General features: G+C 41.3%; 2 protein-coding genes across 3 annotated transcripts; both read left to right on the top strand.

The window, feature by feature from the left end:
* The first annotated feature begins 26,614 nt into the window (after positions 1–26,614).
* Positions 26,615–44,747, top strand: LOC135557467 (solute carrier family 35 member F6-like). The gene is made up of 6 exons (XM_064990734.1): positions 26,615–26,792; positions 34,546–34,618; positions 34,781–34,952; positions 35,632–35,847; positions 39,287–39,397; positions 40,437–44,747. The coding sequence occupies exons 1-6, from the start codon at positions 26,716–26,718 to the stop codon at positions 40,910–40,912; spliced, it is 1,125 nt and encodes a 374-aa protein (XP_064846806.1). The 5' UTR covers positions 26,615–26,715; the 3' UTR covers positions 40,913–44,747.
* Positions 44,748–63,179: 18,432 nt separating this feature from the next.
* On the top strand, positions 63,180–66,624 carry LOC135557466 (H2.0-like homeobox protein). Of its 2 annotated transcripts, XM_064990732.1 has the most exons (4): positions 63,180–63,773; positions 64,382–64,558; positions 64,847–65,031; positions 65,893–66,624. In XM_064990732.1, the coding sequence occupies exons 1-4, from the start codon at positions 63,338–63,340 to the stop codon at positions 66,205–66,207; spliced, it is 1,113 nt and encodes a 370-aa protein (XP_064846804.1). In that variant the 5' UTR covers positions 63,180–63,337; the 3' UTR covers positions 66,208–66,624. The 2 variants fall into 2 exon arrangements, with proteins under 2 accessions (XP_064846804.1, XP_064846805.1); XM_064990733.1 differs by lacking the exon at positions 64,382–64,558 and having other exon boundaries at positions 63,181–63,773.
* The last annotated feature ends 5,465 nt before the right edge of the window (positions 66,625–72,089 follow it).

Raw genomic sequence — 72,089 nt, 5'->3', positions numbered from 1 at the left:
TAGGATCCCAGATCCGGGATTGCTCGACGCAAGAAGTTAAAGTGGCTAGAGATGTGAGTCTGTATGTTGGCAGCAGCCTCTCTATGTTAGTGCTGGCTGTTTAACATTCTGATGGCCTTGAGATATAAGCTGTTTTTCAGTCTCTCGGTCCCAGCTTTGATGTACCTGTACTGACCTCACCTTCTGGATGATAGCGTGGTGAACAGGCAGTGGCTCGGGTGGTTGTTGTCCTTGAATATATTTTTTGCCTTCCTGTGACATCGGGTGCTCTAGGTGTCCTGGAGGGCAGTTAGTTTGCCACAAGTGATGTGTTGTGCTGATGCACTACCCTCTGGTTGAGGGTGATGCAGTTGCCATATACCAGGCGTGGACCTATTGGGGCGGTAAGAAATTGGAGTGGGTCTAGGGTATCAGGTAGGGTGGAGGTGATATGATCCTTGACTAGTGTCTCAAAACAGTTCATGACGACAGAAGTGAGTTTAACAGGGCGATAGTCATTTAGTCCAGTTACCTTAGCTTTCTTGGGAACAGGAACAATGGTGGCCATCTTGAAGCATGTGGGGACAGCAGACTAGGATAGGGATTGATTGAATATGTCCGTAAACACACCAGCCAGCTGGTCTGCCCATGGTCTGAGGACGTGGCTCGGGATGCCGTCTGGGCCGGTAGCCTTGCGAAGGTTAACACGTTTAAATGTTTTACTTACGTAGGCCACGGAGAAGGAGAGCCCATAGGCTTTGGTAGCCGGCCGTGCTAGTGGCACTGTATGGTCCTCAAAGCGAGCAAAGAAGTTATTTAATTTGTCTGGAAGCAAGACGTTGATGTCCGCGACGGAGCTGGTTTTCTTTTTGTAATCCGTGATTGACTGCCACGTACGTCTCGCGTTTGAGCCGTTGAATCACGACTCTACTTTGTCTCTATACTGATGCTTTGCCTTATAGATTACCTTGCGGGAAGAATAGCTGCACTGTTTGTATTCGGTCATGTTTCAAATCATCTTGCCATGATTAACAGCGGTGGTTCACGCTTTCAGTTTTGCGCAAATGCTGCCATCAATCCACGGTTTCTGGTTAGGAAAGGTTTTAATAGTCACAGTGGGTAAGACATCTCCAATCCACTTGCTAATAAACTCGCTCACAGAGTCAGCTTATACATCAATGTTATTGTTTGAGGCTTTCCGGAGCATATTCCAGTCCACGTGATCGAAGCAATCTTGAAATGTGGAATCCAATTGGTCAGACCAGCGTTGGATAGGCCAGAGCACGGGAGTTTCCTGTTTTAGGTTCTGTCTATAGGCTGGGAGCAACCAAATGGAGTCATGGTCAGATTTTCTGAAGGCAGGGCGGGGGAGGGCTTTGTATGCATCACGGAAGTTAGAGTAGCAATGATCCAGAATGCTACCAGCTCGTGTCGCATTCGATATGCTGATAGAATTTAGGAAGTCTTATTCTCAGATTAGCTTTGTTAAAATCCCAAGCTACAATAAATGCATCCTCAGGATGTATGGTTTCCCGTTTACATAGAGTCCAGTGAAGTTCTTTCAGGGCCAATGAGGTATCTGCTTAGGGGGATGTACACGGCTGTGGCTTTTTGAAGAGAATTCTCTTGGAAGAAAATGTGGTCGGCATTTGATTGTAAGGAATTCTAGGTCAGGTGAACAATATGACTTGAGATCCTGTGTGTTGTTGTGATTACACCATGAGTCGTTAATCATATGGCATACACCCCCGTCCTTCTTACCAGAGAGATGTTTGTCTTTGTTGGCGCGATGCATGAACAAACCGGGTGGCTGTTCCAACTCTGGCAACATATGCCGATTGAGCCATGTTTCCGTGAAACAGAGAATGTTACAATCTCTGATGTCTCTCTGGAAGACTACTCGTGTCCTAATTTTGTCCACCTTGTTAACTAGCGATTGGACATTGGAGAGTAATATGCTCGGAAGAGGTGGACGGCATCCTCGCCTTCTGAGTCTGACCATGAGGCCGCTCCGTCTGCCTCTCCTGCGGCAACCTTGTTGTTTTGGGTCGGCCTCTGGGATAAGATCTCATGTCCAGGCTGGAGGTCCGAACAAAGGATCCGCTTCGGGAAAGACGTATTCCTTGTCATAATGTTGGTAAGTTGACATTGCTTTTATATCCAATAGTTCTTCCCAGCTGTATGTAATAACACTTGAGATTTTCTGGGCTAACAATGTAAGAAATAATACATTAAAAAAAATAACTGCATAGTTTCCTAAGGACCTGAAGCAAGGCGACCATCTCTGTCGGCGCCATCTTGCTTTATGGGGAGGAGGTCAGAGACCTTGCAGTGTGGTGCCAGGAAAACAACCTCTGCCTCAATGTGAACAATACAAGGGAGCAGATCATGGACTACAGGAAAAGGTGGGCCGAACAGGCCCTCATTAACATCGATGGGGCTGTAGTGGAGCTGTTTGAGAGTTTCGAGTTCCTTGGTGTCTACATCAACAATGAACTATCATGGTCCATACACACCAAGACAGTCGTGATAAGGGCACAACAATACCTTTTCCACCTCAGGAAACTGAAAATATTTGGCATGTTTCCCCAGATCCTCAAAGGTATACAGCTGCACCATCGAGAGCATCCTAACTGGTTGTATCATGGCCTTGTATGGCAACTGCTCAGCATCTGACGCTACAAGGTGCTACAGAGGGTGTACGGCCCAATACATCACTGGGGACAAGCTTCCTGCCATCCAGGACCTATATACTCGGCTGTGTCAGAGGAAAGCCCCAAAAATGGTCATGCATATTTCCTATGTATAGTCACTTCACCCCTATCTACATATGAAAATGACCTCGACCAATCTGTATCCCCACACTTTGACTCGGAACCGGGACACCCTGTATAAAGCCTCTATCACAACTCAGGATATGACCCAGATGCCGACACAGGAGGCAGATAATACAGTTCTCAGATTGTTTATTATCAACACGGGGCAGGCAAAGGGCAGTAGATATAAGGCTGCGGGACATAGGTTTAATCCTAGACACATGAAAAGTGGAATGTAGAAGACTAACAGCAGAGGGGCTAAGAATCTTGGAGATTGGGAAAGGGCCGAGAAAAGCAGGAAACAGGTTGAGGGACTCTACCTGGAGGGGAAGTTCCTGAGTGGACAGCCATACCCTCTGCCCAAGACGATAACGGGGAGCCGGGGTCTGGTGGCCTGTCGTCGATACCTGGAGGTGGTCTAGAGTAGAGCCGACCGGGCTCTCTTCCTGGTATGGCGACAGCAGCGGACGAACATCTTGACTGAGGGTATGCTGACCTCTTCCTCTTGCTCCGGGAAGAGCGCGGGTTGATATCACAGGGAGCACTCAAAAGGCGAGAGATCACTGGCCACACAAGCTGCTGACTCCAGATGGTGGAATTGGCAGAGACCAGGCAGCAAAGAGTCATATCCAGGTCCTGATTGGCTAGCTTCAACTGGCCGTTTGACCGGAGGTGGAACCCGTATGAGAGGCTGGCAAATGCCGCAATGTGCGTGTAGAACGCCTTACAGAACTGAGACCATATTTATTTTACCTTTTTTTAACTAGGCAAGTCAGTTAAGAACAAATTCTTAATTTCAATGACGGCCTAGGAACAGTGGGTTAACTGCCTGTTCAGGGACAGAACGACAGATTTGTACCTTGTCAGCTCGGTGGTTTGAACTTGCAATCTTACTAGTTACTAGTCCAACGCTCTAATCACTGGGCTACCATATCCACCAGAAGTCTATGGATCTGGAAGACATGCTGCACCATGAGGTGAACCAGCTCCTTGGCTAAGTGTAGGTTGGGGAGAGGAATGAAATGGGTGGCTTCGGAAAAACGGTCAACCACAGTAAGGATAACCATGTAGCCATCAGACAGGAGGAGTCCAGTGACAAAGTCCAGAGATATGTGACCACGGACGGTGAGGGACAGGAAGTGGTTGAAGCAGGCCAGGCGGAGCTTGCCGAGGAGTCTTATTCTGGGCACACATGTTGCAGGCAGCAATGAATACGGAGACGTCAGGAACCATGGTGGGCCACCAAAAGCGTTGTCGTACAAAGGCCCGGGTCTGATGGGAGCCAGGATGGCAGCCCAGTCGAGAGGAAAGAGCCCATTAGGATGGTGGCGGAGGTAAATTGGGGCCCAAGAACTTCTAGTCTGCAGCTAGAGACCACATCATCGGGACCTTGTGAGAGGTGAGCGCTGACAGGGTGGAGGCCCGAGTGCTGTCGGCTCAGATGAACCAGCAGTAGAAATGAGCGAACCTCAGGAAGCATGGCAGCTTCACTCTGAAGGTGGGGTGCGGCCAATCCACCACCGCTCTCACCTTTTCAGGATCCAACTGGATGTTGCCTGCAGCTTTGATGTACCCAAGGAAGGAGATGATGGAGCGATGGAATTCACATTTTTCCGCTTTGACGAACACCTGGTTATCCAGAAGAAACTGGAGGACTTATCTGACATGGAGGACATGTTTTTGAGCCTAGTGGGAAAACACAAGGATGTCATCAAGTTAGACGAATATGAACGGGTTCAAAGTCCCGGAGAACATCATTTACCAGAGCCTGGAACACAGCAGGAGCGTTGGTCAATCCTAATGGCATCACAAGATATTTGTTGTGCCTGATAGCTGTGTTAAAGGCGGTCTTCCACTCATCCCCTTCCCATATCCATACCAGATGTTAGGCGTTCAGGAGGTCCAACTTGGAGAACCCTGGAGAGCCGAGGCGATGAATGGAAGCGGGTAACGTTTTTTAACCGTGATGTCATTAAGGCCCTGGTAGTCGATACACGGACACAGGGTTTTGTCCTTATTCTCCACAAAGAAGAACCTTGCGCCGGTGGGGGAGGCAGAAGGATGGATACCCCCTGCAGCCGGGGAGTCCTCAATATACTTCTCCATCACCTTGGTCTCCGGCCCTGACAGGGAATAAAGCCACCCCCGAGGCAGTGTAGTGCCCAGGAGAAGGTTGATGGCGCAGTCATAGGGTCGATGCGGAGGAAGTGAGGTGGCACGGGCCTAGCTGACAACCTCCCGGAGGTCCTGGTATTCCCCTGCGGGAACGGTGGAGAGGCTTTTCCCAAGTCCACAGGAAGACGTCCCGGGGCAGGCAGTGCTGACTTCAGGTAATGCGCATGGCAAAACTGGCTCCAACCCAGGATAGAACCAGTAGCTCAGTCGATCAGCAGATTGTGCCTCTGGAACCAGGAAAACCCCAAACTAAGGGTGCATGAGGGGATTCGATGGGCACGAACTGCATAGACTTGCTGTGATTACCTGACACTCTCAGGTTAATGTGACACGTAGTGTGGGTGACTCTGCCAATAAAGCGCCCATCCAAAGCTCTGACATCCATGGGAATGGAGAGGGGTTGTGTGGGGATTCCCAGCTCTGACACCAGGGTAGTGTCCATAAATCTCTCGTCTGTCATAGAGTCTATGAGCACCCGAAGAGATTTGAACCGGTCACCCCACAACAGAGTAGCATGGAGGAGGGTACAACAAATGCAAAACTCCCAGCGTACTAGCACCTACTTGATGAGCCTGGTTCTTTAATGAGCAGGTAGATCAAAAATATAAGCTTCACAATACAGGCAGCTCTGGGTGTTAAGTCTGCGTACGCACTCAGCAGGAGACAATCTAGCCCTGCCCAGTTGCATGGGCTCCGGAGGAGACGACTGGACAGCCCTCTGTGACCTCAGAGAAAACTCGGGCGACATCAGGTCCACTCGTAAATTTGGGCTTTGGGGAATTTTCAGGGAACCCTCGCAGGCGAGGTGTAAATCTGAACGTCGGTGACAGGGAACACACTCCCTCTCTCTCCTACGTTCCCGTAGCCGCCCATCGATCCGGATGGTCAAGGCAATGAGGGAGTCGAGGTCCAGGGGCAGCCCCACGGCTGCGAGCTCGTCTTTAATCACCTCCGATAATCCGTGAAGGAACGTTTCCAACAGGGCATCCGGGTTCCAGGCACTCTCAGCCGCCAACGTGCAAAAATCCACTGCGTGGTCTGCCACACTACGGGAATCCTGACGTAGTTGGAGCAGCTTTCGAGCCGCCTCTCTCCCGGACAATGGAGAATCAAACACTTTACGTACCTCTTCCACGAACTCCTCCAGTCTGTGGCAAATGGTGGATTGTTGCTCTCACACCGCTGTAGCCCAGTCTAGAGCCCTCCCGGACATCAGCGTTATCACATACACTGTCCTCGAGCAATCCGAGGAAAATGAAGAGGGTTGCAGCTCAAAGATGAATGAACACTGGGATAGAAACTCCCGGCAGGATCCGGGGATCTCCAGCGTAGCTCTCCGGAGGAGGTAAGCAGGGATCTCCAGCGTAGCGCTCCAGAGAAGGTAAGCAGAGTTCTTGGGAAGCCGGGGTAGATTGGGGAGAAACGCAGCTAGTAGCAGGGTAATTGACAGTCTGGGGGTTACAGTAGTGGAGGGCTGCCTCACAGACAATCTGTGAAATTGCTCCAGCAATGTGTTGAAGGCACAGTTCTGGCGTTCCTGACACAGGAGGCAGATAGTACAGTTCTCAGATCATTTATAATAAGCATGGGGGAGGCAAAGGGAAAGTAGAGGACAGGTAAATGTTTGTGATCAGGTTAGAGTGAGGCAGGTACAGGACGGTAGGCAGGATCGGGGTCAGGGCAGGCAGAATGGTCAGAACTGAGAAAAACAAGGAAACAGATATTTGAGAAACAGGAAGATGGGAAAGGACGCTGGTAAGACCTGACAAGACGAACTGGCAACAGACAAACAGAGAACATAGGTATAAATACACAGGGAGTAATGGGGCAAATGGTCGACACCTGGAGGGGGGTGGAGACAAGCACAAAGACAGGTGAAACAGATTGTTGTTATTTTACTGGTTAAGGGCTTGTAAGTAAGCATTTCACTGTACGGTGAAATACCTGTTGTATTCGGCGCATGTGACAAATTAAGTTTGATTTGAAGTTAAAGAAGATTAAAAAACATGATCTGGCGCACACCCAGAAAAATGTGTTTATGTGGAGGTGCTGACTAACGGAGAATAAACTATAAACTATCAAAATAAAGTTGCACACTCCGTGTATAAACTCCCGGCAATTTAATGGGTATTTACCAATGTTTCGGCATCACTGTGCCTTCTTCAGGGTAATGTCATGAGCACTTGAACTAGGTTATGTAGACAAACAGTGCAATTAGTGCAACCAATGACAATAGTGAGGGGTGTGTCATAATGATTAAGTTAATTAAAATTAAATAGTGAAACTGTTAAAAAAGCAATGGTTTATGGCATATAAAATTGCTATTGTTATCATATAGAAACATAATTGAATATTGTACATCATATTAGCATCAACATACATTAGTGTTTAATTCAATTTCACATGATTGTTTCGTATTTACATTTACATTACATTTAAGTCATTTAGCAGACGCTCTTATCCAGAGCGACTTACAAATTGGTGAATTCACCTTCTGACATCCAGTGGAACAGCCACTTTACAATAGTGCATCTAAATCATTAAGGGGGGGTGAGAAGGATTACTTATCCTATCCTAGGTATTCCTTGAAGAGGTGGGGTTTCAGGTGTCTCCGGAAGGTGGTGATTGACTCCGCTGTCCTGGCGTCGTGAGGGAGTTTGTTCCACCATTGGGGGGCCAGAGCAGCGAACAGTTTTGACTGGGCTGAGCGGGAACTGTACTTCCTCAATGGTAGGGAGGCGAGCAGGCCAGAGGTGGATGAACGCAGTGCCCTTGCTTGGGTGTAGGGCCTGATCAGAGCCTGGAGGTACTGCGGTGCCGTTCCCCTCACAGCTCCGTAGGCAAGCACCATGGTCTTGTAGCGGATGCGAGCTTCAACTGGAAGCCAGTGGAGAGAGCGGAGGAGCGGGGTGACGTGAGAGAACTTGGGAAGGTTGAACACCAGACGGGCTGCGGCGTTCTGGATGAGTTGTAGGGGTTTAATGGCACAGGCAGGGAGCCCAGCCAACAGCGAGTTGCAGTAATCCAGACGGGAGATGACAAGTGCCTGGATTAGGACCTGCGCCGCTTCCTGTGTGAGGCAGGGTCGTACTCTGCGGATGTTGTAGAGCATGAACCTACAGGAACGGGCCACCGCCATGATGTTGGTTGAGAACGACAGGGTGTTGTCCAGGATCACACCAAGGTTCTTAGCGCTCTGGGAGGAGGACACAATGGAGTTGTCAACCGTGATGGCGAGATCATGGAACGGGCAGTCCTTCCCCGGGAGGAAGAGCAGCTCCATCTTGCCGAGGTTCAGCTTGAGGTGGTGATCCGTCATCCACACTGATATGTCTGCCAGACATGCAGAGATGCGATTCGCCACCTGGTCATCAGAAGGGGGAAAGGAGAAGATTAATTGTGTGTCGTCTGCATAGCAATGATAGGAGAGACCATGTGAGGTTATGACAGAGCCAAGTGACTTGGTGTATAGCGAGAATAGGAGAGGGCCTAGAACAGAGCCCTGGGGGACACCAGTGGTGAGAGCGCGTGGCGAGGAGACAGATTCTCGCCACGCCACCTGGTAGGAGCGACCTGTCAGGTAGGACGCAATCCAAGCGTGGGCCGCGCCGGAGATGCCCAACTCGGAGAGGGTGGAGAGGAGGATCTGATGGTTCACAGTATCGAAGGCAGCCGATAGGTCTAGAAGGATGAGAGCAGAGGAGAGAGAGTTAGCTTTAGCAGTGCGGAGCGCCTCCGTGATACAGAGAAGAGCAGTCTCAGTTGAATGACTAGTCTTGAAACCTGACTGATTTGGATCAAGAAGGTCATTCTGAGAGAGATAGCGGGAGAGCTGGCCAAGGACGGCACGTTCAAGAGTTTTGGAGAGAAAAGAAAGAAGGGATACTGGTCTGTAGTTGTTGACATCGGAGGGATCGAGTGTAGGTTTTTTCAGAAGGGGTGCAACTCTCGCTCTCTTGAAGACGGAAGGGACGTAGCCAGAGGTCAGGGATGAGTTGATGAGGGAGGTGAGGTAAGGGAGAAGGTCTCCGGAAATGGTCTGGAGAAGAGAGGAGGGGATAGGGTCAAGCGGGCAGGTTGTTGGGCGGCCGGCCGTCACAAGAAGCGAGATTTCATCTGGAGAGAGAGGGAGAAAGAGGTCAGAGCACAGGGTAGGGCAGTGTGAGCAGAACCAGCGGTGTCGTTTGACTTAGCAAACAAGGATCGGATGTCGTCGACCTTCTTTTCAAAATGGTTGACGAAGTCATCTGCAGAGAGGGAGGAGGGGGGGAGGGGGAGGAGGATTCAGGAGGGAGGAGAAGGTGGCAAAGAGCTTCCTAGGGTTAGAGGCAGATGCTTGGAATTTAGAGTGGTAGAAAGTGGCTTTAGCAGCAGAGACAGAGGAGGAAAATGTAGAGAGGAGGGAGTGAAAGGATGCCAGGTCCGCAGGGAGGCGAGTTTTCCTCCATTTCCGCTCGGCTGCCCGGAGCTCTGTTCTGTGAGCTCGCAATGAGTCATCGAGCCACGGAGAGGGAGGGAGGACCGAGCCGGCCTGGAGGATAGGGGACATAGAGAGTCAAAGGATGCAGAAAGGGAAGAGAGGAGGGTTGAGGAGGCAGAATCAGGAGATAGGTTGGAGAAGGTATGAGCAGAGGGAAGAGATGATAGGATGGAAGAGGAGAGAGTAGCGGGGGAGAGAGAGCGAAGGTTGGGACGGCGCGATACCATCCGAGTAGGGGCAGTGTGGGAAGTGTTGGATGAGAGCGAGAGGGAAAAGGATACAAGGAATGGTCGGAGACTTGGAGGGGAGTTGCAATGAGGTTAGTGGAAGAACAGCATCTAGTAAAGATGAGGTCGAGCGTATTGCCTGCCTTGTGAGTAGGGGGGGAAGGTGAGAGGGTGAGGTCAAAAGAGGAGAGGAGTGGAAAGAAGGAGGCAGAGAGGAATGAGTCAAAGGTAGACGTGGGGAGGTTAAAGTCGCCCAGGACTGTGAGAGGTGAGCCGTCCTCAGGAAAGGAGCTTATCAAGGCATCAAGCTCATTGATGAACTCTCCGAGGGAACCTGGAGGGCGATAAATGATAAGGATGTTAAGCTTGAAAGGGCTGGTAACTGTGACAGCATGGAATTCAAAGGAGGCGATAGACAGATGGGTAAGGGGAGAGAGAGAGAATGACCACTTGGGAGAGATGAGGATCCCGGTGCCACCACCCCGCTGACCAGAAGCTCTCGGGGTGTGCGAGAACACGTGGGCGGACGAAGAGAGAGCAGTAGGAGTAGCAGTGTTATCTGTGGTGATCCATGTTTCCGTCAGTGCCAAGAAGTCGAGGGACTGGAGGGAGGCATAGGCTGAGATGAACTCTGCCTTGTTGGCCGCAGATCGGCAGTTCCAGAGGCTACCGGAGACCTGGAACTCCACGTGGGTCGTGCGCGCTGGGACCACCAGATTAGGGTGGCCGCGGCCACGCGGTGTGGAGCGTTTGTATGGTCTGTGCAGAGAGGAGAGAACAGGGATAGATAGACACATAGTTGACAGGCTACAGAGGAGGCTACGCTAATGCAAAGGAGATTGGAATGACAAGTGGACTACACGTCTCGAATGTTCAGAAAGTTAAGCTTACGTAGCAAGAATCTTATTGACTAAAATGATTGAAATGATACAGTACTGCTGGAGTAGGCTAGCTGGTAGTGGCTGCGATGTTGACACTACACTAATCAAGTCGTTCCGTCGAGTGTAATAGTTTCTACAGTGCTGCTATTCGGGGCTAGCTGGCTAGCTAGCAGGTTAATTGCGTTACGTTACCTTAAAAGAACGACAATAGCTGGCTAGCTAACCTAGAAAATCGCTCTAGGCTACACAATTGTCTTAGATACAAAGACGGCTATGTAGCTAGCTAGCTACGATCAAACAAATCAAACCGTTGTACTGTAATAGTTTCTACAGTGCTGCTATTCGGGGGCTAGCTGGCTAGCTACGTTAAAAGAACGACAATAGCTGGCCAGCTAACCTAGAAAATCGCTCTAGACTACACAATTGTCTTAGATACAAAGACGGCTATGTAGCTGGCTAGCTACGATCAAACAAATCAAACCGTTGTACTGTAATGAAGTGAAATGAAAATGTGATACTACCTGTGGAGCGACGCGGAATGTTGACCGGGTAGTTGAAGTTCAATTCGGTAGAGGTTGGCTAGCTGTTGGCTAGCTGGCTAGCAGCATCTCCTACGTTAAGGACGACAAGTAGCTGGCTAGCTAACCTCGGTAAATTAAGATAATCACTCTAAGTCTACACACTCTAAACTACACAATTATCTTGGATACGAAGACAACTATGTAGCTAGCTGACACTACGCTAATCGAGTCGTTCAGTTGAGTGTGATAGTTTCTACAGTGCTGGTGGACAGTGGATGTTAGCTAGCTGCTTAGCTAGCTGCTGGGCAGATACGTTAGGACGACGAAATACGATAATTATGCAATTATCTTTGATACAAAGACGGCTATGTAGCTAGCTAAGAAGAAATTGCTAAGATTAGACAAATCAAACCGTTGTACTATAATGAAATGTAATGAAAAGTTATACTACCTGCGGACCGAAGTGTAGATGCGACCGCTCGCTCCAACCCGGAACCGGAATTTCATATTTCATATTTGTTACTTGTAAACTTTTGGTTCAACCTTAATGTATAATGAGCATCACCAACAATTTGGTGTAAGTTAATAAACTGTAGAAATAATATATCAATTTATAAGACTTAAAAAAAGCCTCATAAAAGAAAGATTTTTTCATGAGATGGGCCTGAGATCAAAATCAATATTCAGACCACTAGAGGTCAATGTTTTTAGATATGATATCCAGTAAGCCTCCCTTTGTAGTAGTAGGATCTCGATGTTACCTCCTCTCCTTGGAGATTGAATGGTTAGCTTCAACAAACTGAGCTGCTACTGGATAGTCAATGTTCTTACACCTGATTGAGCTGCGGTGTTTAGCTATGCATTGTTTTAATTGTCTTTTTGTTTGTCCTACGTAGGCTTTTCCACATGACAGGTGATGAGACAGATTACTCCCTTGGTCTTGTATGAGGTGATACCCCTAACAGGGATCTTTCGACCTGTATGTGGGTGTTTGAAGAAATATGTTTTTATAGTGCTATTGCACTGTGCTCATGAGCCACATTTGTAGTTTCCATTTGGGATAGGAGTCAAGAGTGTCTGAGTGTGCTCAGGGGGCATGTCAGAGCTCACCAAGCCATCTCCAATATTGTGACCACGCTTATAGACCACCAGTGGGTGTTCCTTGAAGAGGTGTGTTTTTTGTCTGATTGCAGAATATGCCAGTGCTTTTTCAGGATTGCTTTCATTTTCTCTGAACCCTTGGTGTACTTAGTGCAAAAGACGGTTGCGTTGTTTTTCTTCTTTGAGTTTTTATTAATTCCTCTCTTGGTTTTTGAGATATTTTCATCATTGCATCAATAGTTTTGTCCTTGTAGCCCCTCATTTTGAATTTATCTATCATTTTTTTAGCTTTGCTGTCAAAATCTGTCTGGTGGCCACAGATTCGTTAAACCCTGCACAACTGGCTATATGGTAGACCATTCTTGAGGGGAAAGGGATGCATACTATCCGCACATAGCAAGGTATTGCAATCTGTGGGCTTTGTGTATAAGTCTGTGCGTTATGCATCATTCTCTTTGATAATCCATAAATCCATGTAGTTTATTTTTCTCTCATCAGTCTGCATGATGAATTTGAGGTATTCAGAGCTCTCTTTTAGTAGAGTTTGGAATTAATTTAGTTCCTGCTGACTTCCTTCCCAGAGCACAAAGACATCATCTATGTATCTCTTCCATAGGAGTATTTTAGAAAGTAAGGGATGTGTCTGTTTTATAAAGGAGTGCTTCTTCAAATTGTCCCATATACAGGTTCGCATAGTTGGGGGGAAAAGGGGAGCCCATGGCTACACCCCCGAATTTGAAGGAAAAAGTCTGACTCAATGACAAAGTAGTTATTGGATAATACCAGTTCAGTAAGTTGTAAGCCCACAATTGTCCCACATACAGGTTTGCATAGTTGGGGGCAAAAGGGGTGACAAAGTAGTTATTGGATAATACCAGTTCAGTAAAAGCCCACAAGTTGTAAGCCCACAATCAATGACTAGTGTCTTTGACATAAAATGGGAGTTCTCAACCATCGGTTTAATGTGGTAATCCACAAATTTAGAAATGTTGGATGTCACAGAGTCGATTGCTGCTACAATGGGTCTACCTGGAGGAGGAGACACTTGTTTGTGTAATTTAGCGATGTATAAAAAGTTAGTATCTTGGGAAATTTCACACATAGAAATTCAACTTATTTTTTGGTGAATTGTCCTGATTCCTAACAGCTTTCCACTGTGGATGAGATATTATGGTGGAATTCTAGGGTAGGGTCACAATTCAGTTTGCGATAGAAGTTCCCTTTAGATAGTTGTCGGCGACATTCATTCACATAATCACATTTGTTTTGTATACAAATTCCTCCTCCTTTGTCACATTTTTTTAATGATAATCGAAGGATCTGACTAAGTCCTTAAAAGCCATTCTCTCATGACATTCTGGATCTACGGGGTGACTGAACACATGGTGTCTGATCGGGGTCCCTAGTTCACTTTGAGGGTCTGGATGGCGTTCATGGAACGTCTGGGGGTCTCGATCAGCCTTACCTTGGGTTTTCACCCCAGGAGTAACGGGCAGGTGGAGAGAGTAAACCAGGATGTGGGTAGGTTTTGTGCCCTGGGCAGAGATGGCCCAGATCTCGCTCCGCCACTCCGCCACTAACCTCACCCCAGTACGCACTGGTAGGGGGATTCAGCCGGATCGGTGGACGACTGGTTCCTGTGCGCAGAGGAGACATGGGAGACATGCCACTCATGTTCACCGTCAGCGCGCCGTGCTGCGCCAGAAAGCCAGCGCAGACCGTCACTGCAGTGAGGGCCCGGTGTTCGGGGGACCGGGGGACCTGGTCTGGCTCTCGACCCGAAACCTGCCCCTCCACCTCCCCTGCGGAAGCTGGGTCCGCAGTTTGTGGGGCCATTTAAAGTCCTGAGGAGACTGAACGAGGTGAGTTACAGGTTACAGCTTCCCCCCGATTACCGTATTAACCCCTTGTTCAATGTGTCTCAACTCAGGCTGCTGGTGGCTGGAGTCTGAGGTATGGGAGGTTCCTTCGCCCCCTCTGGAAATAGAGGGGGCCCCGGCTGCTGGAGCCGTGCGTCGGGGGGGGGGGGGTACTGCCACAACTTCCTCCGAAGTCGGTTCCTCTTCTTGTTCGGGCGGCGTTACAGGTCTTCTAGCCATCGTCAATCCACTTTTCAATTTCCATTTGCTTTGTCTTGTTTTCCTACACACCTGGTTTCATTTCCCTCATTAACTGTTGTGTATTTAACCCCCTGTTCCTCCCATGTCTTTGTGTGCGTGTCGGGTTTTGTACCCATGTTTGTTATTTCTTTATGCCGTTGGTTTTTGCAATGAAACTGCTCCGGCTATTACCTAGTTCTGCTCTCCTGCGTCTGACTTCCCTGCCACCAGTTACGCACCCCTTACAGACACAAAAGGATCAAACTACGAAGAAATTGCCTGTAGACATTTATAAAATTGTACCTGCATTTCATGTTTCCATCAGCCCGGTCGTGACTTTTTTCATGTGTCAGGTAATTCATCTGCATGAAATGGTTGGCTGGAAACATGATTAGAGTTGTGTAAATGAACCTATGAGCCCCAGCCCCAAATGAATAGGAGATGTAGGCATCAAACAGGGATTGGTTTTGATTGATGTAAATGGCTATAAAATATACAAAACACATTGTGTGATGGAATTGTCAGTGTTCCTCCACACGTTGCACAAGCCCTCATATTGAAAAATCAAAAGATTTCTCTAACAGGTTGGGACCAACATGGTTGAGTACATACACCAAGTCGAGGTGATCAGACCCCACCCATTTACAGTGCCTTGGGAAAGTATTCGGCCCCCTTGAACTTTGCGACCTTTTGCCACATTTCAGGCTTCAAACATAAAGATATAAAACTGTATTTTTTTGTGAAGAATCAACAACAAGTGGGACACAATCATGAAGTGGAACGACATTTATTGGATATTTCAAACTTTTTTAACAAATCAAAAACTGAAAAATTGGACGTGCAAAATTATTCAGCCCCTTTACTTTCAGTGCAGCAAACTCTCTCCAGAAGTTCATTGAGGATCTCTGAATGATCCAATGTTGACCTAAATGACTAATGATGATAAATACAATCCACCTGTGTGTAATCAAGTCTCCATATAAATGCACCTGCACTGTGATAGTCTCAAAGGTCCGTTAAAAGCGCAGAGAGCATCATGAAGAACAAGGAACACAACCAGGCAGGTCCGAGATACTGTTGTGAAGAAGTTTAAAGCTGGATTTGGATACAAAAAGATTTCCCAAGCTTTAAACATCCCAAGGAGCACTGTGCAAGCGATAATATTGAAATGGAAGGAGTATCAGACCACTGCAAATCTACCAAGACCTGGCCGTCCCTCTAAACTTTCAGCTCATACAAGGAGAAGACTGATCAGAGATGCAGCCAAGAGGCCCATGATCACTCTGGATGAACTGCAGAGATCTACAGCTGAGGTGGGAGACTCTGTCCATAGGACAACAATCAGTCGTATATTGCACAAATCTGGCCTTTATGGAAGAGTGGCAAGAAGAAAGCAATTTCTTAAAGATATCCATAAAAAGTGTCGTTTAAAGTTTGCCACAAGCCACCTGGGAGACACACCAAACATGTGGAAGAAGGTGCTCTGGTCAGATGAAACCAAAATTGAACTTTTTGGCAACAATGCAAAACGTTATGTTTGGCGTAAAAGCAACACAGCTCATCACCCTGAACACACCATACCCACTGTCAAACATGGTGGTGGCAGCATCATGGTTTGGGCCTGCTTTTCTTCAGCAGGGACAGGGAAGATGGTTAAAATTGATGGGAAGATGGATGGAGCCAAATACAGGACCATTCTGGAAGAAAACCTGATGGAGTCTGCAAAAGACCTGAGACTGGGACGGAGATTTGTCTTCCAACAAGACAATGATCCAAAACATAAAGCGACTTACAGGTGTAATCGCAGCAAAAGGTGGCGGTACAAAGTATTAACTTAAGGGGGCTGAATAATTTTGCACGCCCAATTTTTCAGTTTTTGATTTGTTAAAAAAGTTTGTAATATCCAATAAATGTTGTTCCACTTCATGATTGTGTCCCACTTGTTGTTGATTCTTCACAAAAAAATACAGTTTTATATCTTTATGTTTGAAGCCTGAAATGTGGCAAAAGGTCGCAAAGTTCAAGGGGGCCGAATACTTTCGCAAGGCACTGTATGTTGGCTCTTGGGGACTGCTCTCAGGTGTTTACAGTCATTAGTGGACCGGCATTGGAGCAAGGTACACTGCTTGGGTTACTGGATGTGTGCTAATACCACAGATGAAGTGTCACACACACGCATCCTTTGTTTCTTTTTCCACTTCAATCTGAGTGTGCACATCAATTTCAAATAATACTTTAGTCTGATGTTTGGACTGTTCGGTTCATTAAGTAATATATAAATAAATTATATCATATGAAATCGTATCTTGTGAAAAATAAATATTTAGACTATGGCTTTGTTTCAATGTGCTATTTCAAAATATACAGTACCAGTCCAAGGTTTGGACACAACTACTCATTCAAGGGATTTTCTTTATTTTTATGAAATAACACATATGGAATCATGTAGTAACCAAAAACGTGTTAAACAAATCAAACTGCATTTTATATTTTAAATTCTTCAAAGTCGCCACCCTTTACCTTGATGACAGCTTTGCACACTTTTGGCATTCTCTCAACCAGCTTCCTGAGGAATGCTTTTCCAACAGTCTTGAAGGAGTTCCAACATATGCTGAGCACTTGTTGGCTGCTTTTCCATCACTCTGAGGTCCAACTCATCCCAAACCATCTCAATTGAGTTGAGGTCTGGTGATTGTGGAGGCCAAATCATCTGATGCAGCACTCCATCACGCTATTTCTTGGTCAAATAGCCCTTACACAGCCTGAAGGTGTGTTTTGGGTCGTTTTCCTGTTGAAAAACAAATTATAGTCCCACTAAGCGCAAACCAGATGGGATGACATATCACTGCAGAATGCTGTGGAAGCCATGCTGTTTAAGTGTGCCTTGAATTCTAAATAAATCACTGACAGTGTCACCAGTAAAGCACCCCCACACCATCACTCCTCCTCCTCCATGCTTCATGATGGGAACCACACATGCAGAGATCACCTACCCTGTGTCTCACAAAGACACGGCGGTTGGAACCAAAAATCTCAAATTTTCACTCATCAAACCAAAAGACAGATTTCCACCGGTCTAATATCCATTGCTTGTGTTTATTGGCCAATCAAGTCACTTCTCATTATCAGTGTCCTTTAGTAGTGGTTTCTTTGCAGCAAATTGACCATGAAGGCCTGATTCAGACAGTCTCCTCTGAACAGTTGATGTTGAGATGTGTCTGTTACTTGAACTCTGTGAAGCATTTATCTGGGCTCCAATTTCTGAGGCTGACTCTAATAAACTTAAACTCTGCAGCAGAGGTGACTTTGGGTCTTCCTTTCCTGTGGTGGTCCTAATGAGAGCCAGTATCATCATAGCGCTTGATGGTTTTTGAAGTTCTTGAAATTTCCCAGATTGACTGACCTTCATGTCTTAAAGTGATGATGGACTGTCGTTTCTCTTTTCTTATTATATATGCATGGTCACTTTAACTTCTTGCGTCGAGCAATCCCGGATCCGGGATCCTATTTATTGCCTCAAGCTCATTAGCATAACGCAATGTTAACTATTCATGAAAATCGCAAATGAAATTAAATAAATATATTTGCTCTCAAGCTTAGACTTTTGTTAACAACACTGTCATCTCAGATTTTCAAAATATGCTTTTCAACCATAGCTAAACAAGCATTTGTGTAAGATTATTGATAGCTAGCATAGCTATAAGCCTAGAATTCAGCCAGCAACATTTTCACAAAAACAAGAAAATCATTCAAATAAAATCATTTACCTTTGAAGAACTTCAGATGTTTTCAATGAGGAGACTCTCAGATAGATAGCAAATGTTCAGTTTTTCAAAAAAATATTATTTGTGTAGGACAAATCGCTCCGTTTTGTTCACGTTTAGCTATGAAAAAAACCTGTATCCAGTTATAGCCTCAAGCTCATTAGCATAACGTAACGTTAACTATTTATGAAAATCGTAAATGAAAAGAAATGAATGTGCTAGCTCTCAAGCTTAGCCTTTTCTTAACAACACTGTCATCTCAGATTTTCAAAATATGCTTTTGAACCATAGCAAAACAAGCATTTGTGTAAGAGTATTGATAGCTAGCGTAGCATTTAGCGTAGCATTTAGCGGGCAACATTTGCACAAAAACCAGAAAAGGATTCAAATAAAATAATTTACCTTTGAAGAACTTCGGATGTTTTCAATGAGGAGACAGTTACATAGCAAATGTTCCGTTTTTTCCTGAAAGATTCTTTGTGTAGGAGAAATCGCTCCGTTTTGTACATCACGTTTGGGTACCAAAAAAACCCGAAAATTCAGTCATCAAAACGGCGAACTGTTTTCCAAATTAACTCCATAATATCGACTGAAACACGGCAAACGCTGTTTAGAATCAATCCTCAAGATGTTTTTCACATATCTCATCATTGATATATCGTTCGTGAATGTCTACTTTCTCCTGTGAATCGCTTGGAAAAAGACGTGCAGTTGAAGATGACACACCAATTGACGGAGGACACCGGGCGGACACCTGGCAAATGTAGTCTCTTATGGTCTATCTTCCAATGATATGCCTACAAATACGTCACAATGCTGCAGACACCTTGGGGAAACGATAGATCGGGCAGGCTCATTCCTTGCGCATTCACAGACATATAAGGAGACAATGAAAAACAGAGCCTCAAAAATTCTGCTCATTTCCTGTTTGAAGTTTCATCTTGGTTTCGCCTGTAGCATCAGTTCTGGGGCACTCACAGACAATATCTTTGCAGTTTTGGAAACGTCAGAGTGTTCTCTTTCCAAAGCTGTCAATTATATGCATAGTCGAGCATCTTTTTGTGACAAAATATTGCGCTTAAAACGGGCACGTTTTTTTTTATCCAATAATGAAATAGCACCCCCATAGATGTAACAGGTTAAATATACATTCATGTACAAATTGGCCCGACCAACCAGTGCCCCCTCACATTGGCTAACCAGGCCATATGCATTGTGTCCTTCCACCCACTACCCACCACCTGCCAACCCCTCTTTTACACTACTGCTACTCTCTGTTTATCACATATGCATAGTACCTTTAACCATATCTACATGTACATACTACCTCAATCAGCCTGACTAACCGGTGTCTGTATATAGCCTTGCTACTGTTATAGCCTTGCTACTCTATATAGCCTCGCCACTGTCTTTTTCAATGTTGTTTTTCTTTCTTTACTCACCTATTGTTCACCCAATACCTTTTTTGCACTGTTGGTTAGAGCCTGTAAGTAATGATTTCACTGTAAGGTATTTACCTGTTGTATTCGGTGCACGTGACAAATAAACTTTGATTTGATTTGAGCTGTTCTTGCCATAATATGGACTTGGTCTTTTACCAAATAGGGCTACCTTCTGTATACCACCCCTACCTTGTCACAACACAACTGATTGGCTCAAACACATTAAGAAGGAAAGAAATTCCACAAATTAACAAGGCACACCTGTTAATTGAAATGCATTCCAGGTGACGACCTTATGAGGCTGGTTGACAGAATGCCAAGAGCGTCGTGACTTTACTTTCATTAATCCGATGACTGTTATTTCTCTAATCAACTAACTATGTATAATTGTTACCCAATTAAATTAATCATGCAACATTTAACTAATTAGGATTTGTGTGACCACGAGACCGGTTATTTAAAGAGTTATTATCTTCCAAATTAAACTGTAAAGGTCTTTACCTATTACATCCATAAACAGTCAACTCATTAATTATAACCTCGTATCAAATTATCATTCTGAAGAGTCGTAACCTCCTGCATCTGCAAAAAAAACAGCCTTACTTAAGATTCAGTACTACACAAATTGGTTGAATGATTTATTTGCTAGCTAACTAAATGGCAACACAGGATGAACATACACACTTAATACATTTAAACAGGTCCTTAGTGGACTGACATGATATGCTACAAAAGACATTGAGAGGGCGAGAGAGAGAGACAGAGAGACTTAACGTTTGTACATTTTAGAAACTACTCTTACAGTAATCATATCCTCCCGCCTGTCCGGTGCTGCCGGAGCCTCCCATCCGTCCGGTGCTGCCGGAATCTCCCGTCCATTCGGGACCCGTGGCTAGGGTCCCCATTCCGAGGTCGGCTGCGAGGGTCGCCGCTCTTAAGAGGCCACGGAGGCGGTTAAGGAGGCAGAGAAAGACCATGGTGGAGTGGGGTCCACGTCCCGTGCCAGAGCCGCCACCGCGGACAGACACCCACCCAGACCCTCCCCTATAGGTTCAGGTTTTGCGGCGGGGAGGGGTACTGTCACATTCTGACCACAGTTCCTCTGTTTTGTCTTTTGTTTTAGTATGGTCAGGGTGTGAATTGGGTGGGTTGTCTATGTTAGTTTGTCTATGATTTTCTATTTCTGTGTTTGGCCTGGTATGGTTCTCAATCAGAGGCAGCTGTCAATCGTTGTCCCTGATTGAGAACCATATTTAGGTAGCCTGTTTTTCATTGTATTTGGGGGTGGTTATTTTCTGTTTAGTGTTGTGTTGCACCTTACAGGACTGTTTATTGGTTGTTTATTGTTTTGTTTTCAGTGTTCATTAAAATATTTAAAATATGAACACTTACCACGCTGCACCTTGGTCCTTCTCTCCTTCCCCAGACGACAAGCGTTTACACGTGAGCTGCAGCTATACACGCCTCTCTTGTCTGATATGTTAATTCTTAACCCATCATTTTATACAGTTCTTCAAAAGGGGCAGTTTGTGAGGCTGACATGCACTCAAGGGGTCGGTGACTACTCACTTGTACAAAGAAATATAATCTTATAGTTTCTAAGATCACATCCCTCTCTTTAACAAAAGCACTTTCATAATTTTTCATATCTCATACACAACGTAAAGGATGGAAAGTTCACACATATAGTGGGTATACTTTTCAAGTTACAGTATTTCCTTTATAACATTTGTAATGACATCGCAAAATAACAACCCATATGACATTAGACTTCTTTTAGGTCACCTCTGCCCATTCTCCATGTTCTATGTTATTCTCCATGTTCTATGTTTTAGAAAGTCTTAGAGTTTCGTCATGAAAACATCTTTGAAACAAAGGCACATTCCTGTGTGAATTTGGAGAGTGAGATAGCTGAATATTCTAATCGTTGATTTACAACAGGGTGTGAACTGTCATATGAACAGGCATATCGTGTCTCATGAGTGATAGGCAGTTATATTCAGCACTTCAAAAAGAACAGTCTTGACATTTGTATATTGTATTTTTTTGTTGTTAAAATAGCATAAACAAATAGTTAGCATTATCTGATGTATTGGTGACTAAACTAAATGCGGGTGAGAGGGGGTCTGGCCGAAGTCATCCACTGCAAAGCTGATCCGACATTCCCAAACACATCCGACCCATCTGGATCCTCACAGGACAGTCATGACAAGTGTGCAAAGCTGTCATCAAGGCAAAGGGTGACTACTTTAAAGAATCTCAAATATAAAATATATTTTGATTTGTTTAACACTTTTTTTGGATACTACATGATTCCATACGTGTCATTTCAAGCAAAATTGAAATTAGGATTATATGCTCTGGATAAGAGCGTCTGCTAAATGACTTAAATGTAAATGTAAATGTAATATCATTTACCTTCTACTGGGTCAATCTCCCAACCCAATGTGCTGGGTTTATGTCACGACCCAATACACTGGGTTGTTTTAACCCAGCAATATATAGTAGTTTAATTAACCCGGCAGTTGGGTTCAACCCAAGGCACTGGGTTAGAAACACAACCCAAACACGCTGGGTTGAATTAAACCAATGCCGTGTTTGTCCAATATTAACCCAGAATTTTGTAACAATAAGGAATAATACTCAGTTTCTATATTATAAGATACCAAAGTATAAATTGTTTTCAGGATCCTAATTTTGTTTGTTTTTTTCTGATTTGTTTCAATGCATTCAACAACTTTGGACAAAGCACTTCCACAGCCACCCATCTCCAAAGTTCACTCAAAAAGGCAAAAGTTCTGAACTGGGTCTGAGTCTGGGTTTTTTCATTATTAAAATGGTGTTAATTATCTTTTAAACATCCATTGGTTAATCTATTGCTCAGTTATCACTTGGCCCATGTAAACAATTATGTAGTTGTCCCTTTAAACATCCTAATGTCAACATCCAGATAGTTGTAGCTACATAAAAACATATACAATTTATTTGGGAAAGATCCAGTCTTTGCTATTTTCTTCATTACCATGCTGATGATTTCAAGTTTATTGAATTTATTTGTATCTGTTAGACAATGAATACATGTTGTTGAGTATATTTACTACATTTGTTTTTTTCTCTGAAGTAAGTTCATTTATAAGTATGTGATTTGAAGATACATTCGGAGGTTTACACACACTTAGGTTGCAGTCATTAAAACTTGTTTTTCAACCACTCCACAAATGTATTGTTAATTAACAAACTATAGTTTTGGCAAGTCGGTTATGACATCTACTTTGTGCATGACACAAGTAATTGTTCCAACAATTGTTTACAGACAGATTATTTCACTTATAATTCACTGTATAATAATTCCAGTGGGTCAGAAGTTTTCATACACTAAGTTGACTGTGCCTTTTAAACAGCTTGGAAAATTCCAAAAAATGATGTCATGGCTTTAGAAGCATCTGATAGGCAAATTGACATAATTTGACTCAATTGAAGGTGTACTTGTGGATGTATTTCAATGCCTACCTTCGAACTCAGTGCCTCTTCGCTTGACATCATTGGAAAATAAAAAGAAATCAGCCAAGACCTCAGAATTTTTTTTGAAGACAAATCTGGTTCATCCTTGGGAGCAATTTCCAAACGCCTGAAGGTACCACGTTCATCTGTACAAACAATTGTATGCAAGTATAGACACCATGGGACCATGCAGCCATCATACCACTCAGGAAGGAGACGCGTTCTGTCTCCTAGAGATGAACGTACTTTGGTTTGAAAAGTGCAAAACAATTCTAGAACAGCAGCAAAGGACCTTGTGAAGATGCTGGAGGAAACGGGTACAAAATTATTTTTATCCACAGTAAAACGAGTCCTATAATCAACATAACCTGAAAGACCGCTCAGCAAGGAATAAGCCACTGCTCCAAAACCGCCATAACAAAGGCAGACTACGGTTTGCAACTGCACGTGGGGATAAAGATTGTACTTTTTGGAGAAATGTCTGATGAAACAAAAAATTGAACTGTTTGGCCATAATGACCATGGTTATGTTTGGAGGAAAAAGGGGAAGGCTTGCAAGCCGAAGAACATCATCCCAACCGTTAAGCACGGGGGTAGCAGCATCATGTTGTTGGGGTTCTTTGCTGCAGGAGGGACTGGTGCACTTCACAAAATAGATGGCATCATGAGGGTGGAAAATTATGTTTATATATTGAAGCAACTTCTCAAGACAGGAATCTCATTACATTTACATTTAAGTCATTTAGCAGACGCTCTTATCCAGAGCGACTTACAAATTGGATCATCTCAGTCAGGAAGTTAAAGCTTGGTCGCAAATGGGTCGTGCTAATGGACAATGACCCCAACCATACTTCCAAAGTTGTGGCAAAATGGCTTAAGGACTTCCACAAGATATAGTCCCCCAAAAAATCTATGGTTGCTACCCAAGCCGGCTGGTCGTTCGTTCTATTGGTTCGGTTGCCACAGCCGTGACCCAGTCTTTCAGTCTTTTTGTTCTGAATCTATGGATGCGACCCAGTCGTTTGTTCTAAGTGTTCTATTGCCATACTGGTTGCAATGTTCTTAGCTAGCCAACTACGGCTAATTTACAGTCACAACAAACAGTGCAGGCAGAATAACAACAGTAGCTGCATTTGTTTAAGCTGTTTCTAGTGACATTTATTTGGATACATCCATAACAATGAGCTAATGAGTCACGATTTTGCCTGGCATAGAACATGTGCCCTCTTGCGACAGAGGAGCTAGCCAACAACACAGCTAACACAATAACTTCAAACGAAAGCTGGAAAGACTGCAAACTAGCTGCACTTCGTTTCTTTTGACCTTTTTTCAAGTGACATTTATTTGTATATATCCGTAAAATAATGCCAGCTGATTCATGATTTTGACTGGCTGAGAAACCCTGCCTGTCTCTCTCTCTCTCATCCCGACTACCGACCCCTACACGTTCATTACTATGGGAAAGTTGGAGATCAAATTTGAATATTGAAACAATGTTGCAAATATTGGAGAGACAGACAGCAATGTTTATACAATTCTCCGCTGTTGAAAACTTAGTCTAAAATAAATGTCAGATGTCTAGATGCTTTTTATAGTGGAGATCAAGTTTATAATTTCCCTGCCTGTGTTGATGAGACAGTGGATTGCACAGTCAGATGGAACAGAGTAAATAGGCATTTTAATGTCATAGATTTAGCCAGTGGTAACTTGTAGAATTTATTTTATTTAACCTTTATTTGACCAGGAAATGCCCATTGAGACCCAGAGTCTCTTTTTCAAGGGAAACCTGGCCAAGAAGGCAGCAACAATCAATTAATTGCATAATTAAAACATACAACAACATGATCCAGCCTAAAAAAAGCATTTACACTCCTCTGTAACAGTTTCCCATCAATATTTTAAATTAATTCAGTGGCACTAACATATCTAGATGAAGCATGGATTGTAGACTATTCCATGCGTCTGGTGTAGAAGAAGAGAAGGCAGTCTTTCCTAATACTGTGAATGTCCTGTGGACTTTAAGTACCAACCACCTAGCAGACCAGGTATGGTAACTGCTGGTGGTGAAGGAGACCAGACTACAGAGGTAAAGAGGGAGTTTACCCAAAAGGGCTTTGTAGATGAACACATACAAATGTATCTTTCTGCGCATATAAAGTGAGGTCCAACCTACCATTTGGTACAATGTGCAAAGGTGGGTGAGTGACTTGGCATTTGTAATAAAGCGGTAGGATGCATGATAAAGAGTCCAGTCTTTGTAAGAAGGAGGAGGCTGCATGCATATACAACAAGTCACCATAATCAAGTACAGAGAGGAAAGTGGACTGAACAAGCTTCTTTCTAGCCAGATGTGACAATGCTAAGGTTCTCTGGCAGAGTTCTAGCTCTGGTAAAGGTCATGAATTTAGTTTTTTGTACATTCAAGACCAGTTTGAGACCATAAAGGGAGGCCTGCAGTGACTGAAAAGCAGTCTGGAGCTCTTCAACAGCCTGAACCAGAAAAGGAGCACATATATAACTGTATCATCTGCATATAGATGTAACTTCGCTGGTTGCATCCCATTTCCCAAATCATTAATGAAAACTGAACAACACAGGAGCTAAAATGGAACCCTGGGGCACACCTCTATTAATCTCAAGAAAGCTAGACTGTGATTGTCCGTATATACACATTGTGTTCTGTCAGAAAGATAGTGAAGGGGCAGTAAATTGGTTTAGGAACTGAGACCAATGTTTCTGAGTCTCGCTAGCAACAATTCATGGTCAACTGAATCAAAGGCCTTTGATAAATCCACAAACAGAGCAGCACAACGTTGCTTTTTATCAAGTGCATTAATGATGTTGTTTGCCACTGCCATAGCTGCAGTTATGGTGCTGTGCCCTGATCTAAAGCCAGACTGAACCCCGCTCAGTCTGTTCTTTTCAATAAGTTTTTTTTAACTGTGAGTTCACTACGGATTCATAGACCTTGGCCAGGATAGGGAGTTTAGAGAGAGGACGATGGTTATTAGCATCTGAGTGATCTCCACCCTTTAGCAGTGGGAGGACATAAGCTGATTTCCAAATGCTGGGTATGGAATTGGTCTAGAGACTCAAGTTGAAAATGTGAGCCACAGGTTCAGTAATAATACCAGCTGCTATCTTTAAGAGGTAGGGGTCCAGGTTGTCTGGACCTGCAGACTTTTTAGTGTTTATTGCCTTTGGTGCTTTATAGACCTCAGTATAAGAAACAGGCTCAAAGTTAGGAGCAGGTCTGGTTTACAAGGGCAGAATAAATCCCCTTATGACCTGCTGGGACAAAGGTAATATACCCTTTATTCTTCAGAAAGGGAGATGTGGTGTAATGTTAATGTTTAGCAGTAACATAGGAGGGGCTTGATTGTCACAGGGAGGCAGAAGCTTGGACATTTTTTTGCCAGCATGTGTGTTCAATACAAGCCTTTTTTACGTTGTATTAAACAGTATACACATACAGAAGCAGTCCGTGTCTTCAAAAAGTAACTTACTCCGTAGGATTCAGGGTTGCATTTTAGGCATCATTCAGGGCCAAAATGCACCACGAGCCAGAAACCATCCTTTCACTGCTTGTGCGCACTCAGTCAGCTGACACTCAGTCATGTGATTGAATTTTTGTAGGCAGATAGAGTGCACACGGTTGCTGGTAAACATCTCGCTGGGTTTGAAACAAAGTTTCTAGTTATTGTATATTATATCCTCGCACGTCCAAACATGGCTTGGACAAAGTATCAACTCTTTCTTGCGGGTCTTATGCTCACAACCGGCTCTATCAACACGCTATCAGCAAAGTAAGTGAACGCTTCAGTTATGTTGTCCATTGATGACACCGTGTTTACAATGTAGCCAACGCGAATGTAATGCGTTAGACCATCAAGATTCAGGCTGAACTGTTGTTCATGTTTATTGCACTATTCCTGGTAAACAGAGTTGTTCCTCAATATATTTGTATCAACAGTTGTCTAAATTTGCGATTCGTGGTATCTTTAATTTGGGAAAGTAAGTATTTCCACCATATTTGTAAATACCTTTTCATACAATCAAGCATGGTTGATAATGATATTCTAAGTTTAATTACAGCTGTCAAATGTATGTATGATTACATTTGAAATGGGGAAATTGCTAGACATTCGACAAAATGCCAGACAAGGAAACCTTTCACATTTGCCTTGCGTCACTGTTGATTCATGTCTTGTCATGAAATGCAGGACACTGCTATCTCAGCAAATCACTGGCTTTGTGCCACAAAACAGACACGACTCTAAATTGACTTCTGTAAATTACAGCATTTTACTTATTTTGATGTCATGCAAAATAGAATGTGCATTGGGGTTACAGGTGGTAGTTTTGCTACTCTGCTTTTTTATGTCCTGTGGAAATGACACCTTGCTCAGTGAAATTAGTCAATGTAGCAAATAGAGAGCTCAAGTTTCATCCACTTTTTGGTACTTCTTACCAGGGCAGTCACCTGAAACCAAACCATTCACTGTCTGCGCTTCACTGAGGAGAATGTTATCTTAAGCTGAGAACAGTTGCTTGTTGTTTAGAATTGATTTTCTTTATTTTTAGGGGTAATTTGTGAAGACCCTTTGAGTTGATTTGACCAATTGTGTTAAAGACTTTGCAGTGTGTGAATGTCAAATGTGTTCAGATCAAGAGCTAACTTTTGTCAATAAACCAGTGACTCAATCGGGCATATTTGTGATATGGAGCTCAATCTGCTGATGTGTGAGGGAAAAGGCGGCATCATCACTTTGTGTGGCACTGTGACTACTACATCCCTTCTATTGAATCAGCAAGGAGAACACTCACATGCCAGTCATGCCTCAGTCATGCCTCTACTGATTAGGCCTATTGGACTATAAAAGCCAATAGGTGCTAGTGCTGACCGATTAATGGAAATGTTGGGTATTTTTCAAATTTTAGACCACATCTAAAAATCATTTGAATTCCATTTTTCTGTGAGCTCGATGTTCAGTTTCTGCAGGGGCGCAACTGTGCTTTTAGAAGTGGGGGGGACATAATTATAAAACAAAAATAATAATATATATTAATAAATAAATTCACCAAGTTGCATAAAAACTCAAAACAGCATATCAGAATCTGTTCGGTGTGTGTGGAGCAGAGACGAGACGGATAACTCATGTCCACCTGATGCATCAAACTCATTGCATTCCGGCGGATGTCTTTCATTGTCAATAGAGCAGTCAGTAACACATTGTTGAGGGTACCGCACTAGGCTGTGGTGCATTCTGTGTACCGCATGCGTTCAATATTTTCAACTCATGCGTCATTTTACCATGCGGTGGTAAAAACGGAAGTACACACACACACTCTCCAACTAGCTCGCTTTTAGCTATTTGAAAGCTAAGCACTTGGGCGTCAAGTACGGAAAATGCAGGCTAGACATCTGACAAACAATGATGATTTGTTTATTAGGCTGTTCCAAATTGTCAGAAAAATTATATTTATAAACACGCTCCTTTTTCTTGATCTTGTTATTGTTATTATAAATAGTGTAATTATAATTAGTAGGCTTAGTATAGCAGCCTCGTAACCACCACTGAGCTGTAGACCTAAAAGTACATCCTGTTTAGTCTTAATACTGTAACTTACTTAGGCCTATATTTCAATACTTATATAGGCTACTGTATCAATCATTAATTTGTTCATGTCATACAGCATTCGAGTCATTCATGATTTGAAATTCAATCAAGCATTTTAGTTTTAAAATAAAACAAAGCGAGCCTTGAAATAATTTGCTTAATCAATAAATAAACAGTTCCATTTTGGAAATTGCATTCGCAAATGAATGCGACTGTTTTTAGTCTTTGCTGTAATAAAGGCTTGAACAAACTCTCTGGTATGCTTCAAATTAATTTAGTCTTTACATTGTTCCAAATGGTCAGAAAAATTGTTGTAATCTATGCAGCACCTGTTTGGCACACATAATATGCACATAGAGCTTGCTCCTCACCTTTTTATTGATCTCCAGTATTTTCCACAGCAAGACAAATGTATTCCACACATCTGACTTTCCCTTTACCTCCTGAGCAATGAGTAAACATTCCCCCATTTCAAGTTTATTTGTCATGTCTTCTGCATCCATTTTGCTGTCTGATGTGATATGCCCTATTTTGAATGGGATTTGTCTTACTGTGGGAGGTCGGGTAATGTAATTATGTGCACAAGCACAAAACACCACATTTGTATTTTTAGTCGTGTCCAAATCTGCTATGTCAGTAATTTCTACATGGCAGGAGTGTAACAATTACAGATAGACATAAAAAACAGTAGGTTATTCTTAGTTAGACAGGTGTTGCTCGCGGTTGGCACAAGAAAGCAATAACTGATTTGATAAATTGAACTAAGTGCTGCACATAGGCTGCATGTAGGCCATTCATATATAGCTTATCAACTTTCACAGTGAATGCTTTTGTGCGTATGAATTGAATATTGCTAAATACATCAGTAAAAAAAGAGCCTATTTAATGCAACTCTTGCTGTTAATAGATCAAAGCAGCAAACAACTGACAAACATTTGGAAATGTTAAGTTAACTTTCTCATCCATATTCTTGAAACACATATCAAGTGCAATTTTCTAAATATTATTTCCATTTTTTTTAACTTTATTTAACTAGGCAAGTCAGTTAAGAACAAATTATTATTTACAATGACAGCATACCCTGTGCTTTAAAAGTACTGAGTAAAGGGTCTGAATACTTATGTAAATGTGTCAGTTTTTTTTTTATAAAATAACTATAGAAAAAATCCAACTGTTTTTGCTTCATCATTGAGGTATTGTATGTAGATTGATTAGGGGAGGAAAATAATTTGATCCATTTTAGAATAAGGCTGTAATGAAACAATGTGAAAAGTCTAGATTTCTGTATTTCTGTATGTACAATGCATTCGGAAAGAATTCAGATCACTTGACTTTTTCCACATTTTCTTAATTTAATCAATTTTAGAATAAGGCTGTAATTTGATGTTTTTTCCTCATCAATCTACACACAATACCCCATAATTATCAGGGATCAAGGTAACTCTTGTTGTTAATAGACCAAGTGCAGACTGTGAAGTAAATGTTTATTGTAACAACAGGGGCAGGAAAATGACAGGTCAAGGCAGGCAGGGGTCAATAATCCAGAGTAGGAGCAAAGGTACAGGACAGCAGGCAGGCTCAGGGTCAGGCAGAGTGGTCAGGCAGGCGGGTTCAGAGTCAGGACATGCAAGGGTCAAAACCAGGCGGGCGAGAAAAGAGAAACTGGAAAAAGCAGGAGCTGAGACACAAAACACTATTAGGCTTGAACAAACAAGAAGAACTGGCACTGACAGACAGAAAACAATACCTGGAGGGGGTGGAGATAAGCACAAGGACAGGTGAAACAGATCAGGGCGTGCCAATAATGACAAAGCAAAAACAGGATTTTAGACACTTTTGCTAATTTATTATAAATAATCACATAAGTATTCAGACTAGAGGTCGACCGATTTAACCTCTGTTGAAACTCTAGGGACACAATTTCATTTTTGGATGAAAAACGTTCCCGTTTTAAACAAGATATTTTGTCACAAAAAGATGCTCGACTATGCATATAATTGATAGCTTTCGAAAGAAAACACTCTGACGTGTACAGAACTGCAAAGATATTTTCTGTGCGTGCCCTAGAACGTGAGCTTCAGGCAAAACCAAGATGAGACGGCATCCAGGAAATGAGCAGGATTTTTGAGGCTCTGTTTTCCATTGTCTCCTTATATGGCTGTGAATGCGAGAGGAGTAAGTCTGCCCTTTCTGTCGTTTCCTCAAGGTGTCTGCAGCATTGTGACGTATTTGTAGGCATATCATTGGAAGATTGACCATAAGAGACCACATTTACCAGGTGTCCGCCCGGTGTCCTGCACCGAAATTGGTGCGCAAAAGTCAGCTGCAAGTATTTTTCCACAGAATTCAGAGGAGAATGCAGGCTTCCACGAACGATATATCAATGAAGAGATATGTGAAAAAACACCTTGCGGATTGATTCCAAACAACGTTTGCCATGTTTTGGTCGATATTATGGAGTTAATTCGGAAAAAGTTTGACGTTGTAGGTGACTGAATTTTCGGTTCGTTTCGGTAGCCAAATGTGATGTACAAAACGGAACGATTTCTCCTACACACAGACGCTTTCAGGAAAAACTGCGCATTTGGTATGTAACTGAGAGTCTCCTCATTGAAAACATCCGAAGCTCTTCAAAGGTAAATGATTTTATTTATTTGGTTATCTGGTTTTATTGAAAATGTTGCGTGCTAAATGCTACTCAAAATGCTAAGCTAGCTTAGCATACTCTTACACAAATTAGTCAATTGCTATGGTTCAAAAGCATATTTTGAAAATCTGAGATGACAGTGTTGTTAAGAAAAGGCTAAGCTTGAGAGCAGGCGCATTATTTTCATTTTATTTGCGATTTTCAGAAATCGTTAACGTTGCGTTATGCTAATGAGCCTGAGGCTTTAGTCACGATCCCGGATCCGGGATGGGGAGATTCAAGAGGTTAATCTTTATTTAACTAGGCAAGTCAGTTAAGAACACCATTCTTATTTACAATGACGGCCTAAGAACGGTGGGTTAACTGCCTCGTTCAGGGGCAGAAAGACAGATTTTCACCTTGTCAGCTCGGGGGATGCAATCTTGCAAGTTTACAGTTAATTAGTCCAATGCAATAACGACCTGCCTCTCTCTCGTTGCACTCCACAAGGAGACTGCCTGTTACGAAAATGCAGTAAGCCAAGGTAAGTTGCTAGCTAGCATTAAACAAACAATTAATCATAATCACTAGGTAACTACACATGGTTGATGATATTACTAGATATTATCTAGTGTGTCCTGTGTTGCATATAATCTGACTGAGCATACAAGTATCTAAGTATCTGACTGAGCGGTGGTAGGCAGAAGCATGCGTGTAAACATTCATTTAAACAGCACTTTCGTGCGTTTTTGCCAGCAGCTCTTCGATGTGTGTCAAGCATTGTGCTGTTTATGACTTCAAACCTATCAACTCCCGAGATGAGGCTGGTGTGACCGAAGTGAAATGGCTGGCTAGTTAGCGCGCGCTAATAGCGTTTCAAACTTCACTCGCTCTGAGCCTTGGGGTGGTTGTTTTCCTTGCTCTGCATGGGTAACACTGCTTCGATGTGGTGGCTGTGGTCGTTGTGTTGCTGGTTCGAGCCCAGGGAGGAGCATAGGAGAGGGACGGAAGCTATACTGTTACACTGGAAATACTAAAGTGCCTATAAGATCATCCAATAGTCAAAGCTTAATGAAATGCAAATGGGAAATAGTCCTATAATAACTACAAACTAAAACTTCTTACCTGGGAATATTGAAGACTCATGTTAAAAGGAACCACCAGTTTTCATATGTTCTCATGTTCTGAGCAAGGAACTGAAACGTTAGCTTTCTTACATAGCTCATATTGCACTTTTACGTTCTTCTCCAACACATTGTTTTGCATTATTTAAACCAAATTGAAAATGTTTCATTATCTACTTGAGGCTAAATTGATTTTGATGTATTATATTAAGTTAAAATAAGTTAATTCAGTATTGTTGTATTTTATTTTTTATTTTTAAATCAGGCGATTAATCGGTATCGGCTTTTTTGGTCCTCCAATAATTAGTATCGGTGTTGAAAAATCAAATCGGTTGACCTCTAATTCAGACCCTTTACTCAGTACTTTGTTGACGCACCTTTGACAGCGATAACTGAGTTGAGTCTTCTTGGGTATGACACTACAAGCTTGGCACACCTGTATTTCCTGCACTTCTGCACTTTTCTGCAGATCCTCTCAAGCTCTGTCAGGTTGGAAGGGGTGCATCGCTGCAAAGCTATTTTCAGGGATGGGCTGTGAGCTTAGGGTCCTTGTCCTGTTGGAAGGTGAACCGTCGCTGAGGTCCTGAGCACTCTGTTGCAAGTTTTCATCAAGGATCTCTCTGTACTTCGCTCCGTTCATCTTTCTCTCAATCCTGACTAGTCTCCCAGTCCCTGCTGCTGAAAAACATCCCCACAGCATGATGCTGCCATCACCATACTTCACCGTAGAGATGGTGCCAGGTTTCCTCCAGACGTGACGCTTGGCATTCAGGACAAAGAGTTCAATCTTGGTTTCGTCAGACCAGAGAATCGTGTTTCTCATGGTCTGAGAGGCCTTTAGGCAAACTCCAAGTGGGCTGTCATGTGCCTTTGATTGAGGAGTGGCTCCCGTCTGGCCATTCTACCATAAAGGCTTGATTTGGTGGAGTGCTCCAGAGATGGTTGTCCTTCTGGAAGGTTCTCCTATCTCCATAGAGGAACTCTGGAGCTCTGTCAGAGTGACCATTGGGTATTTGGTCACCTCCCTCACCGAGCCCTTCTCCCTGATTGCTCAGTTTGGCCACGTGGCCAGCTCTAGGAAGAGTCTTGGTGGTTCCAAGCTCTTTCTTTCAACCTCATGGCTTGCTCTGCCATGCACTGTCAACTGTGCGATCTTATATAGACAAGTGTGTGCCTTTCCAAATCATGTCCTATCAATTGAATTTACCACAGGTGGACTCCAAACAAGTTGTAGAAACATCAAGGATGATCAATGGAAAAAGGATGCACCTGAGCTCAATTTGAGTCTCATTGCAAAGGTTCTAAATACTTATGTAAATAAGTTTATTTTTATTTATTTTTTAATACATTTGAAAAAAAATATTAACCTGTTTTTGCTTTGTCATAAAGGGGTATTGTGTTTAGATTGAGGAAAAAATAATGATTTAATCAATTTTAGAATACTTCTGTAACGTAACAAAATGTGGAAAAAGTCAAGGGGTCTGAATACTTTCCAAATGCACTGTATATATGTATGATGTGTGTCTGTAGCTTTTTCACTCATCATTATTGCCGATTCATTCAGGATTATCCGTAATCATGGGAGCATCCATATTAATGTAGAAGTATTTATAAACATATTCTATTTTTATTGACAATAAGTGACTCCAAAATGACGCTACATTATTTACCATTATTTTGTCCCCAATTGAAATTAATCTGAAACACAACCAAAAAAACCAGCAAATTCATTGGCAGTTACTGTCTTGTCCCATCGCTGCAACTCCCATATGGACTCGGGAGAGGCAAAGGTTGAGAGCCTTGCGTCCTCTGAAATATAACCCTTCCAAGCTGCACTGCTTCTTGACACACTGCTCACATAACCCGAAAGCCAGCCACACCAATGTGTTGGAGGAAACACTGTCAAACTGACCAGGTCAGCTTGCAGGCACCCGGCCCGCCACAAGGAGTCGCGAGAGCGCGATGGGACAAGGAAATCCCGGCCGGCTAAACCCTCCCCTAACTCGGACGATGCTGGGCCAATTGTGAGCTGCTTCATGGGTCTCCCAGTCAAGGTTGGCTGTGATACAGCCTGGGATCGAACCTGGGGCTGTAATGACACCTCAAGCACTGCAATGCTTGAGTGCCACTCGTGAGACCTGGTGTGACATTCTTGAGCAAACTTAATCAACATTCTCTTCTCCTCCAGATGGGCTGACATGTTCTCCGCAAAGGGCTGTAAAGACTCCCCTGAACACACATTCGCCCACCCATTTGTACAGGTACAGTCTTTCAAATAAAAATACAGTGTGTAAGCTAAGACCTAAATGAATCACTTGTCTTTCAACATTTTGGATGGATTAAATGTCAGTTATTTTTTTATTGCACAGTGTCTGTCACTCCTGCCTCCCCTCTCTTTCTACCCTTCTGCCTCCCCTCTCTAGGCTGTAGGGATGTTCCTGGGGGAGCTCAGTTGTCTGGCTGTCTTCCACATGCTGCTTTGTCACGATAGACGGAGACCAGAGCCCAAGATGAACACGGGCCAGAGCTTCAACCCCCTCCTTTTCCTTTCCCCTGCCCTCTGTGACATGACCGCGACCTCCATCATGTATGTTGGTACGTGACCCCTACATCCAGGGTATTTATCTTCATTTGGTATTGCAGTGCGCTCCAGGGTTTCTGGGCATGTTGCTCGTTGCTTGAGCCGCCATTCAATTCCCTCGTACATTACATAAAATATTTTAATGTGACAATTCACACCGAAAAGCTCTTCCAAGTTCTATTCTTCAAAAGTATTTTTCAAAAACTGCAAGGAAGTCAAAATTATCTGTAACATTATGGTCAGGGACACAATTAAACACATTTTTCCATTGAACTTAAAAGTTCCTGCGATGAATCCTCCATTTTATTAAGGAACTGGAACACAATATCAGAACTCTAGCTTGTCATAGTGAAAGTTTGTGCTGACTGCCTGCAGACCTGGGTTCAAATAGTATTGGCTTTCTTTTGCCTGGAACTAATTGCCAGTTGAACCAATTGAATAGTCCCAAGTGCAACTGCTGTCCATTTGCCACTCCGAGCAGACATGTTGAAAGAAGAAATCCTATTTACATTCTAGTCATTTAGCAGACACTCTTGTCCAGAGCGACTTAGTGTTAGTGCCTTTCACCTAGTCGGCTCAGGGATTTGAACCAGTAATGTTTCGGTTACTGGCACAGCACTATTAACCGCTAGGATACCTGCTGCCCTATTTGAACCAAGCTCTGTCTGTGACCCTCTGACTCTCTTTCCCCAGCTCTGAACATGACGAGCGCCTCCAGCTTCCAGATGTTGCGCGGGGCAGTGATCATCTTCACAGGCCTGCTCTCGGTGGCCTTCCTAGGGCGCCGCCTGGTAGCCAGTCAGTGGACAGGCATCCTCATCACCATCCTGGGGTTGATAGTGGTGGGCCTGGCTGACTTCATGAGCGGACACAAGGACGACTCTCACAAACTTAGTGAGGTCATCACTGGTAAGGTTGAGAGAATGGTGGGTTGACACAATGAGTATGGTTTCATTCACACAATAATACAAATATTTTGAATAGTCAGATTAATATAATAGTTTGATTTTTAAATATTTACATGCTTTGCAAGAAGAACAATTTCCTTAATCCTGTTTACATGGACACATTGGAAAACAGGCTACCTGATGGGACTTTGATAAATGCAGAAAATCACCAATCAAACATTTTACCACAGCGAACAGGTTATTTTTGTGAAGCCTATTTGAGTCTGAGTTCAGACACATGAAGTTTGTATGTGAAAACTATTTCTGAGATGAATACATCCAGTTTCAATATACTTGTGCAAAAGAAGAAAGCTTGCGTTGGATGTGCGCAGATCAAAGACATGTAAAAAGACATGTAAAAATTGCCTACATCAAGCCAACAAATAAAAACATTGCAATGCACTGGTATAAAATATCCTATAAATCTCATTGGCTATGCATGGCCTGTCTGAAAGGAACTTGAACATTGTGCCAACTTAACTTGGGTCCGGCCTGAAGCTCATGCTAGCAAACTTGCAACATTGTATGAAATATTCTGGGCCCTTGGAGTTTCCTGCTCCAGTGAGCTCCGGACAGACAGACACAGCTGTAGGCTATTTGCACAAGATATAAGATATAGGCCTTTTTTATGACATTTCTACCAGATCAGAACATACCATTTTTTTACCCTTTCATGCTGAGTGGTTATCAAAAGGGAGAGCATTTTCAAATAGGCTACGTTGAGGAACTATTGTCATTCTCATGTAAAAATAGACTAAGTTGACTTGCTTTTTGAGGCGAAGAAAAAAATTCTCCACGGTGATGGTGAGTTAAGACAATCAGAAATAGTATCAGATTGCCAAATGGGCACATTTATAAGCCTATATTTGTGCGCAGGCCAGGTAGCGTAGGCCCAGGGCCATGCGTAATCAGGTGCGTGTCCTTACTCAAGATTGACAGGAGCGCTTCAAACGACAATAAATAAATTGACAACTCATAAATTAAATTAAATAAACCGAAAACTTTTCCTCACAAGTGTAGCCTTGGTTGTGCGCTCCGCCATAATTTGCAAATAAATTCATTAAAAATCCTACAATGTGATTTTCTGGATTTTTTTTTCTCATTTTGTCTGTCATAGTTGTAGTGTACCTATGATGAAAATTACAGGCCTCATCTTTTTATGTGGGACAACTTGCACAATTGGTGGCTGACTAAATACTTTTACATACACATATACACACACACACAGTGGGGAGAACAAGTATTTGATACACTGCCGATTTTGCAGGTTTTCCTACTTACAAAGCATGTAGAGGTCTGTTTTTTTATCATAGGTACACTTCAACTGTGAGAGACGGAATCTAAAACAAAAATCCAGAAAATCACATTGAATGATTTAAGTAATTCATTTGCATTTTATTGCATGACATAAGTATTTGATCACCTACCAACCAGTAAGAATTCTGGCTCTCACAGACCTGTTAGTGTTTCTTTAAGAAGCTCTCCTGTTCTCCACCCATTACCTGTATTAACTGCACCTGTTTGAACTCGTTACCTGTATAAAAGACACCTGTCCACACCCTCAAACAGACTCCAACATCTCCACAATGGCCAAGACCAGAGAACTGTGTAAGGACATCAGGGATAAAATTGTAGACCTACACAAGGCTGGGATGGGCTACAGGACAATAGGCAAGCAGCTTGGTGAGAAGGCAACAACTGTTGGCGCAATTATTAGAAAATGGAAGAAGTTCAAGATGACGGTCAATCACCCTCGGTGTGGGGCTCCATGCAAGATCTCACCTCGTGGGGCATCAATGATCATGAGGAAGGTGAGGGATCAGCCCAGAACTACACGGCAGGACCTGGTCAATGACCTGAAGAGAGCTGGGACCACAGGCTCAAAGAAAACCATTAGTAACACACTACGCCGCCATGGATTAAAATCTTACAGCACACGCAAGGTCCCCCTGCTCAAGCCAGCACATGTCCAGGCCCGTCTGAAGTTTGCCAATGACCATCTGGATGATCCAGAGGAGGAATGGGAGAAGGTCATGTGGTCTGATGAGACAAAAATAGAGCTTTTTGGTCTAAACTCCACTCGCTGTGTTTGGAGGAAGAAGAAGGATGAGTACAACCCCAAGAACACCATCCCAACTGTGAAGCATGGAGGTGGAAACATCATTCTTACATCATTCTTTGGGGATGCTTTTCTTCAAAGGGGACAGGACGACTGCACTGTATTGAAGGGAGGATGGATGGGGCCATGTATTGCGAGATCTTGGCCAACAACCTCCTTCCCTCAGTAAGAACATTTAAGATGGGTGGTGGCTGGGTCTTCCAGCATGACAATGACCCGAAACACACAGCCAGGGCAACTAAGGAGTGGCCCCGTAAGAAGCATCTCAAGGTCCTGGAGTGGCCTTGCCAGTCTCCAGACCTGAATAGAAAATCTTTGGAGGGAGCTGAAAGTCCGTATTGCCCAGCGACAGCTCCGAAACCTGAAGGATCTGGAGAAGGTCTGTATGGAGGAGTGGGCCAAAATCCCTGCTGCCAGTGTATGCAAACCTGGTCAAGAACTACAGGAAACGTATGATCTCTGTAATTGCAAACAAAGTTTTCTGTACCAAATATTAAGTTCTGCTTTTCTGATGTATCAAATACTTATGTCATGCAATAAAATGCAAATTAATTACTTTTAAAAAAATCATAATGTGATTTTCTGGATTTTTGTTTTAGATTCCGTCTCACAGTTGAAGTGTACCCATGATGTAAAATTACAGACCTCTACATGCTTTGTAAGTAGGAAACACTGACGATTTTGCAGGTTATCAAATACTTCTTCTCCCCACGATATATATATTTTTTTATTTATTATTTATTTGCCGCTGCTCGACTAAAAACAAATCTTGATCAAACAATCGACCAGTCAACTAAATGTTGTCAGCCCTACTCTGCCTACTGCCATAATCAGTTTAAGCTTACATTATTACTGTGCATGTTAACATACTCATTAAGAGGATAATGAGTGGGCAGTTAGTGACAAAGGTAGGGCCCTGTTCAAATACTCTTAGAACAGTGTTTACCAACCACTGTCTTAGAATATATCTTTCCCTCCTTCCTCACTTCAATTAATTACAGATCTAACTTATGATTGGATAGTTGAAAGCAAGCTTAACAGAGCAGTTATTTCACCAGTCCAGTCACATCTGATCAGTGATTACCTCAAGGAAAATGGGAAGGATACATTTGAATGGTATTCAAACAGGGCCAACGACTTGAGTTGGAGTCTATTGAGACTTCATTATTTAGATTTTGCTTCTACAGAGACTGGTTTTCCCACACCAGCAACATCTTGCTAAAATAAATGTCCAATGAGGAACTGCCGTGCAAAGGCCTAACCCATTTCTTCTAACCCTAAGGTGACCTTCTGATCATCATGGCCCAGGTCATTGCTGCTGTCCAGATGGTTCTGGAGGAGAAGTTTGTCTACAAGCATGATGTTCATCCTTTACGGGCAGTGGGCACTGAAGGTACGGTACAGTGAACATACTGTATACATAGGACGGCTGTGTGCATTTGGTTAATGTATAACTCCATGTACAGAATGTAACAATTAGTGTTTGTAAGCTGTACACTCTTAAGAAACACAAGCATAATAATCAGATGTAGGTAGTACTTAATGACATATTTAACCATTTCTGTTAATTTATTTCAACAGAAAAGTGTCTCCATTTCGTACTTGAGATGGTGCTAATGTTTGTAGATCATTACATACTGTACATTATTTATAATGCGAGATACCTGGAGAAAATCAGACCTCTGGAGAATGTTTTTTTGTTATGCCCCTCCATTCAGTAAAATATATTGGCTCACCCTGAACTCTTGGGGAAAAAAACAAGTCCCCATCTCCTATACCCGAAATAATAATTACAACTTAAAGGACAGACCAGAACTTTAGATATGCAGAAACTCATTTTGTAAGCATTACAAGGTGAAGAGCCACTGTACACAGCATAGCCATTGGTTAAGCAGCAAAAAAGGGTTTACATTAGCAAGAGCAGGGCAGGCCAGGGCTCATGATTGGGAATGCCTATCCATTGTAGTGTGTAATCAGTGTAGCCAAGTTTTATATACACCATCCCAGCAGTGCAAAAACTGAGGAAGTACATTTTCTTAAAAATACAACTTTGCCCTGTCCTTCTGAGCATGTTCTTCGTATAGCCTAGGCCTAAAGTTTATAGTATAGGCTATTGATCATTTGATTAAGGCCACACTCGGCGCACATGATATTGCGCGCCCAGCAGAGAATCAGGGATGGGGGGGCAGCATTTGGGCACACATCGAGATATAATAACCAACACATTCTCAAACATGGAGCAATATGACATTTAATCGATTTTATAAATTACATGACCCTCCCCTGGACTAAAAAAAACAATACTAAACCCTCCCCCTAACTGAAATTGAAAAAGAACAACTCTCCATTTTCCTCCTGGTAACAATTGTGACCAATCCCTTAGTAATTCACCCTGCCTCCATTAATTTCCACCCTTCTTCTCCATTCTCCAGGGTTCTTTGGCTTCTTCATCCTCTCGCTCCTCCTCATCCCCTTTTTCTACATCCCGGTGGGCAGCTTCAGCAACAACCCCCGCCATGTCCTTGAGGACGCGCTGGATGCCTTCTGCCAGATCAGCCACAACCCCATGATCATCCTGGCGTTGCTCGGTAATACAGTGTCCATCGCCTTCTTCAACTTTGCCGGCATCTCTGTCACCAAGGAGATCAGTGCCACCACGCGCATGGTGCTGGACAGCCTGCGCACTGTGGTCATCTGGGTGGTCAGTCTGGCTCTGGGCTGGGAGCAGTTCCATGGGTTACAGGTGTTGGGTTTCATTGTGCTGTTGGTGGGTGCGGCACTGTATAATGGGCTTCATCGCCCCGTGCTAGCAAGGATTCTGTGCTGGGCCAGTGTGGAGGAGGAAGAAGTCAACCCAGTGGAGAGGACGAGATTGCTGGACGAGGGAAGGGTGCAGGAAGAGGGCTAACTGACCTAATATGATGACCTCGCAACATGCTGAAAGTGTGTGTGTATGACATGTAGATAACATAACCCTGTCGTACTCCACACCATGCGTGTGTGACATAGACAACACATTTCTCAGATAACTACATGACAATATCTTTAAAACTTTTAACGCCTGGTTGTAAATTCCAGGTGACATATATTGATAGGATCTTAGACTAACCCTCCTCAAGGCTTGTTGCAGCATCGGTTAAATGTGTCAATGGTGGCAGGCATCTTATACATCCCCAAAAGGTTAACCATAACATTGTTTGATAGAGGGTGCTACTGTGGTCATTGATACAGTGGCTTGCAAAAGTATTCATCCCACTTGGCATTTTTCCTATTTTGTTGCCTTACATCCTGAAATTAAAATAGATTTTTTGGGGGTTTGTATCATTTGAATTACACAACATGTCTAACCCTTTGAAGATGCAAAATATTTTTTGTGAAATAAACAAGACAAACAGAACTTGAGCATACATAACTATTCACCCCCGCAAAGTCAATACTTTGTAGAGCCACCTTTAGCAGCAAGTCGTTTGGGGTATGTCTCTATAAGCTTGGCACATCTAGCCACTGGGAATTTTGCCCATTCTTCAAGGCAATACTGCTTCAGCTCCTTCAAGTTGGATGGGTTCCACTGGTGTACAGCAATCTTTAAGTGATACCACAGATTCTCAATTGGATTGAGGTCTGTGCTATGACTAGGCCATTCCAAGACATTTAAATGTTTCCCCTTAACCAGTCAAGTGTTGCTTTAGCAGTATGCTTAGGGTCATTGTCCTGCTGGAAGGTGAACCTCCGTCCCAGTCTCAAATCTTTGGAAGACTGAAACTTTTTTTTTCTCTAAGCAATGGTATTTTTTCTGGACACTCTTCTGTAAAGCCCAGCTCTGTGGAGTGTACGGCTTAACATTTCTAGGGCAGGCATTCAGCTAGCGGAACCCCTCGACAACATTCCGCTGAAAAGGCAGTGCGCAAAATTCAAAAAATATTTTTTAGAAATATGTAACTTTCATACATTAACAAGTCCAAATACAGCAAATGAAAGAAACTTCTTGTTAATCTACCCGTCGTGTCCGATTTCAAAAATGCTTTACAGCGTAAGCACAACATATGATTGTTAGATCACCGCCAAGTCAAAAAGACACAGCCATTTTTCTAGCCTGGAGTCACAAAAAGCAGAAATATAGATCAAATGAATCACTAACCTTTGATGATCTTCATCAGATGACACTCATCGGACATTATGTTACACAATACATGCATGTTTGGTTCGATAATGTGCATATTTATATCCAAAAATCTCAGTTTACATTCGCACGTTACGTGCAGTAATGTTTTGATTCCAAAACATCTGGTGATTTTGCAGAAATACTCAAACATTGATAAAAGATACAATTGTTATTCACAGAATTAAAGAGACTTCTTCTTAATGCAACCGCTGTGTCAGATTTCAAAAAAACTTTACAGAAAAAAGCATAATCTGAGAATGGCGCTCAGAGCCCAATCCAGCCAGAGAAATATCTGTCATTTTGGAGTCAACAGAAGTCAGAAATAACACCATAAATATTCACTTACCTTTGATCTTCATCAGAAGGCACTCCCAGGAATCTCAGTTCGACAAATTACTGATTTGTTCCAAAAAGTCCATCATTTATGTCCAAATAGCCACTTGTTGTTAGCGTGTTCAGCCCAGTAATCCATCTTCATGAGGCGCAAGCACTTTGTCCAGACAAACTCGAAAAGTTCCGTTACAGGTCGTAGAAACGAGTCAAACAATGTATGGAATCAATCTTTAGGATGTTTTTAACATAAAATATCAATAAGCTTCCAACCTGAGAATTCCTATGTCTGAAAAAAGGCACTGGAATGAGAGGTAACTCTGTCAGGAGCATGCATCACGAGCCTGAGACACTCTGCCAGACCACTGACTCAAACAGGTCTCATGAGCCACTCCTTTATAGTAGAATCCTCAAACCAGTTTCTAAAGACATTTGACATCTAGTGGAAACCGGAAGTGCAACAACCAATATCCAACTGTATCTTCAATAGGGGCTGAGTTGAAAAACTACAAACCTCAGATCCTACTTCATGGTTGGATTTTTCTCAGGTTTTTGCCTGCCAAATGAGCTCTCTTATACTCTCAGACATCATTCAAACAGTTTTAGAAACCTCTTCAATCTCTTTTTCAAGTTATCCGCTGTGGAGCTTTGCAGCTCCTTCAGGGTTATCTTTGGTCTCTTTGTTGCCTCTCTGATTAATGCCCTCCTTGCCTGGTCCGTGAGTTTTGGTGGGCGGCCCTCTCTTGGCAGGTTTGTTGTGGTGCCATATTCTTTTCATTTTTAATAATAGATTTAATGGTGCTCCGTGGGATGATTAAAGTTTCAGATATTTTTTTATAACCCAACCCTGATCTGTACTTTCCACAACTTTGTCCCTGACCTGTTTGGAGAGCTCCTTGGTCTTCATGGTGCCGCTTGCTTGTTGGTGCCGCTTGCTTAGTGGTGTTGCAGACTCTGCGGCCTTTCAGAACAGGTGTGTATATATATATACTGAGATCATGTGACACTTAAATAAAGTCCACCTGTGTGCAATCTAACTAATAATGTGACTTCTGAAGGTAATTGGTTGCACCAGATCTTATTTAGGGGCTGCATAGCAAAGGGGAGAATACATATACATGCACCACTTTTGTTTTATATATATATATTTTTTTTTTCACTTTACTAATTTGAAATATTTTGTTACATGAAATCCAAATAAAAATCAATTTAAATTGCAGGTTGTAATGCAACAAAATAGGGAAAACGCCAAGGGGGATGAATACGTTTGCAAGGCACTGTATATATGGGTTTACTATGGTTTCTTAGACTTAACTAATATTGGATTCTGGGATATGGTAATACACTCGTTTTGAGTTGATTTAATTTCAATGTTTTGGGATTGGCCATTGTCATTTGGTTTGGTGGCTCTCACCGCTGTTTTTCAATTGGGAAAATGGGCTTGTGTTCAGCCCTGGCATTTGTACTACCTCTTATTTCTGATTTCCCCTGGTGTGAAATCATGGACATGTAGTAACTTGGACAATATATTGCATATGGCACCAGTGGGCTGTTGGTTCCATGTTTTTTCAAATGTTTTTCATTGTTGCAATGTACATTTTACTAATGTGTCACTAGTGACATAACATAAATACTATGTCAGCCATTGGACTTTTAGTACATTTTTAGGGCTTTAAATTAAAAACCACAAATTAAAAGTTAGCTGAAATGTTCCCCACTGAACACTTGTTGCATAATGACTGATATTGTGTGAGTGTCACTACCATAAGTGTGCTTTGGGATCTGTGATTTCAATATTTCCTGCATGATTTTACCTGTGAGGTTTTTCCCTGTTTTATTATCAAACAATTGCAATTGTTCTGGATATATTCATTGACTGACACATTATCACATGTAAAAAAAGAAAATGGTTATAAAGTCTATTACTAGCCCATGCTTCTTGGTACATAGTTTTCTATCAATGGATAGCGTGGGTGAATATTGCTGGTGCTACCCCTAAGGATAAGCCATAGATTAAGTAGGTTAGTTTAACAGCCTACCAAGCTTTCAGTAAGTGAATGGAAACTGTTCTCACGACCAAGATTCCTATGTAGGTTTTTGTAAGACTTATGTTGCACTTTTTAATTAGGACGTACATTTGCTTGGGATTTTAAAGTGCCATGTGAACAATGTTGACTGGATGTATTGAACTTGGCTCCGGTTAAATGTTTTTTTAAATAAATAATAATTCAATAAAAATGTGGAAATGTTATTAGCACTTGAGTAGCATTTTGACATGTTCCTCCAACCCTGGGTCACGTCTAGGAAGATTGTATCCAATACTGTATCCAGGTGTCATCATTTTAAAGCGTTAGTTATATTGTTACTTTGACAGTCATTTCTGAAGATGTATTTATTTTATGTGATTAGTGACATTTACATCTGTCCCTCATTTTAAGGTCAACTCTGTTACCTGAACTGAACTCATTTTAACATTGTGAAATTATTCCTTTTTATATATTTTCTTCAAATGAAACATTCAACATCTAGTAATCATTGAGTAAAAGCAGGTGCGCTGGTTCTACTCTCTTTTTGACAATTTTCTGGTGTTTTGTGGCAGAAAACTGAGCGGTGCAGCATACAGTAACACGTCAACCCTGTTACCAATAGATGGACAGGCTAGAAATGTTTTTAAGAGCAAATCCCCCTAAAAATGAACTTCTCGTTTAGTAAACAGCCTATGTGGCATCAATTTAAGTTAAACCCATTTATTCTACCGTCAAAATAACTACACAGTGTAAATAGGATCATTTCAGTCATAAAGTCAGTCTCGTCCAAAACAGTTTTGTGAAACTTGTGGTTGTGACTGCATCACAACGTAAATTAAGGTTGGTTGGGTTTGTTTCAATCCTGCACTCAGCTGGCAGAACACAAGTAATCATCAATTGGGAGTGCAGCTGCTAGCAACCCGATCATAATGCCTGTGGTAAATTTGGGTTGGGTTTGGATTAGGGCTGTCCCTGACAACAAAAACATGTTGGTCGACCGAAAGCAGTCTGTTCGATTGGTCTACATTTTTAAATGTGCATTTTGTTCATATATAGACATATAGATGTGTTTTAATAAAATCAACTTTATGCATTGAGCTTGTCTGATGCTTAAAGTTTGGGGTTTGATGAAACAAGACAAATGCCTCAAGAAGGTGCCAGAAATCTAGATAAAAGCATAACCTGACCCAACAATTCTCCTCCCGCCCCTGCTGGCTGTCGCAGATTCTTCCATTACTCTCCTGAAGTTGCCGTTAATAGGCTACATGAGGAGTTGGCAACCTTTCTCATGTGGAATGCCAATTTATCTTAGCTTTTCTACTGATCTGCATGCCAGTTGTGATTTTCATATGCATATTTTTGTGAAAGTTTTATTTCATTTATAATAAAGTCTTTGTCATGTGGTTAATAAATCTTGTTACGGCTAGACGTTCCGCTAGCGGAAGCCCTTGGCAATATCTGGTAAAATGGCAGAGCACCAAATTCAAATTAAATTACTATAAATATTAAACTTTCATGAAATCACACATGCAATACACCAAATTAAAGCTACGCTTGTTGTTAATCCAACCAATATGTCAGATTTCAAAAAGGTTTTATGGCGAAAGCAAACCATGCGATTATCTGAGGATAGCACCCACCAAACAAACACATGACATTCATATTTCAACCCACCAGGCGCGACACAAAACGCAGAAATAACGATATAATGAATTCCTTACCTTTGAAGATCTTCTTTTGTTGACACTCCAATATGTCCCATAAACATCACAAATGGTCATGTTGTTTGATTAATTCCATCGTTATATCTCCAAAATGTCCATTTATTTGGCACGTTTGATCCAGAAAAACACAGGTTCCAACTCGCGCAACATGACTACAAAATATCTAATGTAAACCTGTAAACTTGTTCCAAACATTTCAAACAACTTTCCTAATACAACTTTAGGTATTTTTTAACGTAAATAATCAATAAAATTTAAGACGGGATAAATTGCGTTCAATAGCGGATAAAAACAAAATGGAGCGTGCTTTCAGGTCACGTGCCTCTAACAAAAAATACACTTCACTCGACCCTCGTTCTGAACTGCCCTACCTCATTTATCAAAGGAAAAACATCAACCAATTTCTAAAGACTGTTGACATCCAGTGGAAGTGATAGGAACTGCAAGCAAGTGCCACAGAAATATAGATCCCCATAGAAAATGTATTGAAAAGAGGGTGACCTCAATCTGTTTTTTCTGGATGGATTTTTTTCAGGTTTTCACCTGCCATATCAGTTATGTTATACTCACAGACATTATTCAAACAGTTTTAGAAATGTGTTTTCCATCTAAATCCAGGCAGTTTACTTTGGGCAAGCTTTTCATCCGGACGTGAAAATACTGCCCCCTAGCCCGAAGAGGTTTTAACTTGAGGCCGGCCCTAAAGCTTGTGCTCGCGAACTTCATTGTGTCATTGTATAAAATATTATTGGCCCTTAGAGTTTCCCATGCCAGTGAGCTCAGGACAGACACAGCTGCTGGCTATTTGCTCAAGGGATAAGAAGTAGCGCTTGACTTTTGCAGGAGCTCACCAGAGCGGAGTACCATTACCTCAAATGGTCTACTGCTTGAGCTCCTGTGCCTCTTATAGAATATTAGCTCAAAGGTATTGGGGAGCTCCTGCTACTAAATATAAACAGTATCAGCACCCATAATGAGTACTGGTACCTATTTCAGTCAGTCAAGCACTGAGAAGAAGTACTCAGGTAGGCTGATTTTACGACGTTTCAGTTGGATCAGGGCATGACATTTTTCTCTTTCCCATTGAGTGGTAATCGAAAGGGAGAGAGCTGGAAAGATTTTTCAAATACATTGAGGAACTATTGTTATTCTCAATGGGATGTAAAAACAGTTTGTTTGCTTGCTGTTTGAGGTGAATAAAAATACTTTGAGAAGCTCCACAGGTCATTAGTGGTGGTGCATTAAGCCAATCAGAAATACTATCATATCCCCAAATGGGCATATTTATATGCCTACATTTGCATGCAGGCCAAGTAGCCTATACTCTCTAAAAATTAGGGGTTCAACAAGGGTTCGAAGAACCTCTGGGTTCTTGGCACTGAAAATTGCCCGCAAAAGGTTATTCCAAGAACCCCATAGGAAGTGGGGTTCATCAAGAAACCTTCTTAGTTGGTGGAAGTTCTTGCAGGAACCTAACTGCCCAACTGAAACATTTAGATTTCAATTTGAAAGGATAGCAGGTGCGGGTACTTAACTGACAAATGTCAACGCTTTCCTCAAATTAAGGTATGGTTTGTCCCTTATATGACCTACATTTATATTGTTTTATGATGAAACCATATATCTTCATATTTTTGCACATCTTTCTAAAACAGAAAATGGACACAATTCAATGGATATCACTCAACAAAAGAGGTAAGAATATGTATGCTATAAGAATATGTTGAAGGCTAGCTATATTGGGTGCAGATGACTGAACTGCTCACACTGTAGGTATACAGACAAGGAGGAATACAAAGATATGTCAATTGGTAATAGTATGTTATGCAAATCACATGTACCACCCTCCTTCTTTACCTCTTCAATGACAATCCCATAGGCCTCTAAATTATGGACAAGGTATGTGTATGAATACCATTATCAAAAAATATATATATTTCACATTTACCACGAAAACCAATATTGTCGTGTTGCTGTTTTGTTCATTTTGTTCCACCTGAGCGAGTCTGACCACAAGTCAGAGACACCGAGGACTGTTTCAAGTTGGATATTCAATGGATATTTGCACTTTCAACCCTCAATAGCTTTCAATCCACTTGAGCCACAGACTCCAAATAAGTATCATGGTGTTGGAAAAATTGCGCACAATATTGCACAGGTCTAATTTTCACGATTTGGACATTAATTTGCTTTCCAAAACTAATAAACGTGGAAATGTGAGCAGCATTTTATATTCCAGGATGATTTAGTTAAGGGGCGTAAATAAACATTTGAATTGTAATAGCTCCTTGGTCATGTGACCTACTTGACACAAACAAGGTTCAGAATGTCCACTGACTACCCTTCTATATTTGGTTTGTTCATTTTCATCTCACACATTTTTAGATGAATTTTTCAAGCTTTCTGATTTCAATAGCTCCTTGGTCATGTGACCTACTGAATTCAAACAAGGTTCAGAATGTACACTCAGTGGGCCTACATATTGCACATCTTTTGGTTTGTCCATTTTCATCTCACTCGATTTTACATATTTTTCAAAATGTCAAATGTCAATAGCTCCTTGATCATGTTACCTACTGTCTTCAATCAAGGATCTGAATGTACACTCAGTGGGCCTACACATTGCACACCCTTTAGTTTGTCCATGTTAAATCAATTGATTTCACATGTATTTTTCAAACTTTCAAATTTCAATAGCTCCTTGGTCATGTTACCTACTGTCTTCAAACAGGGTTCAGAATGTGCCCTCAGTGTGCCTACACATTGCACACCCTTAGGTTTGTCCATTTTCATCTCACTCGATTTTGCATGAATTTTTCAAACTTTACAACGTCAACAGCTCCTTGGTCATATGTGTTATTTCATAGTTTTGATGTCTTCACTATTATTCTACAATGTAGAAAATAGTAAAAATAAAGAAAAACCCTTGAATGAGTAGGTGTGTCCAAATTTAGACTTTTACTGTACATTTTTTGTCTTCTAATGCCTCTTAGGGGAAAGTAATCTAAAAGTAACTGCATGTAATCAGATTACATTACTGAGTTTGGGTAATCCAAAAGTTACGATATCGATTACAATATTGGACAGGTAACTAGTAACTAGTAACGACGAGACGGCCTACAGGGAGGAGGTGAGGGCCCTCGGAGTGTGGTGTCAGGAAAATAACCTCACACTCAACGTCAACAAAACTAAGGAGATGATTGTGGACTTCAGGAAACAGCAGAGGGAACACCCCCCTATCCACATCGATGGAACAGTAGTGGAGAGAGTAGCAAGTTTTAAGTTCCTCGGCATACACATCACAGACAAACTGAATTGGTCCACTCACACAGACAGCATCGTGAAGAAGGCGCAGCAGCGCCTCTTCAACCTCAGGAGGCTGAAGAAATTCGGCTTGTCACCAAAAGCACTCACAAACTTCTACAGAGGCACAATCAAGAGCATCCTGGGGCTGTATCACCGCCTGGTACGGCAACTGCTCCGCCCTCAACCGTAAGGCTCTCCAGAGGGTAGTGAGGTCTGCACAACGCATCATCGGGGCAAACTACCTGCCCTCCAGGACACCTACACCACCCGATGTTACAGGAAGGCCATAAAGATCATCAAGGACATCTACCACCCGAGCCACTGCCTGTTCACCCCGCTATCATCCAGAAGGCGAGGTCAGTACAGGTGCATCAAAGCTGGGACCGAGAGACTGAAAAACAGCTTCTATCTCAAGGCCATCAGACTGTTAAACAGCCACCACTAACATTGAGTGGCTGCTGCCTACACACTGACACTGACTCAACTCCAGCCACTTTAATAATGGGAATTGATGGGAAATGTTGTAAATATATCACTAGCCACTTTAAACAATGCTACCTTATATAATGTTACTTACCCTACATTATTCATCTCATATGCATACGTATATACTGTACTCTATATCATCGACTGCATCCTTATGTAATACATGTATCACTAGCCACTTTAACTATGCCACTTTGTTTACATACTCATCTCACATGTATATACTGTACTCGATACCATCTACTGTATCTTGCCTATGCTGCTCTGTATCATCACTCATTCATATATCCTTATGTACATATTCTTTATCCCCTTACACTGTGTATAAGACAGTAGTTTAGGAATTGTTAGTTAGATTACTTGTTGGTTATTACTGCATTGTCGGAACTAGAAGCACAAGCATTTCGCTACACTCGCATTAACATCTGCTAACCATGTGTATGTGACAAATAAAATTTGATTGATTGATTGATTGTAACGGATTACATTTAGAAAGTAACCTACCCATTCATGACTATGAAGTGGCAGCTGTGGAGATGGACAGCGTATTGGTGCTGAAAGTAGGGTTATTTGAGAAGGCCTATTTCATTTAAACAGTCTTCATTTTAATTAGACTTTAGGCTACTAGGTGTTTTTTTTAAAGAAGAGGGGGTAGATCAGCTTTAATATTGCAGAAAGATTGTGGCTTCCATCAATGCAATTGTCTGCATAAATTCAAATCCCCAATATATTTTTTCTGTATATATATATATATATATATATACAGTGCCATCTGAAAGTATTCAGACCCCTTGACTCTTTCCCCAAAACATTCGTTACAGCCTTGTTCTGAAATGTATTTATTTAAAAAAAACAATTCTCAGCAATCTACACACAATACCCCACAATGACAAAGCAAGGCACATATCTGGGGAATGGTACCAAAAAATGTCTTTAGCATTGAATATCCCCAAGAATACAGTGGCCTCCATCATTCTTAAATGGAAAAAGTTTGGAACCACTAAGACTCTTCCTAGAGCTGACCGCCCGGCCAAACTGAGCAATCGGGGGAGAAGGGCCTTGGTCAGGGAGGTGACCATGAACCCGATGGTCATTCTGACAGAGCTCTAGAGTTCCTTTGTGGAGATGGGAGAACCTTCCAGAAGGACAACTATCTCTGCAGCACTCAGGCCTTTATGGTAGAGTGGCCACATGGATGCCACTCCTCAATAAAAGGCACATGACAGCCTGCTTGTGGCAATGTGTTTTGTGACAAAACCTCACATTTTAATGTGGCATTTTATAGCTTGTTTCTGGTACCTGTGTAATGATCATGTTCTTTAATCAGCTTCTTGATATGCCACATCTGTCAGGTGGATTAATTATCTTGGCAAAGGAGAAATGTTCACTAACACGGATGTAAACAAATTTGTGCACAACGTTTTTAGAGAAATACGCTTTTTGTGGGTATGGAACAATTATGGGATCTTTTAATTCAGCTCATGAAACATGGGACCAACACTACATGTTGCATTTATATTTGTATTCAATATATAACTACACTTTAGTCCGCGTTGCTTTATGAAGAATCAATCTATAAAATGCAGTGGAAAGAAGTGACCGATGCAAATGGCATATCTTTGATTTGTTTCTAAGATATTCAGAGGCTGCACTATAACCTATAGGAGACAACAAAAATACTTTGCCTGGGAAGAAGCCTAATGTGTGATTATGTCATTATCAATTGATGTTAGACATTTAACAGGATATTAAACAACATAGTAACTCTAAATCAGTCAGCAGCAAGCCAGGTAGCCAAGAAGGAAGGAAAATGAAGGGCCAGCGTTATGGTGGGACTTTGGGGCCTGGCCCGCCCTACCGTACCTTCTCGCCCGTCCAATATTTATTATTTATTTGACCGAGATGGCGCCAACAGAAAGACGCATCAATTAATGCATCCGAGTAAGCAAAACAGCGCCCCTCTGTTTAAGTATGTGTAGACCATGTATCTGATGCTGTCTGGACCAAATGAGTATGGCATGACAATACTATTTCTGGCCAGACAGCATCCGATACAGACAGTACATGGGCTACAAATAGAGAGGTGCCGTTTCGCTCGCTCGGCTGCTTTCTCCGGTGATATCGTTTCGGCAGAGAGGAAGAGGCGAAACGAGAGGGATTACTCTATTTGCCGCTACCTGGAGCGGCAGGTAGCCTAGTGGTTAGAGCGTTGGACTTGTAAAATCGAATCCCCAAGCTGGCAAGGTAAAAATCTGTCGTTCTGCCCCTGAACAAGGCAGTTAACCCACCGTCATTGCAAATAAGAATTTGTTATTACTTGACTTTCCTAGTTAAATCAATATATATATATATATTTAAAAAAATATATAAACTCTGGCCAAATTATGTCCAGTATAAACCCAATGCGTGTCTATGGGAATAATATGCAGACTTCAGCTTGTCGACTGTTTTCCCGTCTTTGGGACAAAGACGAAGACGTAAAGCTGCTCGTCATTATAGGCTACAGATCTCTGGTTTCAGCCTCTTGCGAATTAGAAAGGAACGTTTGCGGGTGCACAGTGCACTGTTAGAATGCTGCATTGCCCTAAAGTAAAATGGATGTTTCGCCAAAAGTATATATATATATAATTACTCCTGTTTAAATTAAATCATTCAAAATACTTCACCAGGATTTAACCACAGAAGATTAAAATACAGTAATGTGGATTGTTTCAAATCACCAGTCTGCGCGTGGCATTAGGTCTAGCGGATTGAGTTGCGGCTGTCAGTGAAAAGTGTCTAAAATATGTGTGAAGATAATGTGTCTTATTTAAAATATTGCGTCAAGAAGAAGAGGTGTGGGGGGGGTGAGCTGAAAATATGGTGCGTCTCTGTCTAGAATGTAGGAAAGTGCCTATTTTGCAATGTCTGCTTTCTGATTGTCTTAACTCACCATGTACACCACTCATTTTTTCTTCGCCAACGAAGTCTGTTTTTTAACATCCATTGCGAAAGATACTGTAGTTCCTCAGTATTTGAAAATCTTTACAACACCCCTGGCCTCGATAATCATCAAGCAATGTAAAAGAGCAACATATAAGGACCTTATTATTCCATATATATGCAGTGGAAACGTCATAAAAACAGCTTTCTGTCCCGAGCTCACTGGCGCAGGAAACTGAGGGCCTTCAATAGGCTAGTTGATACAATGCTGCACGTTTGCTAGCTACTGCGTCCAGACGGATCAAGTGATGAGTTGATACGATGTTGCACTTCTGCAGCACCAGCTACAGTCAAGTCAGATAGAAAGGGAGGCAGACCGTTTGAGTAGATAGATGAATGTGATTGAAAGAACCGGAATTTTCCTCATGATATTTTCTACTGTTTGTATTTGTCGGCTTTAAGGCTTATGTATTTTACTTAATTGACGAGGTTATAGGCCTACTGCTATGTCTGAGTTATATGCTCTCATTTCTTTCGCCGCCAATGGATCACATGATTTTTATCATTTTATCATTTTACTTAAGATTTTTATGATTAACCATGTGACAATGATTTTGAGAAACGAAAACGTTATTATTGATGTGCAACTGTTTGAAGAAAATGCGCATAGGAGTGCGATCACACTTAGGAGGTCCTGTGAAAAAGATTTCCACCCTATGGAAATCAAAGGCCAGTCGAACTGATTCGTTCTGCCGCCGGGTCTGAGCCTTTGTTACACAGTACAGGCTGGCAGGAGCGCTCAGCTTTTCAACAACACATCAACAACAGTACTTCAACAACATGACTATAAATTGAGCATTTAGGCAGTATAAAATATATATTTTAAATGTCTTAGAATTAAATAATCATGAAACGAAAATGCCTTATTAGGCTATACAGTGCCTTTGAATGTGTTTGGCCAGTCTTTGGTTTGAGGATTATGTGGTGAGCTATGCATGACTAGTTAATTTAGCCTAGCAGATGCTCTTATATTCCCATGCCCTAATCACAGTCAACACATCTATTTTGTAACAACAATATCATGGAATAAATAAGAATCAATTTGAAAATGATAGTTTCCCAAATGATTTTATTTTACAAGTGCATATAGGCCTACCTGATGATATGCGGATGCTGTGTTAAACAACTCATGCCTTTTTCTCGAATACATTAATGGTCAGATAGTTTAGTTGTAACTGGTTCTGTTGGGCTCAACTTTAGCACTGTTCCAAACTTAAACTATTATTTTTTTAAACAAAAGTCTGTATAGAAATCAAAACATCTCCGGTGCTGCAGCATGCGCTCATGCATTGTCATGCTCTATTGTGGTATGAAAAACATTCTGCTTGTCTCCAGTCATATAAAATTACGTAGACTTCCATGAAATGCGTTTATTAAAAGCTCTTTTTTTTCTCGGACCGCAAATAAGATGAGAGATCCATGCAGTGCTTTTATGATAATGGATATATGTTCACCCTTTATCAGTGCTTTTATGACCTGCAAACCACAATCTTCTGGCTGCTTTGCCATGTAGTAATGCTTACAAAACGAAGAACAGTTTCTAAAACTGCATATCTAAGGCTCTGGTCTGTCCTAGGAGTGAGGGTAAACGGTAGGCATGTTCTCTGCTATCCACTTTATGTTTGAATTATTATTTTGGGTATAGGGGAGGGTCACATGTTTTTTCAAGCGTTCGGGGGGTCGGGGTAAAACATATTTTACTAACGGGAGGCCCATCCATTTTAATTTCAGCGATCCAATTTACTCTAAGTTTCCCACATTACAAAAAAACGTACAGTCCCTTACTACAGTAATTTATTTCTTTAACCTCTTTAGATGGGTAAACTTTTTTTTATGAAATTGAAAATGTGCTCTTTATGCCAGAATGTAAAAATTCGGCGAAATCAACATTTTTAGTTTCACTGAATTGGTGAAATGACCCAGGATTTCTGCATTTTGACCAACATTCATCAGTATACTAAAGATTCTGCTATAATGGTTATTTATGATACAAAGGTTACAAACATCTGCCAAATGTATAACTTGTCCTTCCTCTTTAATGTCCCCTTGAATTTCCCCTTTAAAAATGAATATCCAAGCCAGTGCAGGTGTCCAGTTACACCTGTCTCCTGTCATACCAACACCGGCCACCAGCTGGCCACCGGCCACCAGCTGGAGTTCTACTTGGCCCTGCCTGCTACCAGCAAAATATCCTCCCTAACAGTTTAGAACCTAATTGAGGCCAGAGGTTAAACGCCAGCATATCCTGCAATCAACCAACTGCAGCTGGATCATCTGGAACATCCAATAGAGATCAGCGATCCTGTTGTTCTGCTGTTAGATTACATTTCCCCTACATGAAACTGAAAGACAATATTTCCATCAAATGTAATGGCTTAGTTGTATTATGTGATGTGGTAGTCTAGTAAAATGGATATGGTTTCAACACAATCCAAGATAAGTTTGATCTGTAAGTTCTGAAAACCATGTCCTTCACTGTGTGTCTGGTCATTCAAGCTCAAAGTTTTAATCTTAAGAATAGAAGACTAATGTCATTATGATGGGCGATTCTGAAAAGTGAAATACACCTATACATGCAAAAAGCTATACATACATGCATGCCTTACAAAATAAATAGCATGGGCTACCTCTTTAAACCTTGCCATTTAAATGAAACATTGAAAATGAATCGAAAGTGAGTCTCTACGGGGCAGTTTCTTTCCTTAGAAGACTGTCAAGTGGACAGTTGGATCTTTAACATTCTTACCACAGCTGAACGTGTGCTATGAGGAAAGACAAATAGATTGCTTATTGGGATAAGAAACGGGATCAATCCCACCAAATGATTGGTACTTGACAAGCCTGTTGTGCATTAGTGTAGGCCAGGGTTGTTCAATATCGGACCTGGAGGGCCAAAACACTTCTGGTTTTCATCCTCTCCTTCTAATCAGGGACTGATTCAGGTGAGTGCAAATAACTACCAGGTAGAAACAAAACTCAGAAGTGTTTCGGCCATCCAGGACCGGAATTGAACAGCACTGGTTTCAGTGGAGAAGCGCATTGTCCACAATACACTCAACGTGCTTGGATTTGATGATCTACATCAACATTTTAGGAGAAAAACCTCCCTGATGCTGTGTCACACTCAATGCACTAAATATAGCCCAATGTGTAGTAATGGTTAGTGCTAACCAGGATCCCACCTTAATGGTTAGTGCTATGTGGGATCCTTGGGACGTCCCTACTCTAAACCCTAACCTAATCCACTACCCTAACCATAACCCTTACATTAACCATTTAAATTAAACGTCAGAGTTGAGAAGCCCAAAGGATTGCGGATAGCACCGACCAAGTTAAAATCCGAATTTAGACATTGTTGGGAAGCGCAATGATGGTTAAGACAAAAAGAGAATGTTTTTCTGCACATAACCAGGGGCGCAACGTTGACTGGGGACGGGGTGGACATGTCCCTCCCACATTCTGAAATAGCATTTTTGACGCCCCCAGTTTTGTCATTGGAATTTGATACAAACTAACGGTGTGCTTTAAGATCATGTGGGCACCTCCGAGCGGCCGGGTAGGCTGTTTGGAGTGTTTATCTGACAAAAAAATAAATCAATAAAAAAGTATGTCCCCCACACTTCTAAAACCAAAGTTGCGCCCCTGCACATAACTGATCCGAGGTCAACAGATTTTAATACGTCGCCATGAGCATCTGACAGACATTTTTCCATGCTGTCTTTTTTTTAATCTGCAATTTTCTAGTTGCTCATGGCATAGGCTTACCATAATGCCAAGACTGTATGTCTCTGTCTACACAGGCAGTCCAATTGTTTATTTTACTAGGCAAGTCAGAGTCTTATTTACAATGACAGCCTAGGAACAGTGGCCTTGTTCAGGTGTAGAACAACAGTTACTGACCCAATGCTCTAACCTGCAGCCCAAATTCTGATATTTTATTCCACAAATTGGTCTTTTGACCAATCACATCAGATACTTTTCAGAGCTGATCTGAAAAATATATCAGAATTGGTCTGCCTGTGTAAGCACAGTCTATTTAGCTCAAATTACAAGTTCCATTTGTTTAAATGACAGGTTGTTTCTAAGAACCACCACTAGATGACAGCATTTTGTTAAAGTTGACCTGTGTATCGAGACCCCAAATAAGGACCTGCACGGGGACTAGAATCTCTGATCACATAAAACAATAGTCAAAAATTGTTTCCGATTTCAAGAAGGATGTTAGAATATAGCCTTTTATTTAAAGGCCAACTGTAGCCTGGTTGCCATCTCTTTTCAGTTATTGCATTTCACTCCTGTTATATGCCAAAGATTTCAGTGGAATGTTACCTAAAAAAGACTGATACCCAGACTCGGCCAACTGTAACCTAATTGGTGAATCAATAGAGAGGAGCTGTGAAGAAATGAGCAGCTTAACTGGTAATGTAGGCTAGCCTGAAGAATGTATAAATGGGGTATCCTATCATACCCAGGTAAGCTAGACCTACACAGCAACACTGCACCTTATACATTTTAATAAAGGCAATGTCTACAACGAAGGGTTTGTTAGCTAATATAATTTTGTAAACGTGTGTGTGTGCCTGAAAGGTAAATTGCACCCAAAAGCCCTGGGTAGCCTACAACTTGATAAGGCTACATTTAATAACCATTCTTTATTAACAATAGCCTGTAGAGATAAGCAATAGACACATGTAATAACAATATAATCACCTTCAGTTATTAATTAATTATTTAGCAGGAATAAATACAATTGGGCTACTGATATTCACAAGCCACTATAGTTGGCATAACAGCCAAATAGCTTCACGTGCTTCCAAATAAACTTAATTTCATAATAAAAACAAATGAGGCTACTGTATCTGTATTGTCTATTATCTGATGACCTTTAGGCTGACATGATAAAATATATTTTAAAATGCATTAGCCTACATTAAAACTGTACATGAAATAGGGCGCTTGGGATTGTGTGGAAAAACTATTATTGGTGTATTTTTTAAACACATGTATATGGATGCCTCGGGACCTGTGCTCCCTGGGGTGTGATCTTTATAAGTGAAAGTGCATTGGTGTCCTGGGGGAGGAAGTGCTGTAGGCTAATTGTGGCTGCCCAGGTGTCCATACTGAAAACTGCACAAAGAAAAGGAATACGGATTTATTAGAGAAAACATTATTGCCACCCAAAGATGGATAGGATATTTACAAAACGTTAGGATAATATATAGGCCTGGGGCCTATAACAAAAATGTGAATTTGTCTTGCTCTCAAAATGAATAAGAGCATTCATATTTTTGTTAGGCTACATTATATATTCGATGCTGTACATTTTGATTTATGTCAAATCAATTCAATTACAAGGCATTGAAATAGATCTTGACGCATAGTATTCCCACATACTACCCAGATTCGCGATGAAGATTCGAAAATTAAATATAATAACTATTATGACTGTTCAATGTATGTTATTGTCTCATTTTGGCATTGCTAAGACGATGTTTCTGGTTTAATGACAAGTCCTATACATTCGTAATTTTGACAGCTGTACTTTCAGGGAGATGTAATAAAACACGGTCTGTTTGGACAGCTCTGGAGCGTTGACAAAACTGGAATCCATCAAGATGATACTTGGAGTGTGAAATGTCGCTCTGCAAGAACACGCCCGATCATAACCTTGATTTAATTGTTTTGTTAACGGCCATAAATCAGGTGGAGAACATTATGGCTGATGTAGACTATAACAATCATTTTCAGAAGTTAAAATAAGGCTGTGTAATGTTCTAGGCCTATTGAACGTTATTCAGCTCTAGTAGGCCAGATCTGGGAAGTACAGGTGCTAACCCCTCGCAATTGTTTCCACATCGGCTTGTTATTACAACAATTTTACAGTGTGTGACATTGGTACAGATCTATCGCCTCGGCCCTTAGAGGCTCTGCTTTACCTCAATGGTGAAGGGTTGCGCTAAATACATGCAAAATTGATCACTCTAGCACACAGTCGCAGACAATACTTAAAGAGAGCCTATAACTTCATTTTTTTGGCCCACGGGGTTGCCAAGTGACCTGGGCCATCGGTCACATGGGCGTCATTACACAGAGTGCGCACTGTTCCTCGAATCTTCTCGGCCTCATGGGATGCCTGCCAGGACACTGGGAGAGAAAAAGAAGTAATGGTTTGTTATGATGACCTTTTACGTTTCCATTAGTCTCCTCTCTTATTTAGCGCTGTAACCCCGGAGTACTCAGCAAATGTGATTTAACCCTGTGTACATTGACCCAGCGAGTAATCAGAAGGCCCTAAATGCACCAGTCACAAGAGGCGAAGAGGGGAGCGACTTTAATCTGCAACGGGGCTGTTTTTATGTAAACACAAAGGTTGTTAATGTACAGACACTGGGACACCATCATATTTAAAAGCTTCCATTAAATAAGCCCTTCGATTGTTTAAACGACAGGGCAGACTGAGGCGAGTGTAGTTAGTCTACCACTCCTAATGTCCATCTAATGACCACGTAATGTTTTATCTATACTCTTCTGTGGGGCAAAGGTAGGAGAACAGTATAATTCTATGACCACAAATGGAGAGAAAAAAAGATAATGTCGCCCGCACTGTAGCCTTTCAGGGTCTTCCTTTTCAATGATGTGATTTTAATGATGTGCCTTCTGGTTAATTATTTTTATTTGAGTTTAATATGGCCTAAAACCACAATAACTGTGGAGATTAAACTACATTCAGGTTTGGCTGTTGGCATTATAAATCTGGATGTTTCTGTTTGAGTGGTAAGTATAGGGTTTTGCTCTCTTTTTTCTCAAAGAGATGGGGAATGAAAAACATTAGACAATTATATTTAATTGGGAGGAGGGAGTTGAAATACAACTAGCCCTACTAACATTGAAAAGTCATTATATATGGATTTAATAAAATGTGTTTGTGACTTATTCATTAGCTAAATATACTAGGTATACATTTGGATTGGTACAAGAGGGCATTTATGAGTCACTTGTCTGGGGTGGACATATTCAGAGACAATCACTGTTATAGCCTGTGATGAAGTTTGTGGAGTTACATTTAATGGCCATATGAGTGGAACTCTCCGGATGGTGATTGCTGGCCTAAAGGGTAGGGGAAAATCCACGAGGTTTCCATATTTTCCCATGATCAGTGGTGGAAGATAAGGATATTTAGATTGTTATGTTTCCTGCGTGATGAGTCCTGTCTCCACTGATGGGCAGCTGGGCTATAGCTCCTCTCCTCTTGGCTGGCCCTAGCAACAGTCCAACACTGATAGGCCTCCAAATATTCAGCAACAAAAACAAACAGCCTAAGTCTCCCAAAGGGTCCTGATGCATTTAGATGATGTTTCAATCACAAATAAAGGAATACATTAAGAGCTCTCTCTTATTAGATTCAAAACCTGGATAATGTGGTCTGTGTCCTAATGTGGCCTACTGAGACCTATAGGGATATATTTTTTTGTGCTAGCCTGGTGTCCCAACCCTCTGTCAAAGAGGTCATGGGAATACTCATATGGACCAACACAGACATAACACAGACAATTGATGTTTGTTGAACCAGTGGGCGGACAGACACCCTGAAACAATCCTCAAAAACATCTAGACCTTTTCACATGATGGAGAGTCCATTTCCCTCATAACATGGGGACCTATTAAACAGAACAGATTAAAATATGAATACATATAATAAAAGCCACATTTGGGGTTACAAAACGGGATAATCCTGTTTTCAATTGACGTTGGATAACTCCCTTAAAATATATATTTTTTGCTTTGAAAATGATGGCACTATGCCATACAGAAGGCCATGTACAATGGCCCAGGTCCCATTAAATCTACGAAAGTTCCTTCCTGAGACAAACATTGCCAGAAATAGTCATCTTGGCCTGGGTCGACGTTTTACCAGAGTAGAGTAATAATTCTCAGTGTAGTAATGGAAATTATTTAATTGACTCCCAAAATCTGATCCGAGAGATTTGTTAGATGAGGCGCTCAATCAGCCTTCCTGAGCTCGGATAAGCCTTCCTGAAAAATACACACTGAGAAATCAACTGACAACAATAGGCTTGAAGCCAGCTGTAGCTGTCAAACTTATATATATATTTTATCTGCCACTGTTTACTGGGACTCATGCATGGTTTGACATTTTCTTTTTCAACGTGCTTATACAGTTGTCTTAGGAAGTTCTGATAGCCTCAATCAACATTTCCAGGATAAAGTATAATACAAAGCACTTTTAAATGGACTATGTGTAGCTAGTACAATGTTATTGGTGTTTAAACACAAACCTGCATTGATATAATTGAAAACTAAAGGCAAATAAACAATTTTATCAGAGCTGAAACAATAACTGTAGGCCTTTGTCACATGGGTCATACTTTCATTTTCAACTGGACAAACCTGACCTTCACTCACTATGAAATAATTTCCTAAATTAAATGGCACTATTTTACTGACTTACTGACGTGCTTGAGTGTCAAGCCTCCAGTGCCTTGACATGTTTTAGTGTGCATGTTTTAATGCTTCCCTCTGAAGGCTCATCGGCACCTGAAATAACTTAGGCGTGGTAAACCTTTGTGCCTCTGCTACATCCTTTTCCCTGGATTGTTTTGACTGCATGATCGGGGGGCAAACGTTAGCCTACATTTAATTTCTAATTTGAACCCGGAAAAGTGTCATCCGAAAACATCACGATAGCAGGCAGTCAGGGTCATAGATCCTGCCGGCAATGAATCAAGTCTAATGAATGCAGTAATGACAATGGGTTAAACAGTACATGGGCCTAGATCCGTGGCGTGGGAATTTGGGAACGTGTACCTGCACGATACAAACTCGTCCCCATGTCAGATATGCACGCAGGCAAACAAACACACAAGCACACTACTTTCTCCATTTTAGAGGAGTGTATGAGAAAGTAAGCATGTTATAGAGATTCAGTTTGATTAAAAAACAACAACAATATTCCACGAGTAAACGATTTTATATTATTATCAATATGGATATGATTGTACTTTTATTGTTATGATGATGCTGATTATGATTGTGATTATTTTTATATTATTATCCATATAAAATGACAAAAAAGTATAGACCTAATCCTGCTTACAATAATACTTAAAAAATACAATTTACCCATACATATCTGTCATTGTTATAATAATCAGCCTCCCATTATGTTCGTTACCCGGTGAAGTATTGCCTCTGAAGTTAATTTTGTTTTCGTTTAAGAGGGGAATAGATTTCCTCTGTTTATTATGAGCATAGGGACGGATTTGCGTCACCATGCAACTTGCAGGTCGAGATAAAGTTGCACAAATATTGAAAAAAGGAAGTTCTAACAGTAATTATAAAGTTTCCCCCTCTACCAAGGAAGAAATAAGGATTGCTGCTGTATCCTAAAATAGTTAAACATGTTCTATTTTGAGACAAATCCAACAGGCATATCTGCTCATTTCGCACGAATCACAGCCCATAAAAAAACAGTAATCTGAATCCAATAGAAACTATAGTTTCCTGCACTCGGCGCTGCATATACCATGTAGATCGTGGTACTTTACTTGTTTTAGCTTGTAACCTAAATGTATGATGTTCGATTGATGATATTGTCAGAAATTAAACATGGCACAAAAAATATGACATCTTTGTCAAATGCAATCTTCAATATTGTCCGTGTTTACTTTTTTTGTAGCCTAAATCGTTTAATTTGCAGTTGTTTTGTCATTTGAGCGACAAAACACCCAACCCAATGCAGAAAATATGAAAATATGTTTCCACTAGTGCAGCCTAATACTTTTTGTATCAACTTTTTTTTTAAGTATTCAGAAACAAATACAGGCGAATGCCTAAAAGCCGAGTGCAAGGATAAACGTAATTACATTATTCGACATGTGTACATGTTCATCTTGCAGAAGACGTTTGCCCTTGCAATTATTGTTGTCGTTGCTGCATGCCATCCACGATGAACAAGATAGTGACGAAGATGATGATGTTGCCTGTGACTGCTGTTGAAAATGTTTATGAAGATATTCAATATATGGTCATTAGCTACACATTTCCATCACAAGGGCGTGTTTGGGTGTCGAAACCAAACTTCTATTGGCTAGAAAGCAACCAATCCGTGTCAGAGGAAAAACTTCAACGTTGAAGTACTTAGACCAAAGACTAACATGTCAGAGTTGTGTGAGAGATTTCTGGCACTTACACAAAGACGGCAGCCTTTCTGACTACAGTTAACTCAACGTTACATGCCGAATTTATTGTTCTATCATCGTTTGTGATCAACCGAAGGGCAACATTACGAGTTCAGGATGTATACGGCAGGACTCAATCCGTTTTACGCATCAAATTTTAGTCTTTGGTCTGCCTATTGTGCGGGTGGTTTCGCTGTGGATACAATGAAGAAGCCCTCATTTTGCATTGCTGACATTTTGCAGGTTGGGGATGCCGAGAACATCCCGGGATCCTCGGCACTCATGGCTCATATGGGACACCGTTCTCAGGTCCACACCTCTGGATCTCCGTTGCGTCCTTCCCCGGTGGGGCCAGAACAGTCGGTCTACGGTGGGAGACTGAACCCCGGGTCTCCATATCACAGGCACGGAATACACTTAACGTCTGTATCTAGAACGAGTTTCAATTCCCAACAAGCTCCTCCACCATCAAGCAAGGACCTCAAGTTCGGAATCGATCGGATATTGTCAACAGACTTCGACTCAAAAACAAAAGACATATTGTCTTTAAGAGGTAACCTTTTAAATGAACTTTCATACCGTTGTCAAAATTAATTCTCTATTAACTATTTATAGGCCTACATCAAGATTATTTTACTGCCATAGAAAGCATTCAAGAATACCATGATGCTGTAAAGGCACTTTTTTTTTTTAAATGTGGCTGCATTGACTTAATTAAAGGCTACGTTTATAAATTACTGACCTCGAAGGCACCTAAACCACAGTGACTAGATCATGCACTTTATTATTTACGCACACAAAACCTCTATATAAACTTCCAAGCTGCCACAGCTGCCTCACTATAAAACTAGGTATTATTTAGCTTGGGACGGCAGATAGCCTAGTGTTGGGCCACTAACCTAAAGGTTCGATCGAATCCCCCCGCTGACAAGGTAAAAATCTGTCGTTCAGCCACTGATCTAGGCATTTAATCCACTGGTCCTAAACCGTCATTATGAATAAGAATTTGTTATTAAATGACTTGCCTAGTTAAATAAAGGTTTAAACATTCAGACTCGCACACCAAAGTCATTTTTAGATGAAAAGTTTTACCATTGACAAATACTCGTATTTCATACGTTGCGGTAATTTCTTACTTATTTATCTCTCGCCCTGTGACAGATCTCACGTCCATTGTTAGCTCGAATCGTCAGTCAGGGTTCCACATGCCCGTGCAGCCCTCGGCGAACCAGTACTTCGCATCCATAGACCCAGCGATGAGCGACACGTCCTCCACGATGAGCTCACTAAACGGCGCCAGGCAATCAGGGCAGCATCAGTTTCAGGACACCTTCCCAGGTAGTGTAGCCGTCAGCACATAGGCTTCATAGGGACCTTTTCCGCACACATGGCATTTAAGGACTCAAACAATATTTGTACATAGCCGTTATTATTCAGACTTTGCTCAGTGTTTTTAAACCATAGGCCTATCTTCTGTTGATCGTGTTTTTCAAGTGAATATAATTTGGCATGTTTGATGGCATGACACCACTTTTCTAGGATATCCAACTATAATTTACCAGTGCACTTTGAAATTTGAACGAATAAATAACATTGCTCAACCTTTATGTCCCTTTATTTATACAGGTCCGTATGCTGTCCTCACAAAAGACACGATACCACAGACATACAAAAGGAAGAGGTCCTGGTCGCGAGCGGTTTTCTCCAACCTGCAAAGAAAAGGACTTGAGAAACGATTCGAAATACAGAAATACGTCACCAAACCCGACAGAAAACAACTGGCAGCAATGCTTGGCCTAACAGATGCACAGGTACGTTACTTGCATCATGTTGTAGCCTATAGGCCCCAATTTTTTGGATATTGTATTATGGACTATATGCACATTTTTTAGTTATTTTAAGAATCCTTTCTTCTTGAGATGGAAAGACATACCTAATAGTGTAATATATATATTCAATAAGTTTAGCTGAAGCGTTAAAGATTGCGCGATAGAAATATACCCTAAATGTAATTTGAGACTGAGTCGACATATGAGCGTTTACCGTGAATGCAGTCTCCGCTAAATCATGAACATTGTCTTTAAATTTCAATAATGCCATAACGCTGAACTTTCGCGATACGGATTGAATAGAGCCCTGGTCTTGTGTTGTTAAGACGGGAAGCCGCCACTCAGAGGACACACCCGGTAATATATCCTAGTAGGCAACTTCATAATTTCGCAATCGAGAACTTTTAGGGAAATGAAAGTCGATTACAACGAGTTATTGCAAATGGAGAAAGGTCATAATCTTAACTCCATTGGGTTAAGCAATACACATAGTACTAGCCTATAGCCCAGCTGATGTGTTAATAACAATTTGTTTTTGTAGGCTATAGGCCCACATTTTCGCAAAGTATGCCCAGCTTTACCCACACTGTTGTTTTAATCTGCATTAACTTTATTGTAGCCTACCTAGGCTACTGTCAAGATATTCATTATGAAATATAGGCTATGATTTCCGTATCTATACGGTTTTGTTGTGTTATGTAGATACTGTCCTTTTATGCTATCAATTAGGTCTCTGGGTCATATTTATATGGAGCAAAATTCATTGTCAACCTGTTGGCGACTAGTTTAGGCATCAGGATCGTGTTGTCGACATTTAAACGAGCTTTTGCACTTTCTCGTCAGGTCAAAGTGTGGTTCCAGAACAGGCGCATGAAGTGGAGGCATTCGAAAGAAGCCCAGGCACAGAAGGACAAGGAGAAGGAGACACTGGGCAAGTCACTGACAGAGGCCGAGCCCAAAGAGCCGGAAGTGTCCGAGTGTGAGAGTGAAGCGAGCTGCGAGTCCGAATTCGAGGAAGGACAGGAGGACAAGAGTGACGTGGACATTTCTGAGCATAACAAGACGAGTGTGATCATGACCGGGGCCACCCCTGTGAGTACGGAAGAGGCAACTTCAGTCGGTGCCCTCACAGAAACTGTGGCATCATCACACATGTAAATATGAGTGCAAAGTCAAACGTATTTTTTTTTAAATGTAACATTAATAATTTAATATAAATATTATTTTGATAAATTGATACACAGAGTGAAGTTTGTCTTAAAATGGAGGGCCAGTAGGATGCCCTACTGCAGAGGCTATGGGTTATTATTATTTTTACTTTCGACTCCTTCCATATTTCATCTCTGTCAGTCAGTATTAGGCGATGTGCATGACTTTTTCCTCAAATTAAGGAAATATTCTGTTGTGAATTTTAATCTGAAACAGGTGTTCGGCGTTCTGAAATCCCAGAAAATGACACAATGTTTAATGTAATTTACTCTGGAAGCGTTAATAAATATTGTTGTATTTTATATTTTTCAATAATTATTTGCACTGAAAATATTGTAAATAAAAATAAAAATGTATTTCTTTTGATTTTCGATTAAATGTCATATGTTATATATATTATTATTAATAATATTATTATCTTTTAATTGCATTATTGGGCCCATTATTACTTCATCTTTCGGGTCTAATCGAATACTGAAAACATCACTGAAGGAGAGAGAACTTCACAATTGACATGGTCTTGACTAGCCTATAGGCTAATATTCACTCCAAAAACAGTTATCTGAAGTGGATAATACAATTTTATTTTCGTCATAGGCTATACATTTAGGATTGTACATTTGTTTCCTACAGTATGTACAAAGTAAGATGATGGTCATGATGATGATATAGGTTTACTATTTAATTCCTCACATCTTACATAACGATAAAATAATATTTGAAGTCTTGGACTTCGCTGCCACGTAGGCCTTATTTCACCGTGTGAGATGAACAGAGGGGTGGAATATATGTTTATGTTTCATACTTAAAATAATCCATAAAGCCTACCTAGTCTATCGTTCTATATGGCAATTACGTCATTCATAAAGTCATATTTAGCTTTTTGGGAATAAGACGCAAACTAATTATGGGTACACTCAAGCCGAAATGGATGTGAAAACATGGTGGAGCCTGTAATAACTTATCTCAACAATTTAGTGTAAATAGATAAAACTTATCAAGGGTTTTCAAATAAGTTAGGCAGGGTAGCCTAGTGGTTAGAGCGTTGGACTAGTAACCGGAAGGTTGCGAGTTCAAACTCCCGAGTTGACAAGGTACAAATCTGTCGTTCTGCCCCTGAACAGGCAGTTAACCCACTGTTCCCAGGCCGTCATTGAAAATAAGAATTTGTTCTTAACTGACTTGCCTGGTTAAAAAAAGGAAAAATAAAAATACTGTCTCTCACAATTCCTACACCATCTAACCGTTTGCATTTACGAATGCAATTTACGCAAGTCGTATAAAAAAATGGTAGCCTATCGATGCGTTTTCAAGGAGCAGTTTGCCTTAGTTAATTGTATTTTCAGTAGGTTACCTTGTCCTGTTACATTGATTAAATCATTCGGAGGTAAATGAAAGTGTCTAAAATAAGCTGGTGGCTGCATTTACACAGACAGCCCAATTCTAATCATTTTCCCACTAATTGGTATTTTGACCAATCACATCAGACCTATCCACATCAGCTCTTTTTCAGAGCTGATATGATTTGTCAAAAGTCCAATTAGTGAAACATATAGAATATATAGGCTACCTGTGTAAAGGCAGCCAGTGAGTAACAGACCATTGAAGTTTGTCAGCTGAACTAATGAAGAATTAGATACGCCTTATTTAGCAGTCATTACTTGCTGAATTCGTTGTAATCCACACAGTAAAGGCATAATAACAACTTTTAATTACATTTAAAAACATGCCTATATTATTTATAGCAGGTTATGTTAAACTCCGTGTAGTAAAGTAGGCCTACAGTCTATACCCTTACTGACAGAAAATATTGTAGTACCATATTATGGAACATACAAAGTTGGTATAGGGCTTATTACCTCACTTTGTCCAGTCCCAATAGAAGTGTGAAAAGAAGCATGCAGTGCCTTCAGGAAGTATTCACACCTCATGAGTTTTTCCACATTTAGTTTTCTACAGCCGAAATTTGAAATGGATTAAATTCCGATATTTTTGTCAAATCAAATCAAATCAAATTTTATTTGTCACATACACATGGTTAGCAGATGTTAATGCGAGTGTAGCGAAATGCTTGTGCTTCTAGTTCCGACAATGCAGTAATAACCAACAAGTAATCTAACTAACAATTCCTAAACTACTGTCTTATACACAGTGTAAGGGGATAAAGAATATGTACATAAGGATATATGAATGAGTGATGGTACAGAGCAGCATAGGCAAGATACAGTAGATGGTATCGAGTACAGTATATACATATGAGATGAGTATGTAAACAAAGTGGCATAGTTAAAGTGGCTAGTGATACATGTATTACATAAGGATGCAGTCGATGATATAGAGTACAGTATATACGTATGCATATGAGACGAATAATGTAGGGTAAGTAACATTATATAAGGTAGCATTGTTCAACTTGCTTAACAAGTCACATAATTAGTTGGATGGACTGACTCCAATAATAGTGGATAGTGCAATAATAGTGTTTAACATGATTTTTGAATGACTACCTAATCTCTGTACCCCACACATACAATTATCTGTAAGGTCTCTCAGTCTAGCAGTACATTTCAAACACAGATCCAACCTCAAAGACCAAGAAGGTTTTCCAAAGCCTCAAAAATAAAGGTACCTACTGAATATCCCTTTGAGCATGGTGAAGTTATTAATTGCACTTTGGATGGGGTATCAAAACACCCAATCATTACAAGGATAAAGGCGTCCTTCCTAACCCAGTTGCTGGAGAGGAAGGAAACCGCTCAGAGATTTCACCATGAGGCAAATGGTGACTTTAAAACAGTTATAGAGTTTAATGGCTGAATTGGTATTTTTGGTATGTTATTAGGATTCCCATTAGTTGTTGCGAAAGCAGCAGACACTAATCCTCGGGTCCACACAAAACATGAAACATGACATAACACAGAACATTAATCAACAATAACAGCTCAAGGACAGAACTACATTAATTTTAAAAAGTGCACACGTAGCCTACATATCAATACATACACACACACTATCTAGGTCAAATAAGGGGATAGGCATGGTGCCTTTATCTGAAACCGTGTTTGCTGTTCATTTCAGCAATATGAGATGGAAGGGAGTTCCATGCAATAATGGCCCTATATAATACTGTACGCTTTTTTGTGTTTGTTCTGGATTTGGGGACTGTGAAAATACCCCTTATGTGGGCACATCTGGTTGTGTAAGTGAGTGTTTCAGAGCTATGTGTAAGTTGGCTATGTAAACAATTTGGAATTTTCAACACATAAATGTTTCTTATAAAAAAGAAAGAAAGATTGCAGCCTGTCTCTCCTCAACTCTTAGCCAATCGAGAATGGCATGTGTAGTATTTATATTAGACCTCTGATTACGATGACGAGAAAGACATGCCGCTCTGTTCTGGGCCAGATGCAGCTTAACCGGGTCTTTCTTTGCAGCACTCAACCACATGACTGGACAATAATCCAGATGAGACAAAAGTAGAGCCTGAAAAAAGTAGAGCCTGATTTTTCGAATGTAGTGTCAAAAAAGCAGAGCATCTCTTTATTATGGACAGACCTCTCCCTCTCTGTACAACCATTTAATCTATATGTTTTGACCATGACAGTTTACAATCTAAGGTAACACCAAGTAATTTACTTTCCTCAACTTGTTCAACAGCCACATGAATCATTGCAAGATGTAGCTCAGGTACTTAGAGAATAATTTGTACCAAATATAATGCTCTTAGTTTAAAAGATGTTCAGGACCAGTTTGTTACTGGTCACCCATTCCAAAACAGACTGCAACTCTTTAAGGGTTTCAGTGACTTAATTAGCTGTGGTTGCTGATGTGTATATGGTTGAATCATCAGTGTACATGGACACACATGCTTTGTTTGATGCCAGTGGCAGGTCATTGGTAAAATTAGAAAAAGAGTAGAGGGACTAAAGAATCGCCCTGCGGTACACCACACTTTACATGTTTGACATTACAGAAGCTTCCATTAAAGAAAACCCTTTGAGTTCTATTAGATAGATAGCTCTGAATCCACAAAATGGCATATATTGAAAAGCCATAACATTTTCTCAACAACAGGTTATGGTCAATAATGTCAAAGGCTGCACTGAAAACTAATCTTCTTATTATCAATTTATTTCAACCAATCATCAGTCATTTGTGTCAGTGCAGTACATGTTGAATGCCCTTCTCTATAAGCACGCTGAAAGTCAGTTGTTAATTAGTTTACAGAGAAATAACATTGTATTTGGTTGAACAGGACTGAGGACCAAGACTTTCCTCTACAGTAGGCTCAGATTAAAGATATGACAGATAGGAGTGACTATAGAGTCAGCTACAATCCTCAGTAGCTTTGCATCTCAGTTGTCAATGCCAGGAGGTTGTCATTATTGACAATCATTTTTGCACCTCTCCTACACTAACTTAACAAAATTCAAACTTGCAATGCTTTTCTTTCATTATTATTATTTTTTATGCAAGACTATGATGGCTCATTGTTTGTTGTTGGCATTTCCTACCTAAGTTTGCCCATTTTCCCAATGAAGTAATCATTAAAATATTTGGCAACATCAAATGGTTTTGTGATGAATAAGCCATCTTATTCAATGAAAGATGGAGTTAAATTTTTCTTTCTGCCCATAATTTAATTGAATGTACGCCAACGTTTTTTTCCATCATTCTTTATATAATTCTTGGCTTAATAAAACTGTTTATTCTTCTTTTTGTTGCGTTTGGTCAAATAATTTCTCAATTTGCAGTAAGTCTGCCAGTCAGATGTGCAGCCAGACTTATTAGCCACTCCTTTTGCCCCATCTCTTTCAACTATACAGTTTTTCAATTCCTCATCAATCCATGGAGCCTTCACAGTTCTAACAGTCAGTTTCTTAACAGGTGCACGTTTATCAATAAATGGAAGAAGCAATTTTATAAATATATCAAGTGCAGCGTCTGGATGCTCCTTATTAATCACATCAGACCACCACATATTTTTAACATAATCCACAGCAAAATAATATGCTCTCTTATACGCTATTTTGGAACTTTGGCTTTCCTGGTTATAGCCATTATATTGTGATCACTGCATCCACTGGGTATGAATATAGCTTTAGAGCAAAGTTCAACAGTATAAGTGAAAATGTGATCAGTACATGTGGATGATCTTGTTCCTGTATCGTTTGTAAACACCCTGGTAGGTTGATTAATAACCTGAACCAGATTACAGGCACTGGTTACAGTGAGGAGCTTCCTCTTGAGTGGACAGCCTGATGAAAATCTGACAATATTCAGGTCTCCAAGAATGTAGACTTCTCCGTTTACATAACACAAATTATCAAGCATTTCACACATATTATTTAGATACTGACTGTTATAACTTGGTGGCCTATAGCAACACCCCAAAATAAAAGTCTTTAAATGTGTCAGGTGAACCTGCAACCACAACACTTCAATAACACTACACATAAGATATTTTCTAAGCATTACAGGGATATGGCTCTGAATTTATACAGTAACACTTCCCCCATAAGCATTCCGGTGTGTTCTATAGATGTTATATCCTTGTATTGCTACTGCTATATCATCAAATTAATTATCTAAGTGATTCTCAGAAATGTCTTATATATTACTGTTATCTGATGTTAGCAAGTTATTGATTTCATTAACCTCATTTCTCAGGCTACATATATTAAAATGTGCTATTTTCAGCCCTTCCTGGGTAGCTTGAGAGAGAGACATAATATGGAAAAGAGAAAATAAAGCAAGACAACAAATATACATTCAACAGTACATTAATCAGTTGGTGTGTGTAAGTATTTATGTGTGCTGCAGGGTTGAAG

Source organism: Oncorhynchus masou, chromosome 16, assembly GCF_036934945.1.
Source record: "Oncorhynchus masou masou isolate Uvic2021 chromosome 16, UVic_Omas_1.1, whole genome shotgun sequence".
Classification (NCBI taxonomy): Eukaryota; Metazoa; Chordata; class Actinopteri; order Salmoniformes; family Salmonidae; genus Oncorhynchus; species Oncorhynchus masou.
Note: the sequence above shows the minus strand (reverse complement) of the source record. Positions and strands in the feature narration are given on the sequence as shown.

Bases quoted from the DNA above. Each gene is read 5' to 3' on its own strand.
- LOC135557467 (XM_064990734.1), top strand. From the start codon at position 26,716: ATGGCTTGGACAAAGTATCAACTCTTTCTTGCGGGTCTTATGCTCACA. The intron at 34,619-34,780 runs GTACAGTCTTTC...TCCCCTCTCTAG, and splicing joins TCGCCCACCCATTTGTACAG to GCTGTAGGGATGTTCCTGGG. The intron at 39,398-40,436 runs GTACGGTACAGT...TCCATTCTCCAG, and splicing joins ACGGGCAGTGGGCACTGAAG to GGTTCTTTGGCTTCTTCATC.
- LOC135557466 (XM_064990732.1), top strand. From the start codon at position 63,338: ATGTATACGGCAGGACTCAATCCGTTTTACGCATCAAATTTTAGTCTT. The intron at 63,774-64,381 runs GTAACCTTTTAA...GCCCTGTGACAG, and splicing joins AGACATATTGTCTTTAAGAG to ATCTCACGTCCATTGTTAGC. The intron at 65,032-65,892 runs GTACGTTACTTG...CTTTCTCGTCAG, and splicing joins TTGGCCTAACAGATGCACAG to GTCAAAGTGTGGTTCCAGAA.